At 46.6% G+C, this 72,089-nt stretch overlaps 1 pseudogene; it reads right to left on the minus strand.

Annotated features, from left to right (window-relative positions):
• Positions 1–42,103: 42,103 nt before the first annotated feature.
• LOC147985096 (uncharacterized) lies at positions 42,104–55,243 on the minus strand (annotated as a pseudogene).
• Positions 55,244–72,089: the final 16,846 nt, after the last annotated feature.

Consider the following 72,089-nt stretch of genomic DNA (forward strand, 5'->3'; position numbering starts at 1 on the left):
TCCAAATTAATGTGCATTACACGTACACATTGACTAGTACTACTAGTACGTGAAACTGGTGTCGTAACTTGTGAACGCGTCCATATATAGTCAACGGCAACATCGCCCGTGAGCTCTTCATGTTTGCTCCTAGGGGAGGAGAGAGAGAGCACACATGGAACCCACTAGTAAGTGAAGGCGAATAGTACGTGCTAACGAGCCGGTCCAACTAATGTACTAAAAATAATATTACATGTTATCCATTAAATAGGCTGTGGTAATATAAAAACATTATATGAACAAAGGGGGGGTACAACAATCATTCTTGTTCTACGTATGTTGCCTATTGACGTGCATTTTGAAGGCCCTGGTCGCATGTTCAATCCCCATCCTTTATTTTTTTAATTTGTATATGGGTCCAAATTTGTCTCATGACAGGTGGGCCCCTTGGTGTGTAGTTTGTAGCACTTTAATTTGTGGGTCGAAATTTGTTCCATTCTAGGTGGACTATAGGTGTGTAGTTTTGTAGCTTATTTGTAATAATTAAAGAGAACAACAGAGTTTTTTGCAATAATACCATGGTGCGACATTGAAGGCGAGAAAGGACATGGGAGAGAGCGATGACCGAGCCAGAGGGAAATCAATTGGGGGAGGTGCGGGGGTTGCAACAGTGTTTGGAGTAGTTGTGGGCCTAATGCTATGAAAATATAATCTAAACCCACCGGAATAAATGCATGCACAAATTAATCCAAGGTTGGAGTCCCCCTTGCAATGTAAATAGCTCTGACTTTGCGAGGGATGGAGAGGTAGCTTCAATGTGTGGAAGATATGGCGTGAGAAAGCAAGGTCAATCGAGAGACATATAGATAGAGAGACAATGTGAGTGTGGTCTGACATTCATTGAAAAGATATATATGCTCTAGAGAGATATTGTCTGATTGAGCTTTTGGGAAGAGTGAGGGTTGTAAGATAGAGCTGGAGAGATGATCCAGTCACACACGTGTAGATATATTTTGTGCGTGGGAGGAAGCAAGGTCAATCAATTACATATCTAAAGGGAGAGAGATTGGGCGAGTGTGGGTCGTCATGCAGTCGAAAGGGTGAGACAGGTTGGAGAGAGTGACCTAGATAGACAATGTGAGTGAGAGAGTATACAATATGAATATGTCAAATTGGGCTCAAACATGGAGATATATCGTTTGTGTCCGAGAAAGAGCGAGGTCAATCGAGACATACACACACACACACAGAGAGAGAGAGAGAGATTGAGCAAGCGTGGCCCGCCATGAGGTTGAAAGAGCGGGGAAGGCTTGGATGGACTGACCTAGATACACAATCTGCGTGAGAGAGTATAGAGTGTGTCGATCGAGGCCCAAACATGGAGATATATCATTTGTGTGTGAAAGAAAATGAGGCTAATCGAGACTTAGATAAAGAGAGCGAGATTGAGCGAGTGTGGACCGCCGTGCGGAAGAAAGGGTGAGACAGTCTCGAGGGAGTGACCTAGATAGACAACTTGCGTGCGTGTGCACGAGAGGTTGGGGGGCTAGATAGGCAATGCATGTATCTAGCGAGAGAGGGTGGGAGGGAGAGAGAGAGATCTCGGCATGGGGTGCAATGGCGGGTGTGTGAGGTAAATACATTTGGTAACAGAGTGTAAAAAGGGGGTTGTGTAGTTGAGAGAGTTAGAGATCGAAACATGGAGAGAAAGAATGAACGTGCGTTGGAAACCGATAGCTTCGTAATATGGTTACGAGAGGAAGATTGACCGATACAAGAAGTATGTAGTGTGTGTGCCGAGGGGTTGGGGTGGGGTGGGGCTAAAAACAACATTTGAATGTAGTTAGTACGAGACTTAATATCGATGTTTCAATTCGGTGTACACTGTAAGATTTGAACTAAGGACCATGCATATGGGTAATTATTTCGAATAAAGTTGACATTGACTCGATTGGTGTGCTATTTAATAGCAAGAGGCCAATGCGTTGCATCAAACATCAAGATGCATTTATACAAGTTGTTTATCTCATGGGGAACGAAGATGAATGAGGGAGGTCCTTATCTGGAAATGTGAAGAGGGGTGCAGGTATCTTTTTGCAAAATTGTCATAGTTTGCTTTCTATCCGTCAGATATAGATCGGACGGTCTATATTGCAGGATGGAAGGCACACCATCATCACCAACTCGATTTTTTTTATAAGATAGCAAGATGCCCGTGCATTGCACGGAACATCAAGATACATTTTTTTACAAAACACTTGTTGATTGACCCATGCAAGAGTAATCCCATGTGTAAAAACTGATGATATCTCAAGAATTTTATCGGAAAAATGGTATCTCGAGAATTACATCAAAAAAATGATATCTCGAGAAAGATGAGAGATAAGGTGAGGAGGAGTGGGGCGTGGTGGTGACTGGTGGTCGGACTGGGCGGAGGCATGGGGATGGACGGCGCCGGCAGCGGCCACCATGCCAGATTGTTCCACAAACTTCCTTTTTTAATTGCTCAGCAATGAGGTTGTGGCAGATAAGGATGAACGAGGCAAGGCCTTATCTGTAAATGTGGAGAGAGGTTCGGGTTTTTTTGTAAAATTGTCATAGTTTGCTTTCTATCCATCAGATGTAGATCGGACGGTCTATATTACAAGATGGCCGGCACACCATCATCACCAACTCAGTTTTTTATAAAAGTAGATATTAGGTCATATGTTTGAATCCATCCAAAGTTTCTCACTACCATGGTGTTCAACATATACATATGAATTTGTATTAAAAAGTAGCCTGCATACCGTGAAATGTGAAATCCACATTAGAATTGGAGATCGCTATGTGACACACACTCTAATTCAAATAACTAATTATGTGACACACACTCTAATCCACGTTAGCGTGGATACCGTGGATATCGTTTCGATTTTTTTCAAATAACTGCTCATTAATTAATTTATAGTATCTCGTTTCAAATAACTAATTATTTGCAAGGAAAAACGGGTATGGTAATATATACAGATTCATTTGCAAATGAAAGAAGATTCGTTTGCATTCTCAAATGTAGGCAGACCAGGGTCGTGTCGTGGTGGTCGCGTGTGTCGTACAAACACTTAGCACCCAGCCACCAACCCCCTCCCTCCCCCCACCCCCAAAAAAGGACGACAAAATAAGTTCGCGCTTCCATGTTTCAGATTGAAATATCTGGCGGCCACAAGCAAAATCTCCCTTCTCCACCGTCCCCTTCCGTGCCCAGATTGGTCAAATCCCTAATTCGCCGCCAACCCAAGCAAAGTTCAAATCACCCCTCGTCTCGTATCTTTCCCCACCTCTATGCCGGATGACGACGACGAAGATGACAGTAGTGCTTCACCACCGCACCGAAGCTACCTCATCTACGCCCTCATCCACCGCACCGGGTGGTCCACCGATAATGTTGGCCGCTGCAACCGACGTGCCTCACAGACACCGACTTCCACCACATCAGGTGCGCTTCACCGACGCCGTCTCCCACCTCACCGGGGCTACTTCACCGAGCACACCGTCACATCTCCGGCCCCCGATGTCGTTGGGGCTTCACCAACAGTCTCGCCCACCGCATCATAGCACTCCGCTGCCACTCAAGATCTACATCCCTGTGCGGCTAGCAAACGCCAGCGCATCACCCTTAAAGGCTCTGAAATGACCCGCACTCTAGCTATGCGAGCATGCCCAAACACCGGCCCGAACTAGGTATCCACACGTCACTCCCTTGTGCACTGTTCCGACGATGTTTGGATATCCTTTCACTGCTCTCTTAGCTTACACGCCGATGCAACTCTGACTTTAACTCTTATTTCTTTTGGAGATAGCATCTGAAACAAGCAAAACCATTTTTTAGCGAAGCATGACGACGCTACTGGATCTGGTACACATCCTGTACACCCGTATAACCTTGTAAGTATCTGTCCTCCGGTACAACAGCAAGGTCGATTCCTCTTATTTGACCATTCTTCGTGTCAAAAATGCAGAGGGGGGTGCAAGGAGCACAAGGCCTGCACATCCAAGCAAGTGGTAACATGGACTTGTACATGGAACATCCCAAGTGCAAGCAGAGCTATAGTGAGCCTGTACAACGAGCTAGCATAAGACCCTGCATTTCATTTAATTTGTACTGGCCTGCGTGTATGATTTGTGTGCAGTGGCGGATCCACAATTCAAGTTACTAGGGGCGAACATTTAACTTATAAATTACGAAGGCACTTGCACTCTGTAAATCAACACAACTTGAGAAATGTGAAGCTACCACTACTAGAAAAAAAGGCTGTTAGTGGCGCACCAGTTTTTGCTATTAATGGCGCACTATAGGTGCGCCACTATTTACACGTCACTAGTAACAAATAGTAATGGCGCATATTTGGTGCGCCATTACTATGCCTAGAAGTGCGTCATTACTATGGCGCACGACATAGAAATGCGCCATTACTAAAAAAAAATTCAAAAAAAATTTAGAAATTTTTTTTCAATTTTTTTTCGTTTTTTTCTTAATCTCAGATCACTATGGATTAATCTCGGGCCAATATGCTTAATCTCGGGTCAAATCACACTCCGTGGTCAAACTTCCTGAAAGGTCACCCATTCTCACACTACTCCAGCCCAAGCACGCTTAACTTCTAAGTTCTATCCAACCCCAGCACCAGCTCACTTAACAGGCACTTTTTGATATATCTATCATATCAATCCTATTAAACCTTGTTGATGTCTAGGACTTTGTTCATGTTCAGGAGTGTGATGAAATTTTGAAAAAATATTTCAAACTTCTCGGTCATATTACGTATCATAATTTGAACATTTTTTCCAAAAAAAATTCGAAACCAATATTATTTTTCTGTTACTAGTGGCGCACCTAGCAAATGGTGCGCCATTACTAAGTTTGATTTTTTTTCCATTTTCCCACCTCTAGATCTTAAAAGCCCCGTATCTTTTATTCTGTTAGGTTTTGGGGTATTCTAAAAATCTTCAACGGGGTTCCCCCGATTGAATTCGGATGTAACTTTTTGAGTAGATGATTTTTCATTTAAAAAACTCCGAGTTTGTATGCAAAAGTTATGCCCATTTTACTAAATTCCAAAGAGATTTTGCAAATAAAGTCGAAATTCCTATTTGTAAATTTTCCCAACAACTAGACCCCATATCACATGGGAAACTTATTTTCTTTCATTTTCTTGACATTTCCATCATTTTCTTTTATTTTTTTAAAACTGAAAAGGCGGTCCACAGGGGGTGCATTTAGTAATGGCGCACCTTCACAAAGTGCGCCATTACTATGTGTATGACTTGGTCAAACCTTGGTCAAAGTTAGTAATGGCGCACTTTGTATAGGTGCCTCATTACTAAGTTTGACATAGTAATGGCGCACCTATGCAAAGTGCGCCATTACTAAGTTTGACCAAGGTTTGACCCAGTCATACACATAGTTATGGCGCACTTTGTAAAGGTGCGCCATTACTATGTCAAATCAGTAATGCCGCACCTATACAAAGTGCGCCATTACTATGTGTATGACTGGGTTAAACCTTGGTCAAACTTAGTAATGGCGCACTTTTCACCTCGTGTGCCATTACTGTTTTGGTTACTAATGCCGCACCTACACATGGTGCGCCATTACTATTTAGTAATGGCGCACCACATGTATAATGCGCCATTAGTGTCCATATTGGTTATAGCTGTTTTTCTAGTAGTGTACATGCACTTTGAAAACCAGCTAATGATCCAAAGTAGTTCATATTATAAAACACTAAATGATGTAAGCAACAAAAAGACAAAATGCAACATGGTGTACAAGGACTACTAACATGGTCTGTACCTGCTTGAATTATTCGTTCTCTGGCTGAAAATATCGAAGTGTAATTGCACCTATAACCAGTGCGCAAACTGCATATCAATATATCTATCCTGCACAAGTATGCCAATAGTTTCAAACAACAGATTAGAAAAGTATTTATGCTACGTTGTCATGATACGGGGACTTTCTGGTAGATGGCCTCAACGTTTCCTCAAGCCATGAAATTGTATTATAATTTGCTTCTCATCAATGCCTACAAATCTCTATGTCTCTCTCAACATAGGAGATCACCATTAGACACTAAATCCTTCAATGGGAGCTTGCAAAATGCTTGCATTAGATCCCACATTAGACACTATATGTTCATCACTAGGAGCATGTAAAATGTTTGGATCAAATCCTTCATTAGCAGTCTGTTCACTAGACACTTCAGGATCAAGAACAACATGAGCTTTTATGTTCGCATAGGAAACTTGATTAGATACATCAGATTTAGTCAGTTCAGTATTGATTGGGGGAGTTATAAGATAAGCAGAAATTGGTTTCTTCTCATAGATTCCCTACATACAAGAAGTTTTACAACACCGCCAGGTTTAACTATTGGCCAGACACTGAACAGTTGAATTAGATATAATCAGGGATGTGATGTACCTGCTCATTGCACGTGTTGCTCTTGCAAGCTGGGACTGCCTGTTTGCACAAGCTCGATGCCATGCCCATGCTGCCACCGCTGCCTCCCACGCAGGCTACACCCAGGGTTGGATCTTCATCTTCTTGTCCTTCCATTCGCTTGAAGCCCGGTGACCGCCCTCCAACGAGGGCGCGAGGAAGTGTTGTGTTGGTCTGTCCAGCGGCGGCTAGGTTCGGAGCAAACCAAATTGGAGGCTGGAGCGAACGAATTGTGATTTTTCCTGTTGTCGATCGATATGGGAGGCGCTCGTTTGGGCTGCGAGCCTGCTATAGGGCTTGGCTTGCACTTACGTTATTGGCCATCCAAATTGAAACATTTTTCTTCATTTTTTACATTGCCTGCTCGTGCGTTGGGACGAACAAAACTAGCCTGGGCCAACCTGGACGACTCAAACTAGGTGCACACTTTCCAGCCACCCGAGGCGGACGCCCATACCAGCCCCTATTGTGGCGTCACCCCTTTTTGCGTGTATGATTGGGGTAGTGAAAAATATTCCAGTGGCGCTTTTGATTTACCCATAGAATGGTAGAATTGCTTGTTTCTATGAACTGAGTTCGCCAATAATGTGAAGGATGCCAATCTTTTCATCCTATTGTAGATTTCTTAGATATCGATATGTCAAATATAATCGTGTGAAATATACAGTAAAAGCCAGTATGATGTGTGTGGCTACAACTAGTCTGACTACACGTCCTTATATAACAGATCAAGGACGCACCATCTTACCAAATTAACCATTCGACTTACCAATGCAGTGTGGGGAAAAAGAAGTATTGGGAGTGCGTATCAAAGCAATTGATGCCATGGACTCCTTCATAGAACCTTGTAAGCGAAAAAGAAGTTGTAGTGTGCCTGTACAAAGATCTAGCGTAAGTTCAGTTAACTGCTTCTCAGAATTTTAGTTAGCCATTTATTGCAAAATTATTCAATTACGTTGCTTGGCTTAATTTAGTTTGCTACTGATTACATAATGCCATAGCTTGTTAATCTTATTATAGACTGCGCATATCTATGTGTTTGATACTTATTGTTAAGAATTACCTCTTTGGCTGAACTTAAATAGCTACTTAAGCACGTAGATAGCTGGTCATATGTAGTTCGAGGGTGCACCAGAATTCACATGTAATTTACATTCTGATACCCTATTTGTTTAAATGGTTTACTGTTATCACTTGTTCCATTAGTAATGTTTGCATGTTCATATATAGACAACTGTCAGGTTTATATGAGGGACACCGTCTTTTTAACTTATACATGTGTTGGAATCATTTTGCTTACGTCAAAGAAATTTACAAATGTCTGTGTTGCTGGTAAATGGTACCGACTTGTTACTTCAATCATAGTTCTAAAAATCTCTAGGCGTAAATTGTGTGTTTTGCCACCGCCTTGCGCTTTACTGACCAAAGCGTATGCTTATGCGCAATTATGTGCAGATTAAGCATAGTTATGTGCCATGCGCTTTGCCAACGCCTAGAGCATAGGCGTGCCTAAGTGCTCTCTTAGGTGCGCCTTTTTAAACTATGACTTTAATGTGTTGCCAAGAACATGTTAGTCTAGTTCATGTGTAATTAAATACGTTGCCAAAACTGGTTAGTTTTACTAGTTTGATGTTAGTTTCTTATGGCTCTTGCAAAACTTTATTTATTGATTGCTACCATTCAAGTTTGCAGGATCCAACTGAAATTCCATTGGCACAACAGGTATGTTTTCAGAAACTTCCATGTTTACCTGGTTTGCTGCTGTAACTTGTTGTTGTAATCATCTTACCAACTTCAAGTTTTCATGATCCAATTGGAAGTCCAATTGCACAGCAGGTACATTTTCAAAAATATATTTGTGTAACAGGTTTGCTGATGTAACTTGTTGCTCTAATCAAGTTACTAACTACTCAACTTTACAGGATCCAAGAGAAACTCCAATGCCACAATAGGTTCCTTTTGCAAAACTTGTTTGTTTAACTACTTTGCTGCTGCACCCGCTTGCTCTAATCATCTTACTGGCTACTCAACTTTTCAGGATCCAAGAGAAACTCCAATGCCACAACAGATACCTTTTGGAAAACTTGTTTGTTTAACTGCTTTGCTGCTGCAACAACCGGTTACAATGATGTTGATAACTACTGTAACATCCGAAATTTTCAATTTGGAATGTTATACATTAGATCATCATGCATATCATATTTTGCTTTTGGTTTTGATCCTAGAAAATCCTAAGCAACTCAAGGACCCACGGAGAGAGTTGGGGATTTCGTTATTTACATATTTGAGTTTTCTCAAATTATGTAAACAGGATCATTTGATTTTATTTATTTTATCATCAATTATTTCTATTACAAAAATATGAGAGAGGGAATAAAATGAATTTCCCAAAATATAGAAATATTGAGGATTTAATAAAAAAATCAAATAAGATTTATTTCGGAGTTTTTCGGTATTTTTATTTGAATTTAGGAAAAATGCGTGTTTTTCAAAGTTATAGTTTGGGCCCAGATAAATGTTCACTTTATCGAGCTTGATTTTAGAAACCCGGGAAAATTTATTTCGTGATTTTTGGAGTCCGTTTAGTATTTCTTTTAATTTTCTTCCGAGCGGAATTATTTAAAAAAAACGGAACCGACTTTGTGCCGTACTCGGCCAGGACTCCGCCTGGCCGGGGCCTTTATAAGGCGCGCCCGAGGCCCGAGCCGAGCCAGCCCACCACCGCCGCCCTAACCCTAGCACGCCCCAGCCCCAGTCGCCGACGCCGCCGCCGCCGCCGGAGTTGCGCGCCGCCCGAGGTTCGCCGCCGCCTCATTTTCCGTGCTGTTTAAAAAAAATCGTCGTTTTTCTTTTTCATCGGATATTTCCGCGGTTATTTTCTGATCGCGATTTCTGATCCGATTTTCGTTTTGGTATAACTTTTCGCTCGTTTGTCGGAATCAGGCGATTCAAGCGCCTGGAGTTTCGTCTCGAAACCCTCTTTCCGAATAATCAACTTAAACATGTTTTTGCTACTGTAAAATTTGCCCTAGATCCAGATTACTAGAACGAAGTTGTTTTCTTTCGCCGTTTGATTTCTTTTGCTTCGTTCGATTTGATTCTTTTGCAAACCAGGGTTCTTAAGTTGAACTTTCTGGTTAGATCTTCTATTTGAGTTTTACCTGTGCATTAGATGAGTACTTATTGTATGCTTGTTGTTTGTCTGCGATAGAATACCCAGAGTGCGCCGCCTGTTATTTCGAATCTCTAGGTTTCGCGGATCACCAGCAAGGCAAGTAACACTTTGATCATACCTTTTCTACAACCCAGTTTTATTGCATTAGATCAATCCTCACACGTTGCATGATTAGGATCTAATTAAATTGTGGGATGGGAAGTAGATGACGTAGTACCTATTACCTGTTTATTATCAAACCTTTGGGAGTTACTTCTACGTTTGCTTATTATGCCATGCTATGCTAGTAGACGTGGATTGGGTGAGTGATATCCATGACAGATGTGAGATTGTTAATTAATGGTTTATCTAAGGTGGCAACCTAACACACATCTGGGTGGATTGAGGCACCTGGGGTTTCTAGGACTTGCCTGTTTTTCTTTTGGACCGCCACCCAGGCTCAAAGGGATCATGAGATTATTCATACTAGAAACTTCCGTGTGCAGCCACAAGCCATTATGGGCTCTAGCATAGTTGACTAAGTTGTGCGAACTCTTACAGTGGTAGACTAGCAGATGTAGGGGTTATAGGTGGTACGGTCTACCCGATCGTAAGGTGCTAGCGCTTCTGAAAGACTATGTCTCGGTCATCCGTTTCTCATACACCCTGTAGTGCGAGAAACCAAACGGAGGCGATCGTGTCTTGTGGGGAAAAGTGCGCAAACCTCTGCAGAGTGTAACAAACTAATCATGGTTAGCCGTGTCCCCGGTTATGGACATCTTGAGTATCTAGTACCTGGATTATCATGTGAATCTCAACATGTTACCCTAAATTAATTTTGTTGGGTTTTAATGATGTTACTTAATTGGGATTGAGAATGCTGTCAACCATTCTCAATGTATAACAACCACCATGATAGTAATTAAATTTATTCCTTTGAAGTAGGGAAAAAATGGCTTTACGCAAAAACTGTAACCATAGAGCTTTCCACCAGCCAAATATGCATATAGTATAGCTGTTGCATTCCATTACTCTCTATGTGTTACCTTGCCAGCATATTCCATGTGCTGACCCGTTTTCGGGCTGCAACGTTAATGTTGCAAACTTTTCAGACGACGATTAAGGAGTTTTTAGGTCGTGGTTCTATACTCAGTGATGCCGTTGGAGTTGATGGACTCACTTATCTTCCAAGCCTTCCGCTGTTATCGTTATTAGATGGCCTTAAGCCATATTTATTGTAATAAGTTCTCTTTTGAGACACTCAATGTAATAAGTGTGTGATTGCTACTCTGTTATAAATCCTCCGAGTACTGTGTGGTGTCAGCATTACTGATCCAGGGATGACACCGGAGCACAGAGATCAGACTGTTTGAGGTCTGGTCGCTACAGAGATGGTATCAGAGCACACGCTGACTATAGGACATGACCACTAAGCTAAAGACCTAGATCACTACTCACTCTCCTCTCTTCTGACTTCTCATCTTTTCTACTCTTTAGGATGGCGGATGCAAGGAACAAGTTCACCCAACCGGACGAAGATACACCCTTTGGACGCCACTTGAAGGAAGTCACTAGATACCTGAACATAGGAGTACCAAGCTTCACGGGAACCTACAACGCCACTTTACTTGAAGAAGAGTGCTGGATGATTCAAGTTCAAGTTCCAGGAAGGACGTTCATGCCAGTCACTGAGCCCATAGAGTTTTCTTTTGATGCACCAACTTGGAGTCTAGGAAAGAGCATGACAGCTCACATCGCCATGGGACGCATTGGAGAAGTCTACCGCAAGGATCTTAAGGATACTATCTACCAGAATTGTGGGCGCCGAGATGAACACTGGGAGATGATCAGCACCAGGAAAGATAGATCAATTGCAGCTTTTATTCAGGAGTTAAACCAGCACATTCGATGACAGGAGATTCAGATGTGCGCCGACATGATAGATCTGAAGAAGGCTAAGACTAGAATCAAGGAACTAGAGGAAGAACTCAAGGCTACACGTGAAGATTATGAAGAAGAAATTGAAGTATTGGTGGAGAAGAATGACGATCTGATCAAGAAGATTGGAATATTTATGGGAGGCCCAACACCAGTAGATGAAGACGAGGAACCCAAGGAGATTAGCCCGGAAGACTACATCATCATTGATGGCACCGACTCGGAACAAGATAGTAGCGATGATGACTATGTGGATGAAGCAGGAGCAGATATCATGGAGTCTACAACCGTAGAATATTTGTAGTAGACCACCTCATCAGTAGTAGTAGTCCACCATGTAAATATAGTACTCCAAGCACTTTTGCGATAGCTAGATCGATTGTATGTCCTTGTTTGATTGATTGAAGTGAATTGTTTGTTTTTGCCTCATGTGCATATGGGTAGTGTTTTCCCTTTAGACCCCCTCTATTCTTATATCTCATCTTTTCTAAACCCTCATATGCCTCCGAGACGTGACCCCGGACTTGCCTTTCCGCTGGAGCTCACCCAGTTGATCCAGCAGCAGAACACCTTGATGCAGTTGCTAGTTCAGAATCAGAATCAAGGGAACAACAACAACAACCCACCACCACCACCTGTTGACCACTTAGCCCATTTTCTTAGGCTGAATCCGCCGGTGTTTTCCAGTAGCACCGAGCCGATAGTAGCAGATGATTGGCTCCGCAAGATAGCTAGGGAGTTGACCACAGCAGGATGCAAAGATGTGGAGAAGGTTAAGTTTGACGCACATCAGTTAGAAGGACCCGCAGCATCTTGGTGGGAGAATTTCACAGCCACCTTCCCAGTCGACACTGTCACATGGGACCAGTTTCAGCAGGCTTTTCGTACTGCCCATGTTTCAGCAGGAGCAATGGCCATGAAGAAGCGTGAGTTTCGTAACTTGCGCCAAGGAGGACGGACAGTTGGCCAGTATGTGGAGGAGTTTAGTAAGTTAGCACGATATGCCCCAGATGACGTTGCTACAGATGCAGCTAAGCAGGAGAAATTCCTGGAAGGATTGAATGATGATTTGAGTATGCAGTTGATGGTAGCCACCTTCAACAACTACCAGGAGTTGGTAGATCGTGCTCTTATGATTGAAGGGAAGCAGCAGCAAATTGAGAACCGCAAGAGGAAGTATGGACAAGGAAAGTATAATTCAGGAGCTCAGTAGAAGCCTCGTTTTACCCCTAGACTAGGAGGACATTTTCAGCATACCCATGGAGTAGGTAGCTCGCACAATCACAATGGCACCAAGAATGGTAATGGGAATGGAGGAAGCAACGGACAGAACCGTAACACCCCATCCACCCCAGCCAAGAAGGACTTGAGCCACGTCACTTGCTATAAGTGTTCGAAGCCAGGACATTATGCAAATGAATGTCCTGAAGGCCAAAATGGCAATGGAAGTTCTGGGAAGAAGCCGAACCCTTTCAACAGGGGACAGGTGAACCACGTTAGCGTGGAGGAGGTTGAAGCTCAGCCCGATGCAGTAATAGGTAAGTTTTTGGTTAAGTCATTTACTGCACTCGTTCTTTTTGATACTGGTGCATCGCATTCATACATATCAAGGGGATTTGTGGATAAGTATAACCTATCAACCCAAGCCCTTAGGTCACCCATGTTAGTAACCTCGCCAGGAGCAAAGTATGTGGCTAGCCTATGGTGTGATCAGTTACCATTAAGGATTGGTAACTATGTTTTTCCCTTAGACCTAATAGTATTGGAATCTCAAGGATTGGATCTGATATTACGCATGGATTGGTTATCAAAGTATGAAGGGAATATTGAGTGTGCTAGTAAACCAATTTTGCTTACCACACCAGAAGGGAGAAGGATCAAGTATGTATCCCGGCATGTACCAAAGAGGACACAAGTAAATTCCTTATCAGGAGTTGTGCAGGAGGAAGTACCAGTGGTAAAGGATTTTCCTGATGTATTTCCCGAAGAGTTGCCAGGCATGCCACCGGATAGAGACATTGAGTTTTTGATTGAGCTTTTGCCAGGCACTGGTCCAATATCGAAGAGACCATATAGGATGCCAGCAAAAGATTGGGTGGAAATTAAGAAGCAGCTTAAGGAGTTACTGGATAAAGGTTACATTCGACCAAGTTCTTCGCCTTGGGGATCACCAGTACTTCTAGTAGAGAAGAAGGATGGATCGTTAAGGATGGTTGTTCACTATCGAGGATTGAATGAAGTAACAATCAAGAACAAGTACCCGCTACCAATGATCAATGATCTGTTTGATCGATTGCAAGGAGCTAAAGTGTTTTCCAAGATCGATTTGCGATCAGGATACCATCAGTTGAAGATTCGAGAACAGGATATTCCGAAGACAGCTTTTACCACCAGGTATGGGCTGTATGAGTATACCGTTATGTCATTTGGACTGACTAACGCGCCTTCCTATTTTATGAACATGATGAACAAAGTGTTTATGGAGTTTTTGGATAAGTTCGTCATAGTGTTCATTGATGATATCCTGGTATATTCGAAGAATGAAGAGGAGCATAAGGAGCATTTGCGTTTGGTACTTGGAAAGCTCAGAGAACATCAATTATATGCCAAGTTCAGCAAATGTGAATTTTGGTTGAAGGAAGTAGGATTCCTTGGACATGTTATATCTAGAGAAGGTATAGCAGTAGATCCCGCTAAAGTTGAAACCATGACCAAGTGGGAAGCCCCAACTACCGTTGGAGAGATCCGGAGTTTTCTTGGACTCGCAGGATACTACCGGAGGTTTATTGAGAATTTCTCAAGGATTGCGAAGCCTATGACGGAGTTGTTGAAGAAGGATACTAAGTTCAAATGGACTGATGAGTGTGAGGCAAGTTTTCAGGAATTGAAGAAACGTTTGGTTACCTCACTAGTGTTGATTTTGCCAGATCAAACCAAGGACTATGAGGTGTATTGCGACGCTTCACGTCGAGGACTTGGAGCAGTGCTTATGCAGGAAGGGAGAGTTGTTTCGTATGCTTCACGACAACTGAAGCCTCACGAATTGAATTATGCTACGCATGATTTGGAGTTAGCAGCCGTAGTGCATGCATTGAAGACATGGAGACATTTCCTCATTGGAAATCATTGTGAGGTGTACACGGATCATAAGAGTCTGAAGTACATTTTCACGCAGAAGGAGTTAAACCTCAGACAAAGGAGATGGTTGGAGCTCATCAAGGATTATGATATGAAATTACATTACCATCCCGGAAAAGCTAATGTAGTAGCTGATGCATTAAGCCGCAAGAGCCATGTCAATAGGTTAATGACGGGAGAAATACCCAAGGAGTTAGCAGAAAATCTTCGTGAGCTATGTTTAGAAATAGTTCCGAGAGGCTATGTAGCAACGTTGGAAATTTAGTCAACTTTGATGGATAGAATCAGAGAAGCTCAGAAAACTGACAAAGAGATTGCCGTTATAAAGGAGAAACTGAGCAAGGGAAAAGCTAAAGGATTTCGTGAGGATGAGCAAGACACCCTATGGTTTGAAGACCGTGTTTACGTGCCCAATGACCCGGAGATCAGAAAGTTGATTCTGCAAGAGGAACATGATTCACCGTATTCGATTCACCCTGGAAATACCAAGATGTATTTGGATTTGAAGGATATTTTCTGGTGGACCGGAATGAAAAAGGATATTGCAGAGTATGTAGCAGTTTGTGACGTATGTCAGAGAGTAAAGGCAGAGCATCAGAAGCCAGCAGGATTGTTGCAACCATTGCCGATACCCGAATGGAAATGGGATAAGCTAGGCATGGATTTTATCACAGGATTACCAAGGACTCGTTTAGGCTATGACTCGATTTGGGTCGTAGTTGATCGATTGACGAAGGTAGCTCATTTCATCCCAGTAAAGACCACTTACACCAGTGCTAAGTTGGCAAAGATATACATGACCAGGATCGTATGTTTGCATGGAGTTCCGAGGAGCATAGTATCAGATAGAGGAACCCAGTTTACCTCAAAGTTCTGGAAGCAGTTGCATGAGACTTTGGGTACTAGGTTAGAATTTAGTACAGCTTTTCATCCGCAGACAGATGGACAGACTGAGAGAGTCAATCAGATTTTGGAGGATATGCTCAGAGCTTGTGCGCTAGATTATGGATCTAGTTGGGACGATAATTTGCCATATGCAGAGTTCTCTTACAATAGTAGCTATCAGACCAGTTTGAAGATGGCCCCTTTCGAGGCTTTGTACGGAAGGAGGTGCAGGACACCGTTGTCATGGGACGAAGTTGGAGACCGACAGTTGTTTGGACCAGATTTGATTAAGGAGTCTGAACAGAAGGTGAAGTTGATTCGCGATAGGCTCAAGGTAGCCCAGTCCAGGCAGAAGAGCTACACAGATTCTAAACGCAAGGAGACAGTTTACGAAGTCGGAGATAGAGCTTATCTTCGAGTATCCCCACTTCGAGGGATTAAGTGCTTTGGAGTTAAGGGGAAGTTAGCGCCACGATTTGTAGGACCATATCGAGTTTTGGAGCGTATGGGAGAAGTGGCTTACAAGTTGGAATTGCCAGAAGGATTAACAGGAGTTCATGATGTGTTTCACGTTTCTCAATTGAAGAAGTGTCACGCGGAGATGGCTGACATACCTTTGAGAGACACAGTGCCATTGGAAGCAATTCAGTTGGATAACAATTTGACCTATGAGGAGAAACCAGTCAAGATTCTTGAGTTTGCCAGCCGAGTTACTCGTAGCAAGGTTATCAAGTTTTGCAAAGTTCAGTGGAGCCACCACACGGAGGATGAAGCCACCTGGGAGCGAGAGGAAGATTTGCTCAAAGACCACCCTCACCTATTTTCTAGCCAACTCGAATCTCGAGGGCGAGATTCATCTTAAGGGGGTAGGTTTGTAACATCCCAAATTTTCAATTTGGAATGTTATACATTAGATCATCATGCATATCATATTTTTCTTTTGGTTTTGATCCTAGAAAATCCTAAGCAACTCAAGGACCCACGGAGAGAGTTGGGGATTTCGTTATTTACATATTTGAGTTTTCTCAAATTATGTAAACAGGATCATTTGATTTTATTTATTTTATCATCAATTATTTCTATTACAAAAATATGAGAGAGGGAATAGAATGACTTTCCCAAAATATAGAAATATTGAGGATTTAATAAAAAAAATCAAATAATATTTATTTCGGAGTTTTTCGGTATTTTTATTTGAATTTAGGAAAAATGCGTGTTTTTCAAATTGTAGTTTGGGCCCAGATAAATGTTCACTTTATCGGGCTTTATTTTAGAAACCCGGGAAAATTTATTTCGTGATTTTTGGAGTCCGTTTAGTATTTCTTTTTATTTTTCTTCCGAGCGGAATTATTTAAAAAAAACGCGGAACCGACTTTGGGCCGTACTCGGCCAGGACTCCGCCTGGCCGGGGCCTTTATAAGGCGCGCCCGAGGCCCGAGCCGAGCCAGCCCACTACCGCCGCCCTAACCCTAGCGCGCCCCAGCCCCAGCCGCCGCCGCAGCCGGAGTTGCGCGCCGCCCGAGGTTCGCCGCCGCCTCGTTTTCCGTGCTGTTTTAAAAAAAAATTCGTCGTTTTTCTTTTTCATCGGATTTTTCCGCGGTTATTTTCTGATCGCGATTTCTGATCCGATTTTCATTTTGGTATAACTTTTCGCTCGTTTGTCGGAATCAGGCGATTCAAGCGCCTGGAGTTTCGTCTCGAAACCCTCTTTCTGAATAACCAACTTAAACATGTTTTTGCTACTGTAAAATTTGCCCTAGATCCAGATTACTAGAACGAAGTTGTTTTCTTTCGCCGTTGGATTTCTTTTGCTTCGTTCGATTTGATTCTTTTGCAAACCAGGGTTCTTAAGTTGAACTTTCTGGTTAGATCTTCTATTTGAGTTTTACCTGTGCATTAGATGAGTACTTATTGTATGCTTGTTGTTTGTTTGCGATAGAATACCCGGAGTGCGCCGCCTGTTATTTCAAATCTCTAGGTTTCGCGGATCATCAGCAAGGCAAGTAACACTTTGATCATACCTTTTCTACAACCCAGTTTTATTGCATTAGATCAATCCTCACACGTTGCATGATTAGGATCTAATTAAACTGTGGGATGGGAAGTAGATGAGGTAGTACCTATTACCTGTTTATTATCAAACCTTTGGGAGTTACTTCTACGTTTGCTTATTATGCCATGCTATGCCAGTAGACGTGGATTGGGTGAGTGATATCCATGACAGATGTGAGATTGTTAATTAATGGTTTATCTAAGGTGGCAACCTAACACACATCTGGGTGGATTGATGCACCTGGGGTTTCCAGGACTTGCTTGTTTTTCTTTTGGACCGCCACCCAGGCTCAAAGGGATCATGAGATTATTCATACTAGAAACTTCCGTGTGCAGCCACAAGCCATTATGGGCTCTGGCATAGTTGACTAAGTTGTGCGAACACTTACAGTGGTAGACTAGCAGATGTAGGGGATGTAGGTGGTACGGTCTACCCGATCGTAAGGTGCTAGCGCTTCTGAAAGACTATGTCTCGGTCATCCGTTTCTCAAACACCCTGTAGTGCGAGAAACCAAACGGAGGCGATCGTGTCTTGTGGGGAAAAGTGCGCAAACCTCTGCAGAGTGTAACAAACTAATCATGGTTAGCCGTGTCCCCGGTTATGGACATCTTGAGTATCTAGTACCTGGATTATCATGTGAATCTCAACATGTTACCCTAAATTAATTTTGTTGGGTTTTAATGATGTTACTTAATTGGGATTGAGAATGCTGTCAACCATTCTCAATGTATAACAACCACCATGATAGTAATTAAATTTATTCCTTTGAAGTAGGGAAAAATTGGCTTTACGCAAAAACTGTAACCATAGAGCTTTCCACCAGCCAAATATGCATATAGTATAGCTGTTGCATTCCATTACTCTCTATGTGTTACCTTGCCAGCATATTCCATGTGCTGACCTGTTTTCGGGCTGCAACGTTAATGTTGCAAACTTTTCAGACGACGATTAAGGAGTTTTTAGGTCGTGGTTCTATACTCAGTGATGCCGTTGGAGTTGATGGACTCACTTATCTTCCAAGCCTTCCGCTGTTATCGTTATTAGATGGCCTTAAGCCATATTTATTGTAATAAGTTCTCTTTTGAGACACTCGATGTAATAAGTGTGTGATTGCTACTCTGTTATAAATCCTCCGAGTACTGTGTGGTGTCAGCATTACTGATCCAGGGATGACACCGGAGCACAGAGATCAGACTGTTTGAGGTCTGGTCGCTAAAACTACTTTTCAGCATCCAATTGAAACTCTTTAATTCCTTGTTTGTTTAACTTGTTTGCTGTTACAACTCCCAGTTGAGATGTTTTGCTAACTTCAACTTTTTGGAATCCAATCGGAACTTTAATGGAAAAACAGGTTAGCCCAAGATCAAAGAGCGAGGTCCCCATGGAAGGAAGCGAATAATCATAGCAAGCTAAAACTAGCATATGCAAGGAAGCGGAAAGAAATAATAGCAATCTCAACATAACGATAGGTAATCTAGTAACATGAAAATTTCTACAACCATATTTACCTCTCTCATAATAATTACATGTAGGATCATAAGCAAATTCAACAATATAGCTATCACAAAACACATTCTTAACACTATCCACATGTATGCAAAGTCGACACTCTTCCAAAATAGTGGGATTAACATTAACTAAAGTCATGACCTCTCCAAACCCACTTTTATCAAAAACTTCCTAAGATTGAACATTCTCCAAATATGTGGGATCTAAAGTTGACACTCTTACAAACCCACTTTCAATAATATTGCAAACACCATTATCAATCTCATATTCATCATGGGGCTTAAATAAATTTTCAAGATCAAAAGAAGTATCACCCCAATCTTGATCATTGCAACAAATAGTAGTCATAGCAAAACTAGCATCCCCAAGCTTGAGGTTTTGCATATCATTGACACAATTGGCATTAAGATAATTTATGATAACATCATTGCAATCATGTGTTTCATCGAAGGAACTATCCAGTAGGGGTGCAATAGCAACGATCTCATGTTTAACATAAGGAACTATAACAAACTCATCTTCATAAATATTGGCATCATGGCCACAAGAATAGAAAGCATCATGTTCATCAAGGGATATTTCAATCAAATCATCTGAATCATAATTATCTATAGATTCCTGCATATCATTATTTTCTTTCGAAGCAATGGTCATTTTTTAATAAATTCTTTGACATAGACATTATGAGCATAGTTTTCATAGCAATATTTAAGTATGTCAAAATTTTCAGATTCGTAGAGAGTAATATCATACTTTTCAATCAAAGAAGCAACTTCATAAGCACCCTTAAAAGCAACAGATTCTTCAATCTGTTCGATATTGTAGTAATTATAAACACCCTTTGCATAAGAAGATAAGATTTCATTGTGAGTCACTATAAACACCCTTTGCAACAAGTAAGATCACAAATTTCACAAAGATTCCAAGCATAACATAGCAATCTGTTCATTTGATCCCATAAGTGTCTCCCTTTTTCAGACAAACGGTGAAGCACAAAACGAGCATGCTCATCTAAAGATTTCCCATCGACTAGGCTAGTTGGGGTTTCAGCATGAGCGCATAAGGACTGAAGATGATCCCAATAGAACGCTTTAAGTGGATCCATATCAATAGATTTTTAGCGAGCAAAGATGCAAGCAAATAGAAGGCACGTGGAAACACAAACAAAAAGACATACGGGAAGAAGGCAAAGAAAAGGCAAAGGCAAAGGTGAAGAGGGGGAGATGAAAACGAGAGGCAAATGGCAAATAATGTAATGTGAGGGATAAGAGTATGTGATGGGTACTTGGTATGTCTTGACTTGTGCGTAGACTCCCCGGCAACGGCGCCAGAAATCCTTCTTGCTACCTCTTGAGCACTACATTGGTTTTCCCTCGAAGAGGAAAGGGTGATGCAGCAAAGTAGCGTAAGTATTTCCCTCAGTTTTTGAGAGCCGAGGTATCAATCCAGTAGGAGGCCACGCTCAAGTCCCTTGCACCTACACAAACAAATAAGAACCTTGCAACCAACGCGATAAAGGGGTTGTCAATCCCTTCACGACCACGTGCAAAAGTGAGATCTCATAGAGAAGATACGATAATATTTTTGGTATTTTTATGATAAAGACTAAAAGTAAAGAAAGCAAAATAAATGGCGCAAGAAATAGCTTGTTGACGGGAGATTAATATGATGGAAAATAGACCCGGGGGCATAGGTTTCACTAGTGGCTTCTCTCAAGATAGCATAAGTATTACGGTGGGTAAACAAATCATTGTCGAACAATTGATAGAATTGAGCATAGTTATGAGAATATCTAGGTGTGATCATGTATATAGGCATCACGTCCATGACAAGTAGACCAACTCCTACCTGCATCTACTACTATTACTCCACACATCGACCGCTATCCAGCATGCATCTAGAGTATTAAGTTCATAATAACGGAGTAACGCTTTAAGCAAAATGACATAACTCATGCAATATGATATAAACCCCATCTTTTTATCCTTGATGGCAACAATACAATACGTGGCATTTACCATACTGTCACTAGGATCGAGCATCGCAAGATTGAACCCAAAGCTAAGCACTTCTCCCATTGCAAGAAAGATCAATCTAGTAGGCCAAACCAAACTGAAAATTCGAAGAGACTTGACAAGATAACCAATCATACATAAACGAATTCAGAGAAGATTCTAATATTGTTCATAGATATTCTTGATTATAAACCCACAATTCATCGGATCTCGACAAACATGCCGCAAAAGAAGATTACATCGAGTAGATCTCCAAGAGAACCGAGGAGAACTTTGTATTGATATCCAAAGAGAGAGAAGAAGTCATCTAGCTAATAATTATGGACTCGAAGGTCTGTGGTAAACTACTCACACATCATCGGAGAGGCTAGGGTGTTGATGTAGAAGCCCTCCATGATCAATGCCCCCTCCGGCGGAGCGCCGGAAAAGGCCCCAAGATGGGATCTCACGGGTACAGAAGGTTGTGGCGGTGGAATTAGGTTTTCGTGGTGCCCCTCGATGGTTTGGTGGTATGTAGGTATATATAGGATGAAGAAGTAGGTCGGTGGAGCCACGAGGGGCCCACAAGGGTGGAGGGCGCGCCCAGGGGGTAGGTGTGTCCCCCTGCCTCGTGGCCTCCTTGTTGATTGCTTGACTTCCAGTCCAAGTCCTCTGGGTCACGTTTGTTCCAAAAATCACGCTCCCAAAGGTTTCATTCCGTTTGGACTCCGTTTGATATTTATTATTTTTCCGCGAAACACTGAAATAGGCAAAAAACAACAATTTGGGATGGGCCTCCGGTTAATAGGTTAGTCCCAAAAATAATATAAAAGTGTATAAATAAGCCCATTAAACATCCAAAACAGAATATATAATAGCATGGAACAATAAAAAATTATAGATACGTTGGAGACGTATCATTCATGTAGTCGAACAAACCATTTGTTTTAGAGATCATGTAATATTTTTTGTTTTTTGGTTTGTAATTTTATTTGAGCACATGTTCATATTAATTGGTAAGACTCAGAGACATTTCATTTTGATTGCTGTGCCAGACCTATAAATATGCCAATCAGGCTTAATGTGCATCGGCAATAATAGCAGTATAGATGGACCATAAGTGGCACGCATCCGAAAGGGCCAAGATGTTGTACTAGCTTCGCTAGAAAAAGGATGCTCTTCTAGCAAAAAAAATACAGCATCCTGGCTTATGTATGTTAGTTGATATTATTGATCCATATCTATAAGTGTTTATATGTCTGTTAGTTTTGTACATTCTTGGTTGATTGACTCGTATTGGAATCTTGATACATAGCTTGTGTACATATCTAAATGGGAGTACACATTATGCTGCATGTGACATTTGAGTTGGACATAAAGTGTTCCAAATATTTGAATTCACCTTAAACTGGATTCTAGCTTGTGAATTCGAGTATCAGCATTTGTAAATCATATTCATATATGACAGTGGAATACATCTTTGTCGTGCTTTTGAAGATATATAAAAACACATAGAATGATTTATAAAGATTCATATAGGAATACAAAATGGATTCGAATTTAGTTGCCAGGGTAAATGTGGATGCTTATTGTACCAAAATTCGAAAGAAGCGGCAAAATGTCCACTCCCACGCCAGCTTCCCGAAGCCAAGTGTTTGGGAGATGGAAATTATTGTCTACCCCTTACACGGACAATCCATCGGGTAGGTTAGTAACTTCAATTAGAGGTGACAAGACCACCTCTGGCTCCTTCCGACATGGTTTGCGCCAAACATTGGCGGCAAAACACATTTGATTCAAGCTCGTCCGAAAGATCTTTGTTTCTCCCTCCATTTCCCCATTGATACATGGTGGGCGGAAAAACAAACTCTCCTCGGCCAAAATCGATGTAGGCAATTATTTTGAATAGGGGCAGGTTTGTAACTTCACTCAGATGTGACACAACCGCCCTACCCGTCAGCCCCGTTCATACACCGTGGGAAACAACCATGGGCGCCAAAACACCCTCTCCTCGCCAGAAATCGCTCTGGGAAAATATTGGCGAGATGCGAGATTAGCGTTCTATCCCCAACCGACAGGATGTCCAAATTTTAAACGGGGGCTAAGTTCGTAACTTTCCCATATTTCAGATAGGTGCGTCCCAAAAACATGGTTCCCCGTACCTCTACTTCAATTTTCCTATGCATACACCGTCCATGCTAGAACACCATCCCCACACCAGCCTCCTCTGTCCGCCACCCCATCCATCGCCGCCGTCCTCCACCCCATCCATCGCCACCGTCCTCCACCATGCCGGAGCGCCTACCAAGACTGTGTCATGGACTGCTAGAGATGGACGTTTCTCATTCATGGCGATGGACCAAGAGCCTTGCATCGCGCCCTCTCGCTTCATCGGCGCCGTCGTCCTCTTTTTCGGGGCCGCTCACACGACCTTCTCTTCCACCGCAACGGGACTTATCCCCTGATGCACCCGTCTACGCTCGCAGATCTGCTTCAAGGCCACCGACAGCCATCGCACCCCGATGCCTACACGGCGCCGCAAGAGAGGTGGTACTTCGTATCTCCTCAACCTTTTGATCTCAACTAGAAAATAGATTGTAACTTGGTTACTATACTTTCTTTTCAGCTCTTAGAATTTAGTTCTTAATTCGAAGTAAACAGTGGATGCTAAATATCATTTCTCTGGTTTGCAGCTTTAAATCTGCCATGGCACAGTCATAATAGGGTTTAGTTGATCATGCTTAGGGTTTAATTGATCATGTTGGTTCCGTGGTGGTTTCTCTCATAGAAATCGGAGGGGAAACCCACTTTTGTTCAAAAAAATTGCTAGCAGAAGAACACTCGGGTGTGTATCTCTACAAGGTGCCCACGGTGGGCTGCGGCCCACCCTGGGATTTTGGGTCGGCCCAGGCCCCGATTCCCCTCTGTTCTGCTGCGGTCTTCCGATCTCCATTCGCCCCCACCCGCCTGCCTCACCGGCGACTTGATATCCCCGGACGGCATGACTCTAGGAGGAGACGCCGGACTAACCGGAGGTCAGGAGCCGCTCGCCCAACAGCGTCATCGCTGCCCAAGCGCGCTGCCGTGCCTACCTTCCCAGTCCATTCAGGGCTCAGGCATGCAACACCCACTAAGCTAACCCGATTTATCCTGAGATTCATCCTCAACACTCAGCAGCCACTCCTCATCACCCATTTTCTAATTGATTGATTACTCATTAGGCAGGACTGTCATTAGGGTTTGTTGTGTGCTGAGCGCTACCTACACTTAATGGTTCAGATGTATTTCAGTAATCTTTAGTACCTGTAAAGTTCACAGGGTTTCAAAATTCTGTCCCTAGGAACAGACACTAGTCATTTTTGATTGTTGGTCGTAGTGACATTGACCCAGATTACTACTGTAGGCCAGGTTTGTTGACAATTTTACTTGTCTTTCTTACTCATTCGATATGATATCCAATTATTCACGTCGATTAGGTGCAAACAATAGGTGCTGGACAAACTTCTTGATTCAGATTTTGGACGGTCTCTTACTGCAGTTACAGTTCAGCATACTTGTCCTAGTAAGCTCACAAGTAAATGATTGATTCACTACATCTATGCTTGCCTTGTCATATTTGTTGTCAATATTCTTTTAGGGTGGACCATCCTTTTTCAAAATACTGGAACCGTAGACATGAGTGAATAGTATTTCTCTTTGTGATCTCTTCCATCATGTGTGGGCAACGAACACTGCATTGTATAGAAACACTACTGGAATCAGCTTCGTTGCCGTCTGCCATGGCGGACGGCAAAGGCATACATGACAGACGGCAAACTGTCTGTCTGAACAAGTGCCGTCAAAGGCCTTCTTTGCCGTCTGGTTCTTAGAAACGGATGGCAAAGGATTGTGCCGTCCGCTGTCTGAGGCCAGCAGACGGCAAAGATCATGGACGGCAGTGGGGTGGGGTGAGAGCCGTTAGGGGCTTAATGACACTCTTTGTCATCCGCCAGTGGACGGCAAAGAGGCAAAGCTCTTTGGCGTCTACTGACAGACGACAAAGACCTCAGCTCGGCCAGCACTGAGAAGCTGCCATGTGGCCAGCTATGTCGTCCCCTGGCTGACGGCAAAGAGGTTTGAATCTTTGCCATCTGCTAGTGGACGGCATAGCTGGCCCTGTTTGCCAGTCCTATTTGGTCTCTTTGACAACAAAGATTCGAAGGTCTTTGTCGTCCGCTGGCAGACGGCAAAGTGACCAAATAGGCAGCCCGTGTTCCCAGTTTCTACAGGTAACTGCCACGTGTCCTCTTTGTCATCCGCTAGCAGACGGCAAAGAGGCTATATATCCACTGTTTTTATTTGAATCCATTTAGTTTGACAGGATTTCACACACAGATATACATGCATACATATCCAACAACATATAACAGCATGTCCAACAACATATTTCATCAAATCCAACATATATATCCAACAACATATAACAGCATGTCCAACAACATATTTCATCAAATCCAACATATATATCCAACAACATAGTTCAACAAAGTCCAACATATCCATATATACATACATAACCAGAAACAAGTTTCCAACAACATATCCATATAGACATACATATACAAACAAGTTTTCACAAACAACAAGGAAGCACCAGAAGAATAGAACACTCCATGAATCCAAGCTTCCTCATGTAAAGCAAATCTGCAAATTGGGAAAGATGAAAGTTAGAAGAAGAAGACTCGCTAGAAGATAAGGAAGAGGAGAAAAAGAAGTAGAAGAATTTATCTTCTCTTTCTTTCTCTCCTATCCTATTATTTATCTTCTTCTTTTCTAACTAATGTAGGCAAAAATGCCATTTTTGGGCTAAGGTAGGTAAAAATGCTAAGTGTGTTGGTCAATTTAGAGCTAAGCTAGGTAAATAGGTCATTTTGGAGCTAACATAGGTTAAATGGATCATATTGGAGCTAACCAAGCTAAACTTGGTCATTTTTAAGCTAACCTAGCTAATTATGCCATTTTTGACCTAACTAAGCTTATTGTGTCATTTTAGAGGACAACAAGCTAAGTATATGACATTTATGAGGTTAGCAAGGTTATTATGCCATTTACGAATAAAAACAAGTAAGAGGAGGAAAAGAAGAAGAATAATAAGAAGAAGAATAATAAGAAAAGAAGAAGTCTTTCTTCTTCTTCTTTTCTTCCTATTCCTTCTTTCCTTCATCTTCCTTGATTTTCTTCATCTTATTATGTCATTTGTGGACTAAATAAGCTAAATTATGTCAAAAATGGACTAAACAGGCTAAATAAGAAGAAAAATATCGTTATCACAGAGGTGTACGATTGGTCGGGGCTACGCCAGTGGCAGATGGAGGTGAAGGACCGATCGGGGTTCCGCCATTAGCAGACGCAGAAGGATTGGTCGATGCTTGTCGGGAGCCATGCTACACCAAAGATCATTTCCGATAATGTCTCGCTAGCATGATGCAAACTAAAATGTGAATACTAGTAACTAACGACCTTTCAAATCAAACTTACCGTGGTCGCCAGAGCAATCTGGGGCATCGGCGAAGGGGGCTGACCATTTTTCTCGCACATGGTCTGCACATTTGGTTCTCACGAGTCAGTCATATTAGTTAGTAATGCAAACATTATGTGCATGATTGGGCTAATATGTGTAGCGACCCGACCTCACGCGGTCAAGTCTCTATGTTCAGTGTCATCCCTGGATCGGTAATGCTGACACACACAGTACTCGAAGGATTTATAAAAGAGTAGCAATCACACATTTATTACATCGAATGTCTCAAGAGAGAACTTATTACAATAAATGTGGCTTAAGGCCATCTAAATAAGATAGCATCGGAAAACTTGGAAGATAAAGTGAGTCCATCAACTCTAATGGCATAGCTGAGTGCATGAAAAACGACCTATCACATCTTACTCCTCGCCTGAAAAGTCTACAACATCATAAGTTGCAGCCCAAAAACGGGTCAACACATGGAATATGCTGGCAATATAACACAGTAGAGCAATGAACATGTAAATGCTATCACTACATGAATATTTGGCTGGTGGAGGCTCTATGGTTATAATGTTGTTGCGAAAAGCCAATTTTTCCCTACAACAAAGGATATACTTTATTTAACTATCATGGTGGTTGAAACATTGATAATGGTACCCCCATCTCAATCCCAATTAAAAGTAATTATCAACCCAACAAATTAATTTAGAGTGATGAGATCCATATGATAATCCAAGGACCAGATACTCAAGTTGTCCATAACCGGGGACACGGCTAATCATGATTAGTTTGTACACTTTGCAGAGGTTTGCGCACTTTTCCCCACAAGACTCGATCTCCTCCGTTGGATTTCTCGCACTAAATGGTGTTTGAGAAACGGATAGCCGAGACACAGTCTTTCAGAAGCATTAACTCTAACCCCGGGTAGACAGTACCAACCTACATCCCCTACATCTGCTAGCCTACCATTGGAAGAGGTCATGCAACCTACTCAACTAGGCTTGAGCCCATAATAGCTTGTGGCTGCACACGGAAGTTTCTAGCATGAATAATCTTATGATCCCTTTGAGCCTGGCTGGCGGACCATAGGAGGATCACATGGTATGACCCAGGGATCTCCTAGGAGAAAGCTAGTATAACCCCAGGTGCCCAAAACCAATAATCCACCCAGATGTGTATTAAAGTTGCCACCTTAGAATTGACCATTAATTAAACACTCACATCTGTCATGGATACACTCAAACCAATCCACCTGTACTAGCATATCATAACAATATAAGCATAACGTAGAAGTAACTCCCAAGGGTTTGATAATGAAACAGGTAATAGGTTCTACCTCATCAACTACTTCCCAATAGCCACATGTTAATCACATCCTAATCATGCAGTGTTTGAGGATTGTAACTAATGCATAAAAACTAGGTATGAAAGAGTATGATCAATGTGTTACTTGCCTTGCTAACGATCTGCAAAACCTATTGACTCGTAGTAGCACGCTTCGCATTCCGAGTGTTCTATCACAAACAAACAATAGCATACATAAGCAATCAAGCAAAGGTGCACGGGGAAAACTCAAATAGGAAGATCTAACCAGAAAGTTCAACTGAAGAACTCTGGTTTGCAAAAAAATCAAATCAAACGGAGCAACGAAACACAAACTATGAAAGAAACAAGATCCGATTACTAATCTGGACTAAAGCCAAATTTTACAGTACCAAAATCCTTTTCAAGTTGGTTAAACAGAAAGAGGGCTTCGAGACAAAGGTCTAGGCACTTGTTTCATCTGATTTGGATAAACGAGCAAAAAGATATACTAGATCGAAGATTAGGGCAGAAATCGTGATCGGAAATAATCGCGGAAAAATCCTGGAAAAAGACAAACTGACGAAAATACTAACGAACGTTCGCTGCCTGCGACTAATCGACTAACAACGTTCGTTGAAACGAACGTACGGATGGACGTCCGCTAAATAAATAAACCGACGGAAAACTGAACGAACCGATCCATTAAAAAAACTAGATCTAGGGTTTTCTAAAAAAACAACGGTTTTCTCGAGAAAACCGGATGGCGGCGGCGGCTACCTCGGCGGCGGCGGTGGCTCCGGCGGCGGCGGGCGGGGTCGGCGGAGGCGGGAAGCGGCGCGGCGGTGGGCGGCAGCGCGGCGACGGGAGGCGCTGGCGGCGGCGAGCGGCGCTAGGGTTCGGGCAGGGTTGGCGGCTTCGCGGGCCTTGGGCCTCGCCTTAAAAAGCCGGCTGGGCTGTGTCCTAGTCGGGCATGACCCGTTAGGTCGGTGCTCTCTCTTTTTTAAAAAAAACCTGACGCAGGAAAACAAATGAAGTAAATACTAAACGGACTCCAAAAATCCTGAAATAAATTTTCACAGTCCTCTAATAATATTCCGGACAAAGTGAACATTTATTTGGGACTCTAATGCAATTTTGAAAAACACATTTTTTTCCTAATTCAAATAAAATTTCAATAAAATCCAAATAAAATTTATCATTTGATTGTAATGTTTTTCCTCCAATATTTCACTTGTTTTTTTGGAGAAGTCATATTATCTCCTCTCATATATTTTAATATGAAATATTTTTGGAGAGAAAATTTATTAAAACCAAAATGATCCTTGCCTCAATATTTGATAAAATTCAAATATGAAGAACGTGAAATCCCCAACTCTCTCCGTGGGTCCTTGAGTTTCTTAGGATTTTCGAGGATCGCGAAACGAAATGCAAAAAAAATATGATATGCAAGAATGACCTATGTATAACATTCCAAATTGAAAATTTGGGATGTTACAAACCTACCTCCCTTAATATGAATCTCGTCCTCGAGATTCGGGTTGGCTAGAAAGTAGGTGTGGGTGGTCCTTGCGTAGATCATCCTCTCTTTCCTAGGTGACTTCCTCCTCGGTATGGTGGCTCCACTAAACTTTGCAAAACTTGATAACCTTGATGTGAGTAACTCAGCTAGCAAACTCAAGAATTTTGACAGGTTTATCCTCATATGTCAAATCACTATCCAACTAAATTGCTTCTAGGGGCACTGTATCTCTGGGAATATCGGCCATCTCTGCATGGCACTTCTTCAACGGGGAACAAACATGAAACACATCATGAACTCCTGACAGTCCTTCGGGTAACTCCAACTTGTAGGCAACCTCTCCTATGCGTTCCAAAACACGGTAGGTCCTACAAAATCTCAGGGCTAACTTTCCCTTGACTCCAAAACGTTTAACTCCTCGTAGATATGCTCTGTCTCCGATTTCATAGGCTACCTCCTTGCGTTTCGAGTCTGCAGTACTCTTCTTTCGGGACTGAGCAACCTTTAGTCTATCTCGAATCAGCTTAGCCTTCTCTTCAGACTCCTTAATCAAATCTGGTCCAAACAACTGGCGGTCTCCAACGTCATCCCACATCAACGGTGTTCGACATCTTCTTCCATACAGGGCTTCTAATGGTGCCATCTTCAAACTGGCCTGGTAGCTGTTGTTGTATGAGAACTCCGCGTAGGGTAGGTTGTCATCCCAACTAGATCCATAATCTAGCACACAAGCTCTCAACATGTCCTCCAGAATTTGATTGACTCTCTCAGTCTGTCCATCTGTCTGTAGATGAAAAGCTGTACTGAACTCTAGCCTGGTACCCAAAGTCTGGTGCAGCTGGTGCCAAAACTTTGAAGTAAACTGTGTTCCTCTATCTGATATGATGGTCCTTGGAACTCGATGCAGGCATACGATCATGGTCATATATATCTTGGCCAACTTCGCACTTGTATAGGTGGTCTTCACTGGGATAAAGTGAGCAACTTTGGTCAAATGATCCACTACTACCTAGATAGAATCATATCCTGATCGGTCCTGGGTAATCCGGTGATAAAATCCATGCCAAGTTTGTCCCACTTCCATTCGGTTATCGGCATAGGCTGCAGTAGTGCTACTGGCTTGTGATGTTCTGCCTTCACTCTCTGACATACATCACATACGACTACATACTCGGCAATATCCTTCTTCATTCCAGTCCACCAGAAACACTCCTTCAAATCCAAATACATCTTGGTTTTTCCGGGATGTATCGAGTATGGCGAGTCATGGGCTTCCTGAAGTATCAACTTCCTGATCCCTGCATTATTGGGCACATAAGCACGGTCCTCGAACCACAAGGTGTCGTGCTCATTCTCACGAAAATCTTTGGCTTTTCCTTCACTCATCTTCTCCTTTATTTCAGCAATTTCTTTGTCATACTTCTGAGCTTCTCTAATCTTTTCCAACAATGTTGATTGAACCTACAATGCTGCAATGAAACCTCTAGGAACTATCTCCAAACGTAGCTCCCTGAGATCTTCTACTAACTCCCTTGGCAGTCCTCCTGTTACTACTGTATTGGCATAACCCTTCCGACTCAAGGCGTCTGCTACGACATTGGCCTTGCCTGGATGATAGTGCAACTTCATATCATAATCCTTTATGAGCTCCAACCATCTCCTTTGCCTGAGGTTCAGCTCCTTCTGGGTAAAAATGTACTTCAAACTCTTGTGATCCGTGTACACATCACAACGGTTTCCCATAAGAAAATGCCTCCAGGTCTTGAGCGCATGCACTACGGCTTCTAACTCCAAATCATGTGTAGCATAATTTAACTCATGTGGCCGAAGTTGTCTTGAAGCATCTGAAACAACTCCTCCATCTTGCATAAGTACTCCTCCAAGTCCTAAGCGTGAGGCGTCGCAATACACATGGAAATCCTTGTGTATATCCGGAAGGATTAGCACTGGGGCTGTAGTCAAACGTTTCTTCAACTCCTAGAAACTTGCTTCACATTCCTCTGTCCAATGGAACTTGGTATCTTTCTTCAACAATGCCATCATAGGCTTCACAATCTTGGAGAAATTCTCAATAAATCTCCGGTAGTATCCCGTGAGTCCAAGAAAACTGCGGATCTCTCCAACTGAGGTGGGTGCCAACCACTTGGTGACTGACTAAACCTTGGTAGGATCCACTGCTATACCTTCTCCTGATATAACATGTCCAAGAAATCCAACTTCCTTCAACCAGAACTCACATTTGCTGGACTTGGCATATAACTGATGTTCCTTGAGCTTCTCGAGAACCAAACGCAAATGCTCCTTGTGTTCCTCTTCATTCTTCGAGTATACTAAAATATCATCAATAAACACCACGACAAACTTATCCAAGAACTCCATGAACACCTTGTTCATCATACTCATGAAATAGGCAGGGGCGTTAGTCAGTCCAAATGACATAACCGTATACTCATATAACCCGTATCTTGTGGTGAATGCTGTTTTTGGTATATCCTTTTCTCGAATCTTCAGCTGGTGAAATCCTGATCGCAAATCGATCTTTGAAAACACTTTAGCTCCTTGCAGTTGGTCAAACAAATCATTGATCATCGGCAGTGGGTACTTGTTCTTGATCGTCACTTCATTCAACGCATGATAATCAACAACCATTCTCAATGATCCATCCTTCTTCTCAACCAAGAGCACTGGTGCTCCCCATGGTGATGAACTTTGTCGGATGTAACCTTTCTCCAACAACTCCTTAATCTGCTTCTTGATCTCTTCTAGATCATTTGCGGGCATCCGATACGGTCTCTTCGATATTGGTCCGGTGCCTGACATTAGCTCTATCAAAAACTCAATATCTCGATCTGGCGGCATGCCTAGTAACTCCTCTAGAAATTCATCGTGGTAATCCTTCACCATAGGAACTTCCTCCTGAACAACTCCTGAGAGAGAATTTACTTGAGTCCTCCTAGGCGCATGCCTAGATACATACTTGATCCTTTTCCCTCTAGGGTGGTGAGTAGAACTGATTTGCTAGCACAGCCAACGTTCCCTCCATACTTCGATAACCAATCCATTCCTAGTATCACATCCAATCCTTGTGACTCCAAAATTACTAGGTCTGACGGGAAAACATGGCTACCAATGGTTATGGGTATCCGATCACACCATCGGCTGGCCATATACTCTGCACCGGGTGAGCTCACTAGCAAGGGTGTCCTAAGGGCTAAGGTGGGTAACTTAAACTTGTCCACAAATCCCCTTGAAATGTATGAATGTGATGCACCAGTATCAAATAAAACAAGGGCGGTAAATGACTTAACCAAAAACTTACCGATAACTGCATCAGGCTGCTCTTCAACCTCCTCCACGTTCACGTGGTTCACTTGTCCCCTGTTGAAATGGTTGGGCTTCTTCCCAGCGCTTCCATTGCCATTTCCGTTCTTCAATTCCGGACAATCATTGGCGTAGTGCCCAGTCTTCACGCACTTGAAATAGGTAATGTGACTTTGATCCTTCTTGGCGGGTGACGCTGGGTTAGAGCAGCTCTGGTTACTGCCTGCTCCATTCCCATTTCCATTCTTGGGGCCGCTATGGTTATGCGAACTACCTCCATTGTGAGTGTGGCCTCCATGGTTATGGGTCAATCCTCCCAAGTTCAGGGTGAAACGAGGCTTCTGCTGAGCTCCAGAATTGTACTTTCCTTGTCCATACTTCCTCTTGCAGCTCTCAATCTGCTGCTGCTTCCCTTCAATCATAAGAGCCTTGTCTACCAGCTCCTGGTAGTTGTTAAATGTTACCACCATCAACTGCATGTTCATCTCATCATTAAGCCCTTCCATAAACTTCTCTTGCTTTACGGCATCTGTGGCTACATCATCAGGGGCATAACGAGATAGCTTACTAAACTCATCTACGTACTAGGACACAGTACGATTTCCCTGGCGCAAGTGGCAAAACTCACGCTTCTTCATGGTCATAGCTCTAGCTGAGACATGGGATGGAGTCGGTGTCGTCAATGATGATGTAGTCTTCAGAACGAATTTCCTTGGGTTCGTCGTCTTCTCCTCCTGGCGCGGGGTCTCCCATGAAAACTCCTAACTTCCTTGTCATGTCATCATTCTTCTCCACAAGTATCATCATTTCCTCCTCATATCCATCGCGTGTAGACTTAAGCTCCTCTTCTAGCTCTGTGATCCTGGTCATCGCCTTCTTCAAATCTATCATCCTTGCACACATCTGGTTCTCCTGGCGACGAATATGATGGTTTAACTCCTGGTTGAATGCTGCAATGGACCTCTCCTTCCTAGTGCTGATCATCTCCAATTGCTCATATCAGCGCCCACATATCTGGTAGATAGTGTCCTTAAGCTCCTTGTGGTAAACATCGCCGATGTGTCCTATGGCGATGTGGGCTGCCATGCTCTTACCTAGACTCCAGGTTGGTGCGTCAAAGGAAAACTCTATGGGTTTTGTGACTGGTGTGAACGTCCTTCCTGGAATCTGAACTCGAATCAACCAACACTCCTCTTCTGGTAAAATAGCGGTGTATGTCCCGGTGAAGTTTGGTTTTCCGATGTTCACGTACCTAGTGACTTCCTTCAAATGTCGTCCAAACGGGGTGTCTTCATCCAGCTATGTAAACTTGTTCCTCGAGTACGCCATCCTAAAGGGTAGAAAATGGAGAGGAGTCAGAAATGAGTAGAGAAGAGTGTCCTATGGCTCATCTTAGTGGTCGTGTCCTACATTCAACGTGTGCTCTGATACCATCTTGTAGCGACCCGACCTCAGGCGGTCAAGTCTCTGTGTTTAGTGTGATCCATGGATTGGTAATGCTGACACAGACAATACTCGAAGGATTTATAACAGAGTAGCAATCACACACTTATTACATTGAATGTCTCAAGAGAGAATTTATTACAATAAATATGGCTTAAGGCCATCTAAATAAGATAACAGCATAAGACTTGGAAGATAAAGTGAGTCCATCAACTCCAACGGCATAGCTGAGTGCATGGAAAATAACGTATCGCATCTTACTTCTTGTCTGAAAAGTCTGCAACATGATATGTTGCAGCCCAAAAAAGGGTCAGCACATGGAATATGTTGGCAACATAACACAGTAGAGCAATGAACAGGTAAATGCTATCACTACATGCATATTTGGCTGGTGGAGGCTCTATGGTTATAATGTTTTTGCGAAAAGCCATTTTTTCCTACAACAAAGGAATATAATTTATTTAACTATCATGATGGTTGAAACATTGAGAATGGTACCCCCATATCAATCCCAATTAAAAGTAATTATCAACCCATCAAATTAATTTAGAGTGATGAGATCCATATGATAATCCAAGAACCAGATACTCAAGTTGTCCATAACCAGGGACACGGCTAATCATGATTAGTTTGTAGACTCTGCAGAGGTTTGCACACTTTTCCCCACAAGACTCGATCTCCTTCGTTGGATTTCTCACACTACATGGTGTTTGAGAAACGGATACCCGAGACACAGTCTTTCAGAAGCATTATCTCTAACCCCGGGTAGACAGTATGAACCTACATCCCCTACATCTCCTAGCCTACCACTGGAAGAGGTCATGCAACCTACACAACTATGCTAGAGCCCATAATAGCTTGTGCATGCACATAGAAGTTTCTAGCATGAATAATCTTATGATCCCTTTGAGCCTGGGTGGCGGACCATAGGAGGATCACACGGTATAACCCCGGGATCTCCTAGGACAACACTGGTATAACCCCAGGTGCCCAAAACCAACAATCCACCCAGATGTGTATTAAAGTTGCCACCTTAGAATTGACCATTAATTAAACACTCACATCTGTCATGGATACACTCAAACCCAATCCACGTCTACTAGCATAGCATAACAATATAAGCATAACTTAGAAGTAACTCCCAAGGGTGTGATAATGAAACAGGTAATAGGTTCTACCTCATCAACTACTTCCCAATACCCACATGTTAAGCACATCCTAATCATGCAGTGTTTGAGGATTGTAACTAATGCATAAAAACTGGGTATGAAAGAGTATGATCAATGTGTTACTTGCCTTGCTCACGATCTGCAAAACCTAGTGACTCGTAGTAGCATGCTTCGCACTCCGGGTGTTCTATCACAAACAAACTGTCAGGACCCCGATCCTAAGTCACACCGATCTAGCATGTAACACATCATATCACTTTCCGGCCTCACGCACGGTATTCCCATGGGTGCCACCTTACCCGGCCCGGGACCATTTGCGCCTTTTGGCTCACATATATGATAGTGTCGCTAGCATCCATATGACAAAGAACCCGGGCCAACATGACTAGTCGTGAACCCAAAGTGGCACTAACTTACAGGGACATGCATACATGACCCAGCAACGAATGTGTCAGTCATCAACATATGAACCCAAGTCATAGCAATCTACAAGGACTTAAAGGAACAACGCATGACATTTCCCCGAAGGGACAGACACATGAACGAAGAAGGACATATGCCGGCCAACCTAAGTGTTCCGGAGCAGTAGCAGGCTACCATGGCTCAGTGGAAGCACTAGGAGACATTTCCCGGTAAGAGAGGCTACCAAGGATAAACAACTAGATTGTCGGATCCCACACATACCAAGCATTTCAAATCATACACACAATATGCTCGATATGTGCAAATACAACATGGCATCACAACATAACTCTATGATTCATAGTATTTATTCATAAGACTCCGAAGAGTCAGATATTACAAACATGGGTCTCATGACCCAGCATTCAAGTCATACAAGCAACAAGCACAAGCGAAAGCTTAACTTGTCTGAGTACAGACAACTACAAATGATTAAGGCTGAGAAGCCCGACTAACTAAAAGACCCTACCGAGGGCACAAGATCATAGCTGAGGTAACAAGCTAAACGTCGAAGTCCACGTGGAACTACTAGCGATACTGAAGTCTCTCTGCAAAAACATAAATTAAGCAAACGTGAGTACAAATGTACCCAGCAAGACTTACATCAGAACTAACAACATGTGCATCATTATCAACAAAGGGGGTGGTGGAGTTTAACTGCAGCAAGCCAGCTTTGACTCGGTGGCTATCCTAAACTACGACTGCAAGTAACTCTTTTCAGGTGGCGCACACAAGTCCACATATTCACCATATCAATACACCACTATGGATCCGCTCTCGTCTCCCTACGAGAAGGCCATCCATAGCACTCACGCTTATCTTGCGCATTTTAGAGTATCCACTTTCACTTGTCTATGAACTGTACAGGCAACCTAGAAGTCCTTTACCGCGGACGCGGCTATTCGAATAAATGATGTTAACCCTGCAGGGGTGTACTTCTTCACACACTCTCTCGCCACTTATCACCATGTACATGTCGTGTATCTCGGCAACCTTCAAGCGGAAGCCAGGCGAGGGAGGCGGCCACGACCTGACTAACCACACAAGTCTCTAGTCCAAGTTTATCGCCTATTCGGGTTCCATCCGCAAGGAGATCCGACCGGGGTTTCGCTCACGGCCCCAAACGATGAGAGCAGGGTTCCCGAGGCACCAAACAGGCGTCTCGGTACACCATTCGTCGTGTCTCTACCTCATCATAGCCCACCCCTAGGGTCAGCGCTACGCACGGCCACCAACACATATCCTACAAACACCAAAAACTAGTTGCAACTCCTGGACAGAGATCAAGGCGATTAATAAGTCGAGAGGGGTCGAGTTACCGGAACCCAATGTGTGGTAGCAACTGTTCATGGATCACAAACACAGAACTCGGTTCCTGAGGACAGTTTCAATGAGACAACCCACCATGTACTCCTGCATGGCCTCTCACTGCTACCTTTACCAAATTGTGTTCACACACTTAGCTCTCAGCAGTAGGACATGTTCATAACTTTCCAATTCATCCCCGATGAATCAGAACTAACTCAACTCTAAGCAGTAGTAGGATGACAACAAGCATGAATGAGTTGGCACATCAGGGCTCAAACAACTCCTACTCATGCTAGTGGGTTTCATCTATTTACTGTGGTAATGACAGGTCATGCAGAGGAAAGGGGTTCAACTACCGCAGCATGTAATAGTTGAATCGTTGTTGTCCTAATGCAGTAAAAGAGAGCAGAAGCGAGAGAGTGGGATTGTATCGGAATGAACAAGGGTTTTTGCTTGCCTGGCACTTCTGAAGATAGTATAGTTCTTCATGGGTGTCATTGATCTCATCGTCAGAACAACATCTACTAAGAGGGGACAAACACAGACAAAAGAGAAGGAACACAATCAATGCAATGTAACAATATGATGCATGATCATGACATGGCAATATGCTGTTATTTGGGCTAATGCAGCTATCAACAAATTAAATGAAGTTGGTTTGAACCCAAGGTTCAAATTCAAACTCCATGTAAGGCATTTCAAATGCGATTTATTCAAATTTTCATATACATTGGCTGTAAGTTGTTCAAACATGCATGAGAATGCCATAAATAGATTCTCCATATTTTTCTGATAATTTTTCATATATAACTCATTGCATTTGGAGTTACGGTTTTATTTTCTATGATTTTCAAAAGTTTAGGATATTTTCTAAAATAAATAAATCATTTCTGATTTATTTAAAATACCAGAAAAACTTTACCGCGTCAGCATGACGTCGGCACTAGGTCAGCGGTCAACTGGGACAAACCTGGCGAGTCGGGTCCACCGGTCAGTGACACGGGTGCTAATCCCGCATTGAGTCATAATTTGACCCTCCGCGGGGCCCACTGTCAGTGCCTAAAGGCGGCTAATCAGTGGGGTTAGCCCCTAATGGCCGTGCCACGTCGGCATGGTTACGTCGGCGATGACCCGACGTGGCGGCGATCGCCGGTCGACCATTTCTAGACACGGCTTGTCATGCGGGTGGGTTCGCTGAAACGCCCACAGTGCGGCGCGTCGAGTGGTGGTCATTTCAGCCACCAGCATGGGGTGTAGCGGCGGTGGCGACGGCCGGAGCGGCGGCCGTGCTACGGTGGTGCGCGAGAGTGGGCTGCAGGGAGCTAGCGAGCGAACTGAGCGGCGAGGCAGCAACTAGGCTGCTCCGAGAGCACGGCGGATAGTAGCATGGCTCAGGGAGAAGGACGCAGCAGCACGAAGTGCGGCCATGGCGGACAATGGCGTCGGTTCCTCGCGGGACAGTGGCTAGTGCATAAATTAGAGCACATGAGAATATGGGAAGGGGCAGGGGCTCACAGAGAGTGCAGGGGGCGCCGAAGCAGGCTCGGGGAAGAGCTGGAGCGGGCGGGCCGTCAGCGGTGATCTCCGGCATCCGAGGAGGGGAACGACGACAAGCCACTCATCTTGGGGCAGATCCGCTCGGTTTCTTCGGCTGGGTAGACGGGAACGATGACGAAGGAGCCACTGGACACGGTGGTGAGTCGGCGGGGGCACGGTGGCCACGGTAGTGACGAGCGGCGACGGCAAGCTCCGCTCGGGGAAGAGAGAGCTACATGGAGGGGAGAGGTCGAGGGGGAACAGGGGACTGCGTGGCAGTTCTAGGCGACGTCCAGGTAAGCAGGCAGGCTAGAGGTGGCGCGGCGCGTGCTCGCACGCTTCGGCCGCACGCGCTCGTCCTCTTGGCAGAGGAGGAATACGACAGGGGAGGCCTAGGTGGACTGGGCCAACAGTGTTGGGCCAACACCATGCAAGCCAGGTGAGTGGCCTAGGTGCTAATCTCTCTCTCTCTCTCTCTCATTTTCGTTTCTGTTTTCTATTTTTTGTAGTTTTTGGATTTAGTAAGAATACTAAATCATTTTTGTTGCTCCTGAAAATATTCACGTGGTTTGTAGATACAATACCATAGCTACTCATAAAGTTTCAGGATTATTGGACATGTATCTCTTTTATAGAAGAAATAAATCCAATTCAAATAGTTTATGATTTAAATCAAAGGCCCAAAATAACTATTTTAAAGCCTCCAAAAATATTGGATTTGAATTTTATTCTTGCCAATATTTTTCAAGGTTTAACAAGAACACTTTCTTGGGCTTCTTTGATGAGATTTTAATGTTGATTATTTCTGAACTGATTTCTGAGGGTTTCAACTAACCTGAATTCAACTTTCATGAACTTAACATGATGATGTCATGATGAGATGCAAAGAGAAGCCAAGGCTAATCCTAGGGCTGTAACACAAACAATAGCATACATAAGCAATCAAGAAAATATGCACTAGGAAAACTCAAATAAGAATATCTAACCAGAAAGTTCAACTGAAGAACTCCGGTTTGCAAAAAAAATCAAATTAAACAGAGCAATGAAACACAAACTACGAAAGAAACAAGATCCATTTACTAATATGGACTAAAGCCAAATTTTACAGTACCAAAATCCTGTTCAAGTTGGTTAAACAAAAAGAGGGCGTCGATACGAAGATCTAGGCGCTTGTTTCACCTGATTTGGATAAACGAGCGAAAAGATATACTAGATCGAAGATTAGGGCAGAAATCGCGATCGGAAATAATCGCAGAAAAACCCTGGAAAAAGACAAACTGACGAACAGGCTAACGAACCAACGTTCGTTGTCTGCGACTAACCGACGAACAACGTACGGACGGACGTCCGCTAAATAAATAAACTGACGGAAAACCGAATGAACTGATCTATTTAAAAAAACTAGATCTAGGGTTTTCTAAAAAAAACAACGGTTTTCCTAAGAAAATCAGACGGCGGCGGCGGCTACCTCGGCGTCGGCGGAATCGGCGGTGGCGGGCGGGGCTGGCGGCGGCGGGAAGCGGCGCGGCGACGGGAGGCACTGGCGGCGGCGGGCAGGGCTGGCAGCTTCGCGGGCCTCGGGCCTTGCCTTAAAAAGCCGGTCGGGCGGTGTCCTAGGCGGGCACGGCCCGTTAGGTTGGTGCTCTCTCTCTTTTTTAAAAAAATAAACCTAATGCAGAGAAACAAATAAAAATAAACACTAGACGGACTCCAAAAATCCTGAAATAAATTTCCACGGTCCTCTAATAATATTCCGGACAAAGTGAACATTTATTTGGGCCTCTAATGCAATTTTGAAAAACGCATATTTTTTCCTAATTGAAATAAAATTGCAATAAAATCCAAATAAAATTTATCATTTGGTTGTAATATTTTTCCTCCAATATTTCACTTGTTTTTTTGGAAAAGTCATATTATCTCCTCTCATATATTTTAATATGAAATATGTTCGGAGAGAAAAATTATTAAAATCCAAATGATCCTTGCCTCAATATTTGATAAAATTCAAATATGAAGAACGTGAATTCCCCAACTCTCTCAGTGGGTCCTTGAGTTGCTTGGGATTTTCGAGGATCGCGAAACGAAATGCAAAAAAATGATATGCAAGAATGACCTATGTATAACATTCCAAATTAAAAATTTGGGATGTTACAATATGCACGAGAAACGTACCACGATGAGCTCGTATAGGGCCCGGTTAGACTCCTCATTCCGGTTCCTCTCCTCCTCCAACAGCTTAGCCGTCCTCTCCTCCATCTCCCTCTCCCTCTCCGCCACCTCCCTTTTTGCCTTCTCCAAAAGGGCCTGGGTGTTCAATCTCTCTTTCTCAACCAATGCCTGCAACAAACCACTCCTCGTTAGCATTGTAATCATTGACGAACGCACACACAATGTAATGGAGGAAGGGTGAGAGAGTCCGTATAACTAACGGCCATGGCGAGCTTCGCGGGCCGTGCACGAGGTGTTATCTTAGGATCAGAGCTACTCTGGCGCTTCTTGATCTGCGGGAGAGTCCTAGGACAATGTATCAGTCCATCACCAATGGCTACGGAGCCATGGGACCTCCCGCCACCAGATATCATCACCAGCTCTGCATCAAAAGGATCCTGGCTCGGGTTAAAGTCCTCCCCTTTCCTCGCCTTCCCCTCATCTCTGTACCTCACAAGCTTGTGGTGGGAGGAGATGTTGGTGAAGCTCTATGGATTATCTAGGTCAGACTCTGTGATGGCTTGGCCTGCTTGTACAGGACAGTATGGGCCATGCCATAGAGGTCGAACAGATTTGGCACGGGCTTCTTGTTGTGGTGCGCCCGAGAGAGAGGAACAAAATATTAGTTAAGGGCTCAAGGTAGCATGAAGAATGATATTGCTATGCAAATAGGTCATTTTGGAGCTAAGTAAGGTTATTATGTCATTTTCGAGGAAAATAAGCTATGTTTAGGTCATTTTGGAGGTAACCAAGATTATTATGCCATTTTGACGGAAGTATGCTAATTATGTCATTATTGACCTATCCAAGGTAGTTATGCCGTTTTTAGCTAACAAAAGCATATTTAGGCATTCTATAGAGCAATCTAACATTAGTATGTCATTTTAGAGTTAATTATGTCATGAATGAACTAGCTAAGATTAGTTTAGGTCGTTATTGAGCTATCAAAGGTAGTTATTCAATTTTTTATCTAATTAAAGCATATTAACTCATTTTATAGCGCTATCTAAGGTTATTATGTTATTTTAGAGCTAAATATGTCATAAATGAACTAGCTAAGATTAGTTTAGGTCATTATTTAGCTATCCTTAGCTAACTAAAGCATATTTAGTTATTTTATAGTGCTATCTAAGGTTATTATGTCATTTTAGAGCTAATTATATCATAAATGAACTATCCAAGGTAGTTATGCTATTTTTTAACTAACTAAGCATATTAAGTCACTTTGGAAGGGATAAATGCTAGCATGAAGAATGAAATTGCATGAATCATGTAGCAAACCACATACCCATATCTCCCCGTACTCAAACAGGTTGGAGCTCCCTTGATGGTGTGGCACACCTTCCATTTGGTCAAGCTTATCCTTGGCCCTATGGTGTTCGACTAGCCATTGGGGAGAGCACCACGCATCCACCAACGCCTCCCAACAGTCCATCTTATCCACACACCATCTCTGGGGCACCTAAGTTAGTCAAGAGAAATTTCAGCGCTACGCCCATGAATCAAATCAAGAAAACTAAGTTCAAGGCCTTAGGAATAGGTAATTACCTGCATGTACTTCTCTTTACTCAGAAACTTGTCGCAACACTTCGACTTGGCCCTCCTAATGCCCTTCGAGGCGTAGTAGTCTCGAACGGCCTGCACCCGAGCCTCGTGCCGTAAGTTCTGAAGTAGGCACTTGCACTTGGTTTCGACAACCATAGACGTGGCATCTTGCTCTCCCTCTGAAACCCTATAGAATGTTTGCAATCAAAAAAGACAATACTAATTAGTACAATTACTAGGTAGTGTTGATCTTTAATTCTATAAAGGAAAAATTACCCAAAACCGACGGAACACAATGTCGGCCACCATCTCGAACAAGACACCGGCGACCATCTCCTCCGGCGGGGCCGGGCAAACCGAGTACGGCTCCCAGCTCAGTGCTAGCTGTGGAACCTGACCCTCACCGGGCAACGTGACCCACCCAGGGAAGTGTTGTCGGCAAAGCACACCAAGGACCTGGTTGGGCCTGCGGATACCACGGGGGTGTACCCAGCCCCTGCAGTATAACAAGGCCAACGCATTAGATATTAATTTGAAGGAACATGAAGGCAAAAGGTTAAAAAATAGTAAATGCACTTTATTCAACCCATTAGGCGCAATCAACCACCTCTGGTCGGGGATCGTCGGCACGGGCTGGAGCTTTGTACAGCCATGCTTGTAGACCTTCTTGCCCTTCTCAACTAGCTCGTCGTCGCTGTAGCTATCATCAGAAAAGGTTTCCTCGCTACCATCAGTAGGGCCACTAGCCTCCGGAGTCTCGTGGGAAGAAGACTCCGGGATTGGAGTCTTCTTGGACAAAGACTCCGGGACCGAAGTCTTCTGGGACGAAGTCTCTGGGACCGGACTCACGTGGGGCGAAGGATCAGCGACACGAGTATGGTGGGGTGAAGGATCGACAACCCGAGTCTGGTGGGGCGAAGGATCGGCGACCAAAGGCTCATGGACCGGAGTCCGAGATGGGTCCACGTCAGATGGAGCAGTCCTGTGGTCGGGTGAATCATCTGAGGGTGGCGGCGAGGAAGGCGTAGCAGCCTTCCTACCTCTCCCGCTGCCACATCCACCTCTAGCAGCCTTCTTCATCCACCCCTGACCGCTCCCAGCCGAAGAAGAAGCGCCCGCTGAGGGAGTCCTAGACTAAGGGGTCCTCGGGCGTCTGGCCTGTTAGCCATGGGCCGGACAAATGGGCTGTGAAGATACGAAGACCGAAGACTGCACCCATGTCCGGATGGGACTCTCCTTGGCGTGGAAGGCAAGCTTGGCAACCAAATATGTAGATTCCTTTCTTTATAACCGACCTTCTATAACCCTAGATCCTCCCGCTGTCTATATACACTAGAGGACTTAGTCCGAAGGGCAGACATTACCATAGCCATACAAGCTAGGCCTCTAGGGTTTAGCAATTACGATCTCGTGATAGATCAACTCTTGTAATACTCATATTCATCAAGATCAATCAAGCAGGACGTAGGGTATACTCATATTCATCGACCATAGACGCACAGTTCGGGACCCCCTACCCGAGATCCGCCGGTTTTAACACCGACATTGGTGCTTTCATTGAGAGTTCCGCTATGTTGTCGCCAAAAGGTTTGATGGCCCCTTCAATCATCAATAATGACGCTATCCAAGGAGAAACTTTCCTCCCCGGACAAATCTTTGTGTTCCGTGGCATCGCACTGCGGGCCAATTCGTTTGGCCATCTGGAGCAGATCGAAAGCTGCGCCCCTGGCCATCAGGTCAGATTTGGGATCTTGAACTACGTTGCGGACATCCGTGGAGACTTGATCTTCGCCAGATTTGAGACCGCGGCTACCACTCCTGGCCACCCCAAGGGACATGACCTAAATCTGTCATCGGACTGAACCAGGAGACAGCTCCCATAACCGCTCTGGCCTTAGATCTAGAGCAGACTGCGCCATCCAAGGACAAGAAGCTCAACCCCGCCACAGAGGCCACAGATTCCCCAGTGTTGGAGCCGCACATAGACTTGATCTCACACGATACCTGTGCCACCGGAACTCCGGACCCATCTCCGTCCGTAAGTTCCAAACCATGTGAGCCCGCAGACGCCGAACTTGATCGTTTATCGATCTTTGAATTCAGCGCCGCAGACATCTTCCAGCACTCGCCTTTGGGCGATATGCTAAACTCATTGAAAAACATGTCCTTGGCGGGGGACTCACAGTCGAAATATGTTCGGTTCGAAGTAGGGACCGATGATGGAGAATCTTGCTTCCCACCCGTCACCCACTCGATAGCCACTGTCGAGGACTTAACCGACATGCTCGATTACGGCTCCGAAGACTTCGACGGTATAGACGACGATGCCGAAGAAGAGCAGGGCTGAAACCCGCCACTCACCGGACGTGGGACAGTCACTTCTTCGTACGACGTATACACGGTGGATACACCTAAAGAAACTAACGACGATGAGAAAGAAGATCCAGTTGAGGATGAACCTCCTAAGACACAGCCCAGATGCCGGTGTCATCGGCGCCGCTCTAAGTCACGTCGTGCAAAAGACGGTAATACCGGCACCAGAGAAAACAACACCCAGGGCCTTCTGCACTTGGCTTGACAACCTTGTTCTGTAATTTTTTGTTTTTGTAGATAAATCTTCTTTTTTTGGGCTTACCTCAAGACTTTGTACTGTTGGACCTTTTCTTTTATATTATAATATAGAAATTGCAGTGGGGTTTTTCCCTACTATGTACAGTAAAAACAACAACACCCCGGACGATGCCGAAGAAAATGAAGCCCCTATTGGGGCAACATCCGAACAGGATGAACTGGAAGACGTGCACGATAGCCCGCATGAACAGGCCATACACGAAGACTCGGAGGACAGTAATTATCTTCCGCTCTCAGAGGATGAGGAAAGCCTCGGCGACAAGGATTTCATCATGCCTGATGAACCTCTCGAGTAGGAGCACTTTAAACGTCGGCTATTAGCCACTACAAGGAGCCTGAAAAAGAAACAGCAACAACTTCAAGCTGACCAAGACCTGCTCAACGATAGATGGACAGATATCCTAGTGGCCGAAGAATACGGCCCTAGGCGCACAACCAAGGGTTACCCACAGCGCAGATTGCTACCTCAGTTCGATACGGAAGCGCCGGAGCCTGTACCACGTGGTCAGGACAATGCGGCTAACCGACCACCATGCAGTCGGGATAAAGCGGCAGCTCAAGCCAAACAGCAGCCCGCCTCACCCCAAAGAAAAAATAGAGATAGAACAGCTCAGAGTCATACATACGACCCTCGGCCGGACCTGGATAGTAGAGCAGGACATACCAGATCGATCTACGGATCGCGAGTACGTGCCTCGACATGCAACGTCGGCTACCTATTCGGAGAGGACAAGTCTAGTCACGCCCGGGCCGAAAACCACAGATGAACTCCATCCAAGCTACGTCACTACGTGGCCCAATATAGAGGCACCGCACACCCACTCTGCTTCACTGACAAAGTAATGGAGCATGAATTCCCAGTAGGGTTTAAACCAGTGAATGTCGAATCATATGATGGAACAACTGATCCCGCGGTATGGATCATGGATTTTCTTCTCCGTATTCATATCGCTCGAGGAGACGACCTTCATGCCATCAAATACCTCCCACTAAAACTCAAAGGACCAGCAAGGTACTAGTTAAACAGTCTACCTGAAAACTCTATCGGCAGCTGGGAAGATCTGGAAGACGCCTTCCGTGACAACTTCCAAGGTACATACATCCGGCCACCAGACGTCGATGACTTAAGTCACATCGTCCAGTAGCCCGGAGAGTCAGCCAGGAAGCTCTGGACTAGGTTCTTAGTTAAAAAGAACCAAATCATAGACTGTTCGGACGCGGAAGCCCTTGCGGCCTTTAAACACAGTGTCTGGGACGAGTGGCTCGCCTGCCACCTTGGTCAGGAAAAACCAAAATCCATGTCAGCCCTTACCACTCTGATGACCCGCTTTTGCGCGGGAGAAGACAGCTGGCTCGCTCGTAGAAGCAATAGCGCCAGCGACCCGGACACTTCCGAATTTCGAGACGGCAACGGGAAACCACGACTCAATAAGCACAAACGTGGCAATAGTAATGGGGGAGCGCATGACACAACTGTCAATGCCGGATTCAGCGGCCGCAAACCCGGTCAACGGAAGAAGCCATTCAAGGCAAACATAGACGGACTATCCAATTTGGATAAGATATTGGATAGGCCCTGCCAGATTCATGGCCACCCCAATAAACCATCTAACCCCACCAACAGAAGCTGTTGGGTCTTCAAACAGGCCGGCAAGTTAAATGCCAAATACAAGGGGAAGAAGCCGCCCGACGACGACGACGAACCTCGCCAACCAAACACCAGGGGTCAGAAGCAGTTTCCCCCCGAAGTAAAGATAGTGAACATGGTACACATGACACAGTCCCCTATAGGGGAACGCATGGAGCGCTCTCTTCGTGCAGAGGATCACACTACAGCTATCTCAACCGAACTACACAACGGAGGCATTACTCCGCATACCTCGTCGGCCATTAAGGCACCGGTCTCCATTCAACATGACCGTTCAAATCCCATACAGGACTAGCAGTTCGTCTTCCGCTGTCCGCCGCATATACCCGGACAATCTGTACCGTGCATGCATAACTACACACTTGAAATACCCTGGGCACCGGCGAAAGCACAATACTGACGGACTTGAAAGTACTCCCATAACCTTCTCTTTTTTCTAACTTTTTTTCTTTCTTCTTTTTTCTTGTTTCCCTCCACAGGGGGCTCAATGGCTGGCCTCGGACTCTATCGGAGTTCGGGTTCATACACTCACCTAAGGGCTATTTCCATCAAGGAGTCCCTTCACTGAGGATAGGCGGTGCAGACGTGCGATAGGAGGTCCAAAATAACTTTTTGTAGACTTCACTCTCTATTTCAAGCCTGTAAAGTGCCTTTCTCCTCCGCCTCCGACCCCTGGCATATCAAATAGCCGGGGTTGCGGCTTTGTTATCTATATACATGATTGGCACATCACTCAGATCCTAGTAAAAATAATCCATTCTTTTCTAAAAGAACCGAGTTTTGCCCCTATGGTTGTCTCAAACATACACCTCGGCATAACTTGCCAGGGCTCGGTATGGGAACAAATGAGTTGCCGACAAAGTCCGAATAGCTCTATAGCGTACTTCGGCGTCGCGAGTTTGGCCTTATACGCATCAGCTCCGAATCATGTCTTGGGTCAATAGTTGGCTTACCCGGCTCATGTGCTTGCTATCCTACGTTCCGCTCTATCGGCTAGTGTATTAAAGAGAGAACTACTGCGATTGTGCTTCCGATTCACCTGGTTAAGCACCTCAGTAGAGAAAGCCGAAAACTGACTATCATGATGCGGCGGGAGCTGGTCAACCACTCGATGACTTATCAGAATCTTTCGCGATTCCCTCCGTGTCACACGAAGGACCTCTTTCCGGTCAAATATGTAAACGCATCGTATGAATAAGCTGCATACATACCAGGGCTATGTCGTAGACCCACCATAAAACTCCTATGGCTAAGTGAAAGTGTTAATGCCCTATAGTCTAGTTGCCTAGTTCGCCGCATTGACACCTCCTTCATGGACCAAGATGTTGGGTCAAGAGTGATCAGATGCTTTTTCAAATACCCCGTACTTCCGACTAGGGGGCTGGAGCCGACGACTAGAAAACTTTCAGTTCATATACAAACGGCCACACAGGAAGAACAAAATCCTTTAGGCAAAATCAAAATATAGGCTGATTATAACAATTGTCTTTTACAATTCCTAAAGAGTTCACTCGAATATTATGCCTTTCGAACATTGACCCTCTATCAAGTGGGCAGCCTCTAAGACGTTCTCAAAGTAATGCTCTGGTGTGTGATGGTCCTTGCCCTTGGGTGGACCCTGCGCTGCAACATCGATGGCCTTCATCTTCCCCCAGTATGTCTTGACTCGGGCAAAGGCCATCCGTGCTCCTTCAATGCACGCCAACCGCTTCACGACGTCGATACGTGGCACCGCATCAGCAAGCCGTCGCACCAAGCCAAAATAGCTATTTGGAATCGGCTCAGTCGGCCACAGCTGAAGTATGACGTTCTTCATGGCAGCGCCGGACATCCTGTGAAGCTCGGCCCATTGGGACATCTGTTCATTCAGCAGCAGAGGGTGTTTTGATGCGCCGAACTGTGACCAGAAAAGCTTCTCCGTTGCATATCCCGCTTGCGCTTGGTAAAACTGCGCCAGATCGGATGAACTCTTCGGCAGGTCCAAAAACACGTCTGGAGAACTCCACACTTGGTTAAGCTGAGCATAATTCGGATCGCCGAACATAGTCTGTAATAAAAATGGCTTACCAGCCGCAATCTCCCTAGCTTGCCGGATCTCCTCATAGGCCGCTCTATATTCGGACCGCGCTTCTTTCGCCTCTAGCAAGGCCTTGTCAAGCTCAGCCGCTTTTGCTTTATTATCCTTCTCTAGGAATTCACAGTGGCTGGTAGCATTTTTCAGTTCGAGCGCCATCGAGGATATTTTCTCCTCATCTTGGTGCCGAGCAGCTTGTTCGGCCTTTAACTCGGCCAATGCCTTTTCGGTAGCCGCATTACTAAACTGGGCCAGCTCCTTGGCCCCGGCCAGCTCCGCCCGAAGAATCTCAATGGTGGCGGCACCATATGCAGCCATGCATATTCTAGTATGCAACTTTCAAGCGTCATGCTTATATTACAAACACGTATATGTAAGGATTTCTCCAAACACGTACGTTGAGACTCGTTAAGATGCCTATTGATAAGTGCGATATCAGTATCTGCCTCATCAATCTTGTGTTGCAAATCCACAATCTATATAGTCTGGACAGTTTCCGGGGAGGTCACAACCTATGTTTCAATTAATCATATTACTTCCTAGGCATATCTTTTGATCCTCTGATCGCCTCCCTCGGGAAGCCAATTAGAGTCTTAGGGGCTACTATCTATGCACAGGTGTATTCTTGAATAAAACACAATCGAACATATTACGATACAAACCTCGAAACCTCTTAGCAGGCCCATGAAGGCCTCATTCAATCCGCTTTTCGCGGCCAGGACCTTTTCGACCACCATGCCCATCAAGGTACGATGTTCCTCTGAGACAGACGCATGTCGCCGCATGTTCGTCAATATATCCGGCGCCTCTGGGTCTTCGGAGGCTGCTGTAGGAGTACGGCCTCCCTTTGAAGGGATCCGTTTATTCGTATCTGGATGTAGACCAGAATGTTTGGGGCCTTTATTGTTGGTCCCCGGACCCTGGGCCACTGAAGTATCACCTTCGGGTTGTGTCTTCATCATCCCCCCGCACCACTTGTTGATCGGGAGAGACCCTCCACGACGACACCTCGAAGTCGTCCGCCCTGTTAGGCGAGGAGATTGGTGGAGGCTTTTCGCTTTCCATCATCTCCGGGAGAAGATCCCCCGAGGAAGAGGATTGTTGAAGAAGACTGCGTGCCGAACTGCAAAAAGAACATATATTCTAGACGTTACAAGAAAGGGGCGAGACGTGTTTAAAACAACCTTGTTCACTTACGATTTGGCCCGAGGCTTGTCCTCATCATGGGACTGCACGATGACGTCGTCCTCCAAGCCCGAGCCACCCGACGAAGGCATCTTGCCTCGCTTAGGAGCCGTTTCCTCCCAACCTTTGGAGGCGGCCCTTTTCTTCCCATGGGGGAAGAGACGTTGACTTCCCCGTCATTTTTTTCTTTGGACGATGGAATCTTGTCCGGCACACCTTCGGGATGGAGGCCATCTTTGGTCCTCTCTTCCTTGCCCTCCTTCACAGGCATCTGGTACGGTGCTGGGGCTAGCATCCTTGTAAATAGAGGATCCACTGAACCTTCGGGAAGGGGGACCAGACACCTAATCAGCTCCGCTTTCTTTATCCAGCCCTGGAAGGAGATAGTTTGCTCAGTAATGTATTACAACATACTTAAAAAAAGGTGTCCAGAAGTCAAGTGCTTACCAGGGTATCCGGACGGTTATAGTCGAGGCTTGTGTCCTCAGTAGTGTCCGGCCAATGTTTTCGTTTTCTGAAAAACAACTTCCACGCCCCTTTGTGCGTAATGCCGAAGAAGTGTTGGAGGGTTCGTGGTCCTTCTGGATTGAACTCGAGAGGCTACGTTGGCATGGTAGGATTCGGTGAATCAGCATTACTTGAATCACGCTGCCAAGATCGATGTCCCTCTCGAGGAGGGTTCGGATGCGGCTTTGTAGAGTCCGCACTTCATCAACTGATCCCCAATCCAGCCCCTTGTTGGCCCATGATGCAAGCTGTAACGGTGGGCCAGGGCGAAACATGGGTGCAACTACCCACTTGGTATTGTGGGGCTCCGTAACATAAAACCACTCTCGCTACCATTGATTGAAAGTTTTGGTAAAAGAGCCTTTTGTCCAAGGAGTGTTGGTTAGCTGGCTGACTACAGCCCCGCCGTACTCCACCTGTTCCCCGTCGACTACCTTTGGTTTCACACTGAAGGTCTTGAGCCATAAGCCGAAGTGTGGGGGCATTCGTAGGAAGGCCTCACACGTAATGATGAACGCCGAGACATGGAGGAAAGACTCTGGGCTAGATCGTGAAAATCTAGTCCATAATAGAACATTAGCCCCCGGATGAAGGGATCAAGAGTGAACCCTAGCCCTCGAAGGAACTGTGAGATGAATACGACCCTCTCGCTAGATTTGGGGGTTGGGATAACCTTCCCTTGAGCAGGAAGCCCGTGGTGGATTGCTGCGGTCAGGTATCTGGCCGCTCGAAGCTTCACAATGTCCTCCTCTGTAACAGAGGAAGCCACCCATCGGCCTTGAGGGCTGGGTCCGGACATAATGGGGAAGCTCAGAGCAATGAAGTCGAAACCTTGGGTGCTAGAACTCGAGGTTGGAGAGGCTGAGGAGAAGTTTGGCGTCAAAAAGGACGACCTTTGGTTCCTTTATAAAGGCAGCAGGAATTAAATGCCTCCTCTTGAGCCTGAAAGCCTGCCTATTCCTAAGGGATCTTTCCAACAGAACGGTTGGGTTACCCACGCTCGTGTTAATGAGAATCCCGAAATAAGGGGACACAATCTCTGTTTCGACAGAGCGTGCCAATAGCAACCGCACCTCGAGACGTGTTACGGCGGGACAGGAAACAATTCGAAAAACCGGGCGAGTGTGACATCACGTTATAAAAGTTGTCATCAGATTGGACCCGTGGAAAATTATATTCTCTCCGCAGTTGTGTGTGGTGTTGTGTTACAGGTCCAGACACGTTCAAATACATCCGAAGACTATCTTGGAGTTCGGAGGAAGGAACCCGCCTTGCAATGCCGAAGATAGATCTACGTGCCGGATACATTGTCATTGAAGCCAGGGTCAAGGGCTACTGAGGGAGTCCTGGACTAAGGGGTCCTCGGGCGTCCGGCCTGTTAGCCATGGGCCGGACTGATGGGCTGTGAAGATACGAAGACCGAAGGCTGCACCCATGTCCGGATGGGACTCTCCTTGGCATGGAAGGCAAGCTTGGCGACCAAATATGTAGATTCCTTTCTTTGTAACCGACCTTGTGTAACCCTAGATCCTCCCGGTGTCTATTTAAACCGGAGGACTTAGTTCGGAGGGCAGACATTACCATAGCCATACAAGCTAGGCCTCTAGGGTTTAGCCATTACGATCAACTCTAGATCAACTCTTACAATACCCATATTCATCAAGATCAATCAAGCAGGACGTAGGGTATTACCGCCATAGAGAGGGCCCGAACCTAGGTAAAACATCGCGTCCCCTGCCTCCTGTTACCATCGACCTTAGATGCACAGTTTGGGACCCCCTACCTGAGATCCGCCGGTTTTGACACCGACACCCACCGCAACTGTCTGCATACTGTCTAGCAGCGCTCTCCGGAGGGGCTGGGCTGGAATAATGGAACCACCCCTCCCAGTAGCGCTTGCAGGATGCTCGGGGCGCTCTGGACCGTTGCCCACCATCCTGTCAACACCTGGAATGATGAAATTAGTACAACGTAAAAAATCTGAATACCTGACATGAATAATATGTATATAATTTAAGTGTATCATCATCATGAACATAATAAAAAATTGAATACCTCACATTACTAATATTACTCTGAATCGTCTATATATGCTTCAGGATCATTAAATGCATCATCATCATCACTATCAGTGACGTGCTCATCATCATCATCATCATCAATAAATGCATCAACATGTGGACAGCCTCCTTTACGTAATCGTTCAAGCATTGACAGGTCATCTACAGCAGTAACTTCTTCTTGTTCCAGCTCAGGGGTGAAATCGGATTCACTATTGTTGTCTACTTCAAAGTTCTGGGGTGGAGTAGAGAGGTTCTTGAAACGTTTTTTGGAAAGATGTGTTTCTTGGAAGAATTCTCCTTTGTCATATGTGTCTTGGTTAATGTGAGGTTCATAATCCTCTTCATTGGGGGAGGTGGTCTAACATGTGGCGGCACTTCATAAACGACATCCCAACCACTGAGAATTGTATCACTTTGACAGGCCCATGGTAGATAGAAAACTTGGGTTGCTTGTTGAGCCGTAATATAGACATCAGGAACATCCAAATGCGTGCTTTGTTTGATTACGACTAGCCCTATATGTTCATGAGTCCTTCTAGTCTCCCTCGACTGGAACCAATAACATCTGAAGACTACGACGTTTGGTGGGTTTTCACCATAGAATTGAAGTTCATAAATTGCTTCAACTCTTCCATAATACTCGATATCTCCTTCGCCGATAGTAGAGACACAACAATTTGTAGACTTTCGGTCGCCCATAGATAGCGCTTTGCCATAGGTACGAAAGCGATACCCGTTGATGTCGTATTTGTCAAATGAATGGACCTTATAGTCAAAACCATTAGCTACTTGTCTCAATTCGGCATCCATAATATATGAATTAGCCTATAAGTTTAATACGAAAGGTTGTTGCATTAGTCGCAAATTAGCCAAAGAAATGAAATGGTCTAATGGAAATTACCCTTTTTTGAACCAGGAGATGAAATGGTCTAATGGTCTAATGGCTCTTGCCTCCTTGCTTTTCCAGAAGCTCATACTCTTCGACGGAATCCTTTTGGATCACCGTTCCATACGAGAATATGGCGACGTATCGACTGCATCAAATATCCAGGAATAAGTGTAGTTGTCCGTGTACAAAAGTAGGGGCTCTTCTTTTGATCCCTTTACTTGTGCACGGGCAGTCAGAGCCGCGCGCCACGGCAAAACTTAGTATGGCAGAGGAGGGAAGCCGGAGAGAAGCCGAAACACGAGCCAACCAAGGCAACGCCAAGACCAAAAGCGCAGGAGAGCAAGAGGGTGAGGCAGCCTCCGCAGCCCCGGCAAGAGCCTTGTCGGGGCAACTTGCCCGATGCCAGCGAAGTGAACCACCTTTGAGCCCATAGGCTCCAACCCAACCAACTACATTGGAACCAAGGCTCGGGAGGCGCCTCTATGGTGGCATGCAAATCTTTGTCTAGATCATAAACATGTGAGATCAGATGAAGACCAGAAGACGACGACCCGCGGCGGGATCCTAGCCGAGGAAATCCATAAGACCCCCGACAAGACCCTTGCCGAGGACAGTTACAACGCCACAGCAGCACCCTTGTCGGGCCCCCGGCAAGACCCTTGCCGAGGGCATCAGCAGGGTCACTGCCAGGCCCGCGCCAGCTAAGACTCCACCACTGGCCCCAAGCAGCTGCTACCTCAACCAGCTGGGCAGGAACCTGCGTGGCGACGAGCGGCCTCTACACTGACTCAACAAGCACATGCGTGGCGGCATGCGACCCTTAATGAAGGCTCCACCACCGCGCCAACCCACCAGCCAGCCAACGTGGCGCCACGATGCCTCATCAGCTCGGACGCATGTCGAGGCCAGGCGAGGCGGCGACAGCTGGGACGTGCTTCTCTGGCGTCCTCGATAAAGCAAGGAGCGCGCGTCGACAGTGCATTAAATGCGTTTGTCCAACGGTCCCAGAGGATAGGCTTGTCAACTGTAGACTTTTCCACCTCCCGTGTGCCACTGTGGCAACCCCTTTTTTCCTATAAAAGGAGGCCCGAGGTGACCAGGAGAGGGATTCGGCTCTTTTGGGCAAGTTGCACCCCATAGCTAGCTCAAGAACATAAGAACACTGAAATACATCCACCAAAGCAGGACTAGGGTATTACGCTCCTTCGCGGCCCGAACCTAGGTAAACGATCCGTGTGCTTCCTGTCAGACCCGCTCTTCGCACAACCTCGCGCCCACCAACCATAGAAGGGATCCTAGTGACCCCATAGGTGTCGTTTCCATCGACATCTCTGGCGCGCCGGGTAGGAGGCGCAGTTGTGAAAATCTGGTCTGGCAGTCAACCTAGCAGTTTTTGATCGTCATGGCTACCAAGAAGAAGGCGGCCACGACGGTCGGTTCACCGGGAGCCGGATAGCCCGTACCAGAGTGGGAAAGTAGCAGGCCAGTCGCGGATAGAACCCGAGGCGCGACCCGCGAGCACCAACATTGCTCTGGCAGTCAGAGCCCGGAGAGCGGCGTCGTTCGTGCGCAAGGCGATAGGCCGCACGCCGTGAAATCCAGAGACGGAGTTGGGCCCCCCCGCAGGTGTTGAGGGACCCTCTCGGGGCGTCGTCGTACCACCCACGGGCGGCGCGGTGACCTGCAAGACGCCCACTCTGGCGCCCACAGCGAGCTCTTCCCAGGTTGTGCGCGACGAGCAGCGCCACCACGCTGGTGACCCTGGGCACCGCTATGGGGAGAGTCATGTGCGTCATTTGCGGGACGAAGGAGGTCAGCATGCCCACCGAACTGCTGGCGAAAATGGAACACAGCCATCGGGCCGTGACAAAGCTCCTTCTAACATGGTTAGAAGTCGAAGCGCGCCACGGTCCACGTAGCTTTCTCCTCCACCCACGCTAGCAGAAGCTTTGGCACGCGCGCAGCTGCTCCTCGACTTCCCTCCTGCTACGAAGAAGCTCGACGAGTGGAGAGCCACTATCCGGGCCTCGTTGGCGTCGCCAACAAAGACGGGCCAGAGTCGACGGCGCCCTCAGGCCGGCGGAGGGGCCGGAGGCGCCGCGGCCACGGTGCACTCTCCTCCACACGAGCCACCATGGATGTCGGTCCGTCATGATGACGCTTGTGATAACATTTCCATAGCGTCGTCCGACCCACGGACCCACCCCGACCAATGCCAGGTCCTTCGGGAGCGAGCCTATGAAGACGCTCGTACTACCATCGAGCGTCGGCGCGATACGCGCCACCAGTCAGATAGGCGGGCGGGGCCCGCTATGGACCACCTAATACCGGAGGCTCCGACGGCCTACCATACGAGGTGGGTTGCCCAGCCTTTACCCATGAGTTGTGGCAGTTCCAGTGGTCGTCCCTCCGCATGGTCAAGCCCGACATCGGTGAGAAGTACGATGGCAAGACCCATCCGTCAGAGTTTCTCAGCATCTACACCATCGCGATGCAAGCCGCTGGAGCTCGTGACGACAAGGTGCTTGCCAACTACTTCACGTTGGCCCAGAAACCCAATGTCCTGTCTTGGTTGATGCACTTGCCGGCGGATTCCATTTCTTCTTGGTCAGATCTGTGTCATGAGTTTGTTGGGGCCTTCACTAGAGGCCACCAAGCTCATGGCCAGGCGAGTGATTGGCATATCATTCCCCAGAAGGAAGACGAAAACATGCGCAAGTACATATAGAGGTTCAGCCGAGTGCAATACAACATCCCGGGTGTTCATCCTGCCGCCGTGATCAGCGCATTCCATCAGAATGTGAGTAACCGCAAGATGCGTGAAGAGCTGGCAATGAACAAGGTCAAGGATGTGGCCAAACTTTACGTTCTGGCTGATAGATGCGCCCGAGCTGAAGAGGGAAGGAAGTACCCCGGTGAAGACGCCGGTACAGAAACCGACTCTACCGATGAAGACACCACCGCCCCGTTGAAGAAGGGTTGGCCTCGCAACAGGAAATGCAAGGGCAAGGCCGTGCTTTCCGTCGAGGGATCCGACAACACCGGCGCCACCAAGAAGGCCAAGGCAGATGACCCCAGCAAGCAGATTGTCGGGTGCACCGCTTGCCGGGCCTTGGCGGCTGCCGACAAGCCAGGGGGCTCCGACAAGCATTACTGCAAGATCCACCGCACCAAGGGCCACGACCTCCAGAACTGCCGACAAGTTGAGCTGCTTGATGAAAAGCAAAAAGCCGAATATGAGAGGCGGGACAAGGAGAAGGGTCGGGATGGTGCCGAAGGATTCGGCAAGAAGCGTGGCAGCCAAGGAGGCCGCTGCGGCATGGACAACCAGCAAGAGAGGCCCGCTCGGGGCCGCGACAAGAAGCAGGAAGACGACAATCATGACGAGGATGATGAGTCCGGTGAGCACGAGTTCCAGAAGGCTACAGAGGCCATGTGCGTCGATGGTGGCACCTCGCTGCATACTTCTCACCGCCATCTCAAGCAGTGGGTGCGTGAGATCACAGCAGCAGAGCCGTCATTCGATGCTTAGAAGCCGCTGAAGTGGTCCAGCACGCCCATCATCTTTGACGCCGAGGATCACCCTTATCGCACAACTGCGGTCGGGTGTTTGCCGTTGTTGGTTTCATCAATGATAAGCAACCTCAAGGTGAATAAGATGCTGGTTGACGGTGGGGCCGGTCTGAACTTGATCTGACCCGTTGTGATCAAAAGGCTACAAATTCCTGATGGATACCTCGAGGAGACGGGTACGTTTCAAGGGGTCAACCCGTGAAGGAGTGAGCCGAAGGGAAAGATCATGCTGCCTATGACGTTTGGAGTCGAGCTAAACTACAGGACGGAGAAGATTGTCTTCGATGTAGCCGAGATTCCCTTGCCCTACAACGTGATTCTCAGCCGCCCGGCACTAGCCAATTTCATGGCGGCGTCACATTACACCAACAACATGCTGAAGATGCCTGGGCCGATGACCATCATCACCGTTCCCTGCGACAAGAAGGATGCGCTGATTTGCGCTGACCTACTCTACCGGGAAGCAGTTGCAGTAGCTGCCGCCAAGGTGCCTGCTACAGCCACTGAAGTCCCGGGTGGGAAGAAGACCGGCAGGACCTCTCGCACCCACTCCGGCAAGTGCACCTCTTCGGAGTGTTGTGCTACCGTTGAGGATGTGCTAGAGAGCTCCACCGGCAAGAGCAAGAAATCCAGAGTTGCGTCCCCAGAGACTAAGAAGGTGTCCGTCAGGGAGGATGGCACGAGAGGGGCTTTCACCATAAGCTCCACCCTCGACAGCAAATAGGAAAGCGCGCTCATCACTTTCCTGTGGGCAAATGTCGATGTGTCTGCATGGCAAGCATCCGACATCCCCAGTGTTTCCAGGGAAGTGATTGAGCACCATCTTTCTGTCTGTCCCCATGCGCGACCTGTCAAGCAGAAGGTCAGGAAACAAGCTTTGGAACGGCAAAAGTTTATCGCAGAGGAGATCAGGAAGTTGGAAGCGGCAGGCTTGGTCAGAGGAGTGCTCCATCCGACGTGGTTGGCCAATCCGGTGGTGGTGCGCAAGGCGAACGGGAAGTGGAGGCTGCGTATTGATTACACAAATATCAATAAGGCTTGCCCTAAGGACCCCTTCCCATTGCTGCACATTGACCATATTGTTGACTCCACGACTGGGTGCGATTTGTTATCATTCCTCGACGCCTACTCAGGCTACCACCAGATCTTCATGGCAAAGGAAGAGGAAGAGAAGACAACATTCATCACCCCATGTGGTACGTATTGCTTTTTACGGATGCCTTTTGGGTTGAAGAGTGCAGGCTCAACGTTTGCAAGAGCAGCCCAAATTGATTTTGAGCCCCAGCTACATAGAAATATGGAAGCTTATATGGATGACATAGTGGTCAAAACCAAGGACAAGGCAACTCTTGTGCAAGACTTAGAAGACACGTTTGCCAACCTGTGCAAGATCAACCTCAAGTTGAACCCTGAGAAGTGTATCTTTGGCATTCCGTCCGGCAAACTTCTCAGGTTCTTCATGTCACATCGTGGGATTGAGGCAAATCCAGAAAAAATCAAGGCCATTGAGCAGATCGAGGCTCCCAAGCAGATCAAGGATGTGCGTCGGCTCACTGGCCTCGTTGCTGCAATGAGCAGGTTCCTCTCCAAGTCCGCTGAGCATGCCCTTCCCTTTTTCAAGATCTTGAAGAAGGCGGGCCCAATGGAGTGGACCCCAGAGGCCAAGGCGGCGTTGTAGGATCTGAAGAAATACCTTCCCTCTACACCAATACTTGTTGCACCTTAACCACAAGAGCCGTTGCTGCTGTATCTAGCGGTGATGAATCAATTGGTCAGTGCCGCGCTAGTGGTGCAGAGGGAGGTCGGTAAAGATGCAGTGGCGACGGCGGAACTGCCGAATGGCAAGCCAGAGATTCCCCCAGCAGGGCCCGATGCCGGCAAAGCAAGGCCCCCAGCGGAGTCTGGCACCATCAGGACAGACGCCATGCAATCAAATGAGGTGGTGCGGAAGAAGAAGATGATGCAGCACCCGGTTTACTTTGTCAGCTCCCTCCTGCAGGGGGCTAGGTCAAGGTACTCTGGTGTGCAGAAATTGCTCTTCGGCCTTCTTATGGCCTCGAGGAAGCTGCGTCACTACTTCCAAGCACACGAAATCACCGTCCTCACCCGCCTCCCATTACAACGGATACTGCACAACCCAGATGCAACCAGAAGGATTGTGGAGTGGGCCTTGGAGCTTTCGAGCTTTGGTTTGAAGTTTGAAAGTACTTCGACAATCCAGAGCAGAGTCTTGATAGAGTTCATTGCATAATGAACCGCAACGCGTGGCGAAGAAGTGCAGGAGACCACCCTACCCGGCAAGGAAGCAAGTCGCAACTGGATCATGTACTTTGATGGGGCTTTCTCGCTGCAAGGCGCTGGTGCTGGTGTGCTGCTCGTCGCACCCACTGGAGAACACCTCAAGTATGTTATCCAGATGCACTTTCCCAGGGAGATGTCCACCAACAACACTGCTGAGTACGAGGGGTTGCTTGCCGGCCTCAGGATCGCGGCAGACCTCAGGGCCAAGAAGCTCATCGTCAGGGGAGATTCACAACTTGTCGTCAGACAAGTCAACAAAGATTATCAGAGCCCGTTCATGGAGGCCTACGTAGATGAGGTGAGGAAGCTGGAGGAGCGCTTTGATGGTATACAAGTGGACCACGTTCCCCGAGCGGAGAACGACATCGCCGATTACCTGTCAAAGCGCGCTGCATTCAAGCTGCCTATGGAACCAGGTATCTTTTTGCTTCGGTTAACTCAACCATCCGTCGAACCATCAACGGAGCAGAACAAATGGAGGAAATCCGGCCTCGGCAAGTACTTTCCCGCTAAGCCCCCATAGGCCGCCGGCAAGGGTGTTGCCGCGGATTCTGCACCTACGGAGGAGCGACTGATTCCGGCGAGCCGTCAAGCCCTGGCCGTAGAGACAGCCGCTCCCATGGCAGAAGAAATGCCTTTGGTTCTTGCTGTCGAGCCCCAGGCTCCGCATGGGTACATCATACCGTCTGATTCCTCCAAACAGGGGAGCTTCCTCAGGAGCAGGAAGAAGCGGAGAAAGTAGCCCATCGGTCTGCCATATATAAGTTCGTCGATGACGTCCTGTACAGAAAGAGACCGAACGGTGTGAAATTGAAGTGCATTCCCCGGGAGGAAGGACTAGAGCTGTTGGCAGAGATACACGGAGGCATATGTGGCTCCCACATAGGGTCGATGGCCCTTGCTGGCAAGGCATTCCAGCAGGGTTTCTTCTGGCCCACTGCCCCCCAGGATGCAACGACACTAATAACCAAGTGTGAAGCGTGTCAGTTCCATTCAAAGAAGCTTCATCAACCAGCTCAAGCCCTTCAAACAATTCCTCTTTCCTGGCCATTCTCGGTTTGGGGGCTCAACATCCTGGGCCCCTTCCCCCACGCTGTCGGGGGCTTTGAGTACTTGTACGTTGCGATCGACAAGCTCACAAAGTGGCCAGAGGTGGAAGCAGTGAGAAAGGTGACAACACAGTCAGCCATCAAGTTTTAGCATGCATCCAGTGAGTAACTCCTGGAACATTGAAGATCTTTGCAAGTTTTACCCATAAGGAGCGGTTGCCGGCCCCCCGGCAACCCACCTTTTGTACAAGCCTTGATGGCAAGGCATGTAACCCTGTGTAAAAGCCAGCCGCACACCCTGAGCACAAATAAATGAAGCGCTAGCGCCCTAAGTTTTAGCATGCATGCTAGGTTAAGTCTCTCCCTTGGTTAGGGTTGATAGTGCATAGCGGTGACTAACCCCTAGCCTAGAGGTCGAGTATGCGTCTTTCTGTCTTCTTTGGTTCGCAGGGCATGTGGACACGTTTGCTGAGCCTCTTGGCAGAAGGAAAACGAACCGGCGCTCCGGGCCCGGCAGGCCAAGACTGCCGGGGGCTGAAGGCATAAGGATCTAACCACGGTAAGCCAAAGTTGCCAGGGGCAGCGGATTCAGATAAGTCCTTCATCCCCTATTGTGCATTTCCGTATGGGACTGGGATAAATGAAACCTCATTTTGCTCCAAGACCACCGTGCTCCCCCTTCCTCTTGTACCCAAGTCCCTGGGACAGAACCTGGTCGTAGACGCGGTGGCGAGGAAATAAACAAAGGGCCTAACTCTACTTCGCCCTGCCTCCGCCAAAAGCGTGAGAATGGTCGATTGAAGTCAGGGAACGGCAAGGCCTGTTGCCGGGCAACAACGTTTATCTTAAAAATAACAAGGATTCATTCCTTGGCGTGGGCCTCGCTCATGCACAGAGAACCCGGCAAGCACCCTTTTTCATTAAAAACATCCCATACAGGTATAGTTCATACGGAATTAAAAACATGAGGAAGGGGATTACAAATTTTAAATCTAACAAGTGCCCACAGGCTTACAAAATAAAAAGAGATAAGATGCCCGTAATCCCTTTCTTGTCCCTCTCCTCAGAAGGTGGAACAAGATAAAAGGAGGTCAAAAAGAGCGCCTAGGCGAGGCGCAAGGAGCAGAAGGCACCAAGAGAACGTCCCGGTGCCAGGATGGAAGCTGGAAGATGAGGCAGTGGGCCGGCAATACGCGATGAAGGCATCGGTGCCTGCGTACTCTAACTTGACGACCGCCACCTGCCTTCTTTGCCTTCTCCGGCCCTCCTACGACAGCCGCCCAAGGAGACGACGGGGAGCGCCTCGATGGAGAGCTTGACGAGGAAGGCCCTCGGCAGGCCGCATGATGTAGGGCGGAGCGATGCGGTCAGTCGGAGACGAGGTCGACGTGACCTCGCTCGGCGCTCTCGTCGTCGCTGTCGCTACCCTCCTCATCGCTCCCGCTTGAAGAGGAATCTTCATCGTCGGAGGAGCTCTCCACGCAGAAATTCAAGCGGATTCAAAGATCTCCAAAGACCTTGACGGAGAGCGGGCCACCCTCCATTAACTTGAAGTAGAGGACAACCCCCGCCGTCAGGCTGTGGATGCGAGTCAACGTCTTCCATGTGCGGCGGAGGTACATGACGTGAGGAGCGGGGAAGTCGACGTCAACCCACGTGCCGCCGTTCCAGCAGCCCCTCATATGCAACCTGAGGGTCTGGGGTGGATTGAGCTCCATCTCCTGAGCGAATGGGGTAGGGAGACGGAGGCTGTGACGCAGTGGCCGGCGCAGCCTGATGAAGAACTCATGGGGCTGGTTCCCGACGTGGCCCTCCATCGGGAGAGGCATCGCTGGTGGAGGTGAGGCCGATGCGCCGCCCCATCCCCCTCTCCACCGAGCGCCACGGCGAACTCAGCCTCGCCCCCTCCCCTTCCTCCCGTGGCCGGATCCACCGCCACAAGCTCTTGGGGAGGAGGGACGTGATGTCGAGCAGCGATCCTCGCCGCCACCGTCGAAGGGCCAGCACCCCCTCTCGCCATGGCGGGTGGAAGAAAGGAGCAGAGGTGGAAGAGGAAGAGGATGGATGCTTGGAGAATGTGGGATGACACCCCTCCCCCTCATTATAAAGAGGCGAGGTCGAGGCTCGGCCGCCCCACTCAACCAATCCAGCCACCGGGGGCGTAGGGAATCAGGACCAACCCGCTGCCCCAATCAGCGATGGCCCGGTTTCCTGCCTCCGCCGCCTGCCACCTGCATGGGGGACGCGTGGCGAGCAAGCAGAATTGAGGGACGGGTGCGGCGACCATTCCCCACCCCGTGATCGTGGGGGAGTGACGCCTTGAAGACCATGACCCGAGTCTGCCTGGGTAAATGAGCCGCGCCTCTACGCCTCCCTCTTTTTATGGGGAAGGCACGAGCCGCTTCTTTACCACGATGTGACGCATGCCTGCGGAATCTGCCCCATGCCTGACCCCCACGTCACGCACGACCCTCCATGTCGTGCGTTCAACGCAGGTCGTGGGGAAGCGCAGCGGACGAGAAGTTACTGTGGTAAAATCTGCCCCACATGCCCGTGCACCGTTCTGGGCCTAGCACAACAATGCGACGCGCTTATGTGTGGCCCAGGCCCGGGAGCTCCTGTCAGCGTACCAAAGTAGGGGCTCTTCTTTTGACCCCTTTACTTGTGCACGGGCAATCAGATCTGCACGCCACGGCCACACTTAGTAGGGCAGAGGAGGGAAGCCGGAGAGAAGCCAAAACACGAGGCAACCAAGGCAACGCCAAGACCAGAAGCGCAGGAGAGCAAGACGGCGAGGTGGAATCCCTCAGCAAAATCCTTGCTGAGGCAGCCTCCGTAGCCCCGGCAAGAGCCTTTCCGGGGCAACTTGCCCGATGCCAGCGGAGTGAGCCACCCTTGAGCCCACCGGCTCCAACCCAACCAACTACATTGGAACCAAGGCTCGGGAGGCGCCTCTGTGGTGGCATGGAAAACTTCGTCAAGATCATAAACATGTGAGATCAGATGAAGACCAAAAGATGGCGACCCTCAGCGGGATCCTAGCCGAGGAAATACACAAGATCCCCGGCAAGACCTTTGCCAGGGACAACTGCAACGCCACAGCAGCACCCTTGCCGGGCCCCTGGCCAGACCCTTGCCGAGGGCATTAGCAGGGACACTGCCAGTCCCGCGCCAGCCAAGACTCCACCACCATCCCCAAGCAGCTGCTGGCTCAACCAGCTAGACAGGCACCTGCGTGGCGATGAGTGGCCTCTACACCGACTTAGCAAGCACCTGCATGGCGGCATGCGACCCTTCATGAAGGCTCCACCACCACGCTAGCCCAGCAGCCAGCCAACGTGGCGCCACGATGCCTCATCAGCTCGGACGCGTCTCGAGGGCAGGCGAGGCAGCGATAGCTGGGACGTGCTTCCCTAGCATCCCTGATAAAGCAAGGAGGGCACGTCGGCAGTGCATTAAATGCGTTTGTCTGACGGTCCCAGAGGATAGGCTTGTCAACTATAGACCTTTCCACCTCCTGTGTGCCACTATGGCAACCCCTTTTTCCTATAAAAGTGTTGGCGAATGTAGTAATTTCAAAAAAAAATCCTACTCACATGCAAGATCATGGTGATGCATAGCAACGAGAGGGGAGAGTGTTGTCCACGTACCCTCATAGACCGAAAGCGGAAGCATTAGCACAATGTGGTTGATGTAGTCATACGTCTTCACGATCTGATCGATCAAGTACTAAACGTACGACACCTCCGTGTTCAGCACACGTTCAGCCCGATGACGTCCCTCAAACTCCGATCCAGCCGAGTGTTGAGGGAGAGTTTCGTCAGCACGACGGCGTGGTGATGATGTTGATGTTCTACTGACGCAGGGCTTCGCCTAAGCACCGCTACAGTAATATCGAGGTGGACTATGGTGGAGGGGGGCACCGCACATGGCTAAAAGATCAAACGATCAATTGTTGTGTCTATGGGGTGCCCCCTGCCCCCGTATATAAAGGAACAAGGGGGGTGTGGCCGGCCAGGGAGGTGGCACGCCAGGAGGACTCCCCCTTTCCTAGTTGGATTAGGACTTGGGAGGGGAAAGAGTGGAGGAGAAGAAAGAAGGGGGGCGCCGCCCCCTCTCCTTGTCCTATTTGGACTGGGGGGGAGTGGCGCGTGGCCCAGATCTAGCCGCCTCTCCTCTCTTCCACCTAGGCCCACTAAGGCCCATTAAGTCCCCGGGGGGTTCCGATAACCTCCCAGTACTCCGGTAAAAATCCCGATTTCACCCGGAACACTTCTGATATCCAAACATAGGCTTCCAATATATCAATCTTCATGACTCGACCATTTTGAGACTCCTCGTCATGTCCGGGATCACATCCATGACTCTGAACAACCTTCGGTACATCAAAACATATAAACTCATAATATAACCGTCATCAAAACTTTAAGCGTGCGGACCCTATGGGTTCGAGAACTATGTAGACATGACGGAGACATGTCTCCAGTCAATAACCAATAGCGGAACCTGGATGTTCATATTGGCTCCCACATCTTCTACGAAGATCTTTATCGGTCAGACCGCATAACAACATACGTTGTTCCCTTCATCATCGATATGTTACTTGCCCGAGATTCGATCGTCGGTATCTCAATACCTAGTTAAATCTCGTTACCGGCAAGTCTCTTTACTCATTCCGTAACACATCGTCCCGCAACTAACTCATTAGTTGCAATGCTTGCAAGGCTTAAGTGATGTGCGTTACCGAGAGGGCCCAGAGATACCTCTCCGACAATCAGAGTGACAAATCCTAATCTTGAAATACACCAACCCAACAAGTACCTTCAGAGACACCTGTAGAGCACATTTATAATCATCCAGTTACGTTGTGACGTTTGGTAGCACACAAAGTGTTCCTCCGGTAAACGGGAGTTGCATAATCTCATAGTCATAGGAACATGTATAAGTCATGAAGAAAGCAATAGCAAGAAACTAAACGATCAAGTGCTATGCTAACAGAATGGGTCAAGTGAATCACATCATTCTCTAATGATGTGACCCCGTTAATCAAATGACAACTCATGTCTATGGCTAGGAAACTTAACCATCTTTGATTCAACGAGCTAGTCAGGTAGAGGCATACTAGTGACACTCTATTTGTCTATGTATTCACACATGTATTATGTTTCCGGTTAATACAATTCTAGCATGAATAATAAACATTTATCATGATATAAGGAAATAAATAATAACTTTATTATTGCCTCTAGGGCATATTTCCTTGAAAAAGGAGGCCCGAGGCGACCAGGAGAGGGATTCGGTTCTTTTGGGCAAGTTGCACCCTGTAGCTAGCTCAAGAACACAAGAACACTCAAATAAATCCACCAAAGCAGAACTAGGGTATTACGCGCTTTCGCGGCCCGAACCTGGGTAAACGATCCGTGTGTTTCCTGTCAGACCCGCTCTTCGCACAACCTCGTGCCCGCCAACTGTAGAAGGGATCCCAATGACCCCATAGGTGTTGTTTCCACCGACAGCAGTTCCAAGGAATTTGAAGTTGCGAAATAATGTACTGAGATCTTACTCGATGTACGGCCGCACTTTTGTTAGGTTGTTGAAGAGATATAGCGAAATGATCCGCCATTCTTCAACATCCAATGATACTGGTTTCCAATCAACGGCTAGTGTGAGATTCCCTTTGAATAGGCTGAGGTTGGATCGACCCTTTTAGGGTCGTCAGCATTGTACTGAGGCTTCAAATTATGCAAATGAAAATTTTTGGCTTCATAGTGTGCTATCATGAAGTTTGTCGCCTCCTCAGTGATGAATGCATCGGCCATCGATGCCTCACATCTATGTTTCTTTTTACATTTTCCTCGAAGCGTCTTCTGCATCCTCTCAGTTGAGTAGCACCAAAAAAATTGCACGCCCCCCCCCAATCTTGCCTCGGTCGGGAGATGCAAAATCAAGTGTTGCATTGGATTAAAGAAGCTTGGAGGAAAGATCATCTCTAACTTGCAGATCATCTCCGGTGCCAACTGTTCCATTTCTTCTAGGAGGCCAAGCGATAGTTCTTTCGCACAAAGAACACAGAAGAAATAGCTCATCTCTGCCACTACTAGCCATTCATCCTTAGGGATGAAGCCACGCAACATCACCGACATTATTTGCTCAATCCATATGTGCCAATCATGACTTTTTGGACCAAATATTTTCAGTTTTTCAAGACTCGCTCCCCTCTTTAGATTTGCTGCATACCCATCGGGGAACATCAACTGCATTTTCACCCACAAAATTATTTCCCTCATAGCCGGCCTTCCAAGATTGAACCATGCCTTTGGCTTTGTTCAGTTCCGCTTTCCTTTCGGTTCTTGCATGTTTTGTAACGGTCTTTCACATAGCTCCTCTTGATTGACTCTAGCCTTAGTATTATCCTTTGATTTCCCCTCTATGCCGAACAATGTACCAAAAATGGCTTCGGCGATATTCTTTTTAGTGTGCATCACCTCGATGTTGTGTGGGCAAAGGAGGTCTTTGAAGTAAGGCAAATCCCACAAGCATGTCTTGTAAGTCCAAGCGTGTTCCTTATTATACCCCTTGAAATACCCTGGATGCTCTGGATCTGGCTCGAGAGCATTTAACTGATCTAGGGTCTGTTGGCCTGTCAACGCAGGTGGTGCAGAGTGTTTGACAACTCTACCTTTGATGAAGTTCTTCTTGTCTTTCCTGAACTTATGGCGAGGATCTAGAAACGGTCTATGCAAGTCGAAGCAAGTATACTTTTTCCCTACCGTCAGCCAACGAAACTCAAGAGCTCCCTTGCATGTGGGGCACGGGAACCTTCCATGCACACACTAGCCAACGAATAGTGCATACGCCAACAAGTCATGCGTCAAGTACATGTACTAGACACGCATTATGAAGTTCTGTTTGCTAAAGGCGTCGTATCTCTTGAACCCATTATCCCAAGCTTCTTGCAATTTGTCCTTAAGCTGCATGTACACATTCATATTCTTCCCCGGATAGTTGGGCCTTGGAATTATCAATGTCAGGAAAATGTTCTTTCTTTGCATAATCTGCCTGGGGGAGATTGAGTGGAATGACAAACACGGGCCAACAACTGTATGGGGATGCCGCCTGACCAAACACACTGAACCCATCCGTGCTGTTGGCGACTCGAGGATGCCTTGGATCTGCCGTTTTTTCCTTATGTAATGCATCGAAGTGCTTCCACGCTTCACCATTCGATGTGTGCACCATCATCACATTCCCATCTACATCTAGTTCGAATCTTTTGCCCGTTTTGTGCCATGTCATCTGTCTGGCTGTCTCTTCGACCATGAAAAGATGTTGAAGTCTTGGTACGATTGGCATATACTGAAGAACATTAATGGGTATTTTGGTCTGTGTCTTCTCACCCATACCGTTGTCTACCACAACATACCTGGAAGAATTGCAAATGGGACAATAGTTCAAGTCATCATATTGAAGCCTAAATAAGACACATCCTTTCTCACAGGCATGTATCTTCTCATTGAGCATCTTAAGAGCACGGAGGATTTTGTCTGACGTGTACAGGTTTGCAGGTAGCACATGGCCTTTGGGCAGAAATCATCCGAATACTGTCATCATCGCGTCATAGCATTCTCTGCCCAAGTTGAATTGAGCCTTCAAGCCATTATTTGTGAGATGGCATCCAGCTGACAAAGCTCAGTGTGCTTGTGGAGAGGATGTTTTGAGGACTCCAACATTTCAGTGAAGGCCTTTGCAGATTCCTCCATCTCCTCGTCCGAGTCCCGGGCATCGTCAAAGTCTTGCACCATGTCTTCCATCCCGGTACCATGCTTGTCGGTGCGACGACGAACCACCTTGGCTCTGGCACGTTGGGCAGACTCACCATGAAATGTCCAGACCGTCTAACCAGGCGTAAAACCAAACTTCTGCAGGTTTTTACTCATTTCAAGCTCGTCCCTCTTATTATAGTTGTCGCACCAAACATAGGGGCACCAGCTAAATTTCTGTCCATTTGCAAATGCAGCTCTAACAAACCCTTTGGTTTTTGTTAACCATTCCTCGGTCCAAACTTTCTATCTAGTGTAACTGGTATAGATCCACACACGATCACTCATATTGACTTCCTACTGGACAAACAAGATCCGAATCCGATGCAATATTCCGGCAGCATCTCCCTGTTGTTCTCATGATACACGTCTCGGCAATAAGCAGAGAGGATGTCTACCCGGAGAACAACAGGGAGGCACTGACGAAATTCTGCATCGGATCCGAAGCAGAGCATATGGGAAAACGAACCCAATCTACACATACTCAGGTTGTCCATGGATAACGTTGGACAATTCGAAAGAATCACGATTATAAATATACAAATGCATGCATACTTATAGATGTAACCCTTTCGAACGGGACACGCATAGTGGTTACGCATACTGATGATTGACACCTATAGCTAGCAAGTTTCATCAGCACGAAGACCGGAATAGAGCAAATGAATGGGGAAGGAGGAGATGTCATTTGTGCTCACCAACGAACGCACTGGCGGAGCTCGTAGAACCCACAGGGAGGTCGTCAAACACCACACCCTCGCAGCGACGAAACAACTGCACATTTAAATACAACCGATCAACACAAATATATATGATCTTCTGCAAAAAATGAAAAATATACAACCTAACTCATAATTCACAAATATATGACCCCGCCGGCCTCTGGAAGGCCAAAGAGCACCTTTTCGGGAGGTGTCGGGGGTCGGGGTGTCGTGTCGGGGTCGGGGTGCTATTTCGGGGTCGGGGTGTCGGGGTGTGGTGTCGGGGTCGGGGTGTCGGGGTGTGGAGTCGGGGTCGGGGTGTCGGGGCCAGGGGTCGGGGTCGGGGTGTCGGGGGTGTCGTGTCGGGGTCGGGGTGCTATTTCGGGGTCAGGGTGTCGGGGTGTGGTGTCGGGGTCGGGGTGTCGGGGTGTGGAGTCGGGGTCGGGGTGTCAGGGCCAGGGGTCAGGGGGTCGGGGTGCTGTTTCAGCGTTGGGGTGTCGGGTGTCGTGTTGGGGTGTTGGGGTCAGGGGAGCAGGGGGTCGGGTTGCCGTGTCGGGGTCCGGGTGTTGTTCCGGGGTCGGGGTATCGTGTCGGGGTGTCGGGGCCAGGGGGTCAGGGTGCCGTGTTGGGGGTCGGGGTGCTGTTTCGAGGTCGGGGTGTCGTGTCGGGGTCGGGGTGTCGTGTCGTGGTCGGGGTGTCGGGGTCAGGGGGTCGGGGTGTTTCCTTCTCTCCTTCTTCTTCTTTCCTTCTATTCTTCTTCTTGTTCTTTCCTTTCTTCTTCTTCTTCTTCTTCTTCTTCTTCTTCTTCTTCTTCTTCTTTCCTTCTTTTCTTCTTCTTCTTCTTTTATTTCTTCCTTATTTCCTTTTTCCTCTTCTTCTTCTCATCTTCTCCTCTTTTTCTTCCTCTACTTCTTCTTCTTCTTCTTCTTCTTCTTATGCTCCTCTTCTTCTTCTTCTTCTTCCCCCTTCTACATATTCTTGTTTACTTCTTCTTCTTCTTCCCCCTTCTACATATTCTTCTTTTCTTCTTCTTCTTCTTCTTTTTTCATCTTTTTTCTACTCCTTTTAATTATATGACTAATTAACTAAAACGCATGCACTAGTCTAATCTAATATAATCTAGCACTAAATCTAACACTAACACATATCTAGTCTAATCTAACAATTAAACAGCAAAAAAGAAAAAACAGAAGAAAAAAACTCGCCGGAGATGGCGTTGGCCGGGGCTTCGCAGCGGCAGGGTGGTGGTGGCGACGGGGGTCATAGGGCTCTAGGGCGGTGGCGCCGAGGCGCTGGGCAGGTGGTGGGGGCGGCGGGGCGCCGCGGCGGTGGGCCGTTCGGGTGGCGGGGCGCCGGGCTATGGGCCGTTCGGGCGGTGGGGCGGTGGCGAGTGGTCGGGGCGACTGGGCGAGGGGCAAAGGGGCAAGGGGCGGCGGCAGGTGGTGGCGTGGTGGGGCAAGGGGGGCGGTGGGTGGTCGGGGCAACGCAGTGAGGGGCGATGGGTGGGCGGGTGGTGGGGCAAGGGGGCGGCGGCGGGTGGCGGGGGCGGCGGCAGGTGGCGGTGGTCGTCGGGGAGGAGAGGACAGAAACAAAGAGAGAGAGAGGAAGAGAGAGGGCGAGGTGGGGCTTCGCCATTAGTTAGGTCAATTCTTTGCCGTCCGCCCTCCTTTGCCGTCCGCTATTTTGCTCTTTGTCATGTGCTAGCAGACGACAAAGAGGGGAGCCGTTAGGTTTTTTCTAAGCAGCTCATTAGTGGGGCCCACCTCTCTCTTTGTCGTCTGCCAGCTGACGCCAAAGATTCTTTGCCATTCGCTAGCAGACGACAAAGAATGGGCTGATGGCAAAGACCTTCTTTCCCATCAGCCAGTTCTTTGCCGTCCGTTTTCTGTAAGCGAATGGCAAAGACCTTCTTTATCGTCAGCCAGCAGACGGCAAAGAATTGGCAGACGACAAATAAGCTAATTCCAGTAGTTAAAGAAAGTGTCATTTCCAGCTTTTACATAGACTACAATCTTTTCCATGGAATACAATCTTCCTACTTGCTATGCATCGCACTACCAGCACTCCACCCTTGAAGCTAAACATTATTCCACTCATAATTCCTTAGTTTTTCTGTTCAAATACGAATTTGATATGATTCTAATGTTCCTACTTTAGTTTTGAAATGTGTGTCTGCCTGTTATAGAGAAATAAGAGGTTTGTATTTCTGTGTGGTCTGGTCAGCGCGGTTGGGGTGAATTTTGCCTATGCAGGGGTTTATAAGGAGACACTCTTCGAGTTGAATCTACAATGCATTCCATAGATGCAATGCAATAAAAACTTGGCATTAAGGGACTGAAATAAAGTCTGGATGCAATGCAATGCAAACACACTCCACCTACAAATTCATGCTCAGAATATGAGCCTAACAGTGATTCTGAGCTAGAGGGAGACCTAAGTCAATGTAGCTCCCTAGTGGAGGAGTCAGAGGCAGATGCCCTATCTTATTCACCCATCAAGGTGCTTGCTCTAACTTTCCAAGGTTATATTTGTCGCACATATGTTGCAACTGATGCTTTGCATTGCTTCTACTTTATTGCACTGCCATTAGCTTAGTTTACACATCGTGTATGTGAATACGCCCTGCTTATCCATTTTCAGTACATATTCCATCTGTCATCATACCATATTTATCCATTCAAATGTTGTTCTTATGTATCAGACGTTCAAAAGGAAGAGGGCGATTGCTGATCGCGGAGGAGCACGAGAAAAGTATTTCGAAGAGGTAGTGACACCTGATAAATCAAATAGCCCATTAGGTGTAGTTGCAATATCACCTGACCCAAAAAACACCCCAACTCTAGAAGACTCTAGCCCTACTACACTGGCCATTTCTGATGCCCCACTCAGCAGACCCCAACTGCAGCAAATAGTATGATGATGCCAGTTGACATAGCACCAGCTCTACGACGCAAAACCCTCATTCCAGCAAAGAGTACACCAAATCCAGTTGCCAAATCCCTTTTCGAACCAGAGAGAGCCCCATTTGCAGCAAATAGGACCCCTGTTCAATTTCTTCCCAGTTTAGAAGATGAAGCTTATATTGTTGTCAGGAACTTTGTGGGCATCTTTCCTTCATGGAAAGATTATACCGCAGACACAGAACAATTTCCAGTCTTCCTCCACAACTTATGCGTAAGTGATGTACTAATGTTATTC

The sequence above is a fragment of the Triticum urartu genome, chromosome 2A (assembly GCF_056163025.1).
Source record: "Triticum urartu cultivar PI428250 chromosome 2A, HENAU_Tu73, whole genome shotgun sequence".
In the NCBI taxonomy this organism is placed as follows: domain Eukaryota; kingdom Viridiplantae; phylum Streptophyta; class Magnoliopsida; order Poales; family Poaceae; genus Triticum; species Triticum urartu.